The 64,797-nt window shown below is 45.9% G+C and overlaps 1 protein-coding gene across 1 annotated transcript; it reads left to right on the top strand.

The window, feature by feature from the left end:
- Window positions 1-32,466: 32,466 nt before the first annotated feature.
- Window positions 32,467-64,140, top strand: LOC138249673 (transient receptor potential cation channel subfamily M member 2-like). Its single transcript, XM_069203634.1, has 6 exons — window positions 32,467-32,483; window positions 37,004-37,090; window positions 56,856-56,961; window positions 58,620-58,721; window positions 60,516-60,626; window positions 63,183-64,140. The coding sequence occupies exons 1-6, from the start codon at window positions 32,467-32,469 to the stop codon at window positions 63,306-63,308; spliced, it is 549 nt and encodes a 182-aa protein (XP_069059735.1). The 3' UTR covers window positions 63,309-64,140.
- The last annotated feature ends 657 nt before the right edge of the window (window positions 64,141-64,797 follow it).

The following is a 64,797-nucleotide window of genomic DNA, read 5'->3' as shown; positions in this document are numbered from 1 at the left end:
ATGTTATAGCCCAGCATGACGTATCCTAGGATATAAATGTTACGCACAAAGGCGCAAAAGGGTTCTTTTATGAGTATCACGTAAATAAAGAAACGGTGTTAAAAAACGATCCGCGGCCCAGGGTCTTCATTTGGGGCCTATCTGGCAGACCTTGACAAGTTATAGTCTTTACATCATGGACGAAGGGCGATCCCCGTCACAAGCACTCCTGCGAGGGGATTCCTGGTGCGTGTGTCCCAGACTCCCACCCCTGAGGTCGCAACTTCCAGCGTTTGATGCCGGAGCTCAAATGTTTCACAGTTAGAACCGAGTTTTGGGCAACCTTGTGCCCTCCCCACCCTACACACAGTACACAGGCACAATTACACACACACATTCACTAATAGACACACACACTCAGGTTTTACACACCCACACGGCACATGCACATACACTAAGACATACAGCCGTGTACACATGACACACATACACACTTACATAGTTGTGCCCATATGCACAAGCATATATGCTTGCAGACACACAGTTGCAAGAGACAGTCACACAGGATGCTCACTCACACAAGGCGTGTACTTTGTACACGTATGGATACATACACAGATGCGTACAAAGACACACAGAGCCACAGACACCCACAGGCACATGACCTCAAACAGACACACACGTGCCCGTTCACACACATGACCTCGTATGCAGCGCTCCCATACATGTCTTTGAACATGTGAGCATCATCCCTGCCCACAGTCCATTGAGTCTTCGTGAGGATGTTGGTGGTTTCCCTGGTCTGGTTCCTGCTAGAGCGGTCGCTCGCGGAACGCACGTTTTCTTGGCCATGGTGCCCGAGATACCCCCCAAGCCCTCCTGCCTGGAGCTCTGCTGTGTGGCCAGAGCCCCTGAGAGCTCCGGGGTCTTTGTGTCATCAGAGCCATAAACAGGGGTCAGCCCCAGAGAGCGCACGTAATAAGCCTGGTCATGGTTCTACTTGCGAGGGAAAATACCGCGATATACCAACCACAGCGGCGCTTCCTGCCGCGGGAGTACCCAGCTCTACTTCAAGCCATCTTTTTAATTCCCCGCAGTCACTCTCCGTAGCTTTAGATCCACTCCGGAAGAGTGATGTGTCTGTGATCAGTCTTCCTACTCCCTCTGCTATTCTCCCACTGTCACCGCAGCGCAGAGAGCACCGAGCAAGTACTGAACCACAGATGCAGCACTGGGCCGGTACCGGGTAGGACACAACACCGATACCTCAGAAGCAGCGCTGTGCACGATGCCCCCTCCCGGCTGTGCCCCAGGTATCCGGAGCGCCTACCCCGCGCACAGGGACCCGAGAAGCGCCTTCTGGAGCGCCTACCCCGCGCACAGGGACTCGAGAAGCACCTTATGGAGCGCCTACCCCGCGCACAGGGACTCGAGAAGCGCCTTATGGAGCGCCTACAGCGCGCACGCACAGGGACCCGAGACGCGACTTATGGAGCACCTACCCCGCGCACAGGGACTCGAGAAGCACCTTATGGAGCGCCTACAGTGCGTACATGGACTCCAGAAGCGCCCTATGGAGCGCCTACAGCGCGCAGAGGGACTCCAGAAGCGCCTTATAGTGCGCCTTATAGAGCGCCTACCGCGCGCACACGTACTCCAGAAGCGCCTTATGGAGCACCTACAGCGCGCACAGGGGCCCGAGAAGCACCTTATGGAGCGCCTACCCCGCGCACAGGGACTCGAGAAGCGCCTTATAGAGCGCCTACCCCGCTCACAGGGACTCGAGAAGCGCCTTATAGAGCGCCTACAGCGCGCACATGGACTCCAGAAGCGCCTTATGGAGCGCCTACCTCGCGCACAGTGACTTGAGAAGCGCCTTACGGAGCGCCTACCGCGCGCACAGGGACTCGAGAAGCGCTTTATGGAGCGCCTACAGCGCGCACATGGACTCCAGAAGCGCCTTATGGTCACCTACCTCGCACACAGGGACTCGAGAAGCGCCTTATGGGGCGCCTACCGCGCGCACAGGGACTCGAGAAGCGCCTTATGGAGCGCCTACCCCGCGCACAGGGACTCGAGAAGCGCCTTATGGAGCGCCTACCGCGCGCACAGGGACTCGAGAAGCGCCTTATAGAGCGCCTAGAGCACACACAGGGACTCAAGAAGCGCCTTATGGAGCGCCTACCGCGCGCACAGGGGTACTTCTAGGTAATGTACGGCGCGCAGTACCGAGCACAGTGGCGCAGAAGTACTCATCCTGAATGACAGCCCCGTGTACTGGTCTGATGGAGAGTTGTGCTTCTGAGGTGACAAGGGAACGGGGTGTTACTGACTGACCCAGCCCGACCGGCCTTTCATATACACTCACCTGTCTGGACCCTGCCACCGCCTCGCCCTTCCCTTGCAGGGCAGCAGGCTGGGCGTGCAGTGCCTGTCAGTGCCTGTCAGTGCCTGCACAGCTCGCGGCTGCAGAGGACATCTTCCCAGTAATTCAATGCAGGGACTTCTGGCGTATCGGGGGGAGGAAGAAATGGAAATAAAAAACTTCCGCTGTATATAGTGTGCAATGAGCGGGGCCACTGGAATTATTCCATTCTGCGGCCGCAGCGATTTTTGCATTATAATAGATTTGCCGCATTTGCACCACAAACCATCACCTGCCACATAATCTGCGGATTTTAAAGGAAGAAAATTGTATTTCACTTAAACTTTCAAAAATTACTAAAAATGCAGCAATACGTTTGCCGCACAGTTGATGGTCCTTTGTAATCCTGGACTGGTCACTTTTCTCTTGTTTACTAGTACATATGTGTGTTCAACTGGTACTAATGAGGTGCAACCATGTCCAGACAGTGTTACCAAGTGTAAAAATGATAAGATAATGAACTAATACTATTACAAAATGGGCCACATTATATTGCACAATTTGCCTTTCCTTGCCGCATAATTTACTCAGCCCTGACACATAATTTGGCCATCTCCTGCTGCATAATTCCAGTGGCCCTAGTTATGAGTAGATGATAAATGTACAGACGATGGGTACGTGTGTGGTATGCGGGTGCGTTGAAATAATCTGTGTTGATTCCATGTGTAGGTGGCTGGCCTGGCTTGTAGTGGGTACCAGAGGTACTTACACCTTGTGCCAGGTCCAGTTATCCCTTATTAGTGTAGAAGAGGTGTTTCTAGCAGCTTAGACTGATAGAAGGTAGCTATGGCAAAGCAGCTTATGGCTGAACTAGGAGACATGTAAAGCTCCTACTATACCACTGGTGTCATATGCACAATATCATAAGAAAACACAATACACAGAGTTACTAAAAATAAAGGTACTCTATTTTTATGACAATATGCCAAAAGTATATCAGTGAGTACCCTCAGTATGAGGATAAGTTATATACACAAGATATAGGTACACAAACCAAAATTAGGTAAGTAATAGTAAGAAAAGTAATGCAAACAGTGTAGAATTACAATAGGTTGCAACAGGAGCACATGGGTATAGGGGCAACACAAACCATATACTCCAAAAGTGGAATGCGAACCACAAATGGACCCCAAACCTAGGTGAGCTTGTAGAGGGTCGCTAGGACTGTAAGAAAACAGTGAGGGTTAGAAAAATAGCCCAACCCAAGACCCTGAAAAGTAGGAGTAAAGTACACCTTCTACCCCCAGAGAGCACAGACGTCATGATAGGGGGATTCTGCAGGAAGAACAAACACCAGCAATGCAACAACAGTGGATTTCCGGACCTGAGTACCTGTAAGACAAGGGGACCAAGTCCAATAGTCGCGACAGTGTCGAGAGTGGGCAGGAGCCCAGGAAATGCCAGCTGAGGATGCAAGGAAGCTGCCACCTGTTGAAAGAAGATTGGAGTTTTGGCAGAAAGAAGAGGACTAGGAACTTCCCCTTTGGAGGATGGATGTCCCACGTCGCAAACAAGCCTTGCTAGCTGCAAGGGTCGCAGTATACGTTTTTGGGTGCTGCTGTGGCCCAGGAGGGGCCAGGATGTCGCCACTTGGAAGAGGAGACACAGGGGGCACCCAGCAACTCAGGGAGCCCTCACAGAAGCAGGCAGCACCCGCAAAAGTACCTGAACAGGCACTTGGAAGAAGAGTGAACCGGAGTCCACGCGAAGTCACAAAAGGGAGTCCCACAACGCCGGAGGACAACTCAGAAGGTTGTGCAATGCAGGACGGAGTGCCGGGGACCTAGGCTTGGCTGTGCACAAAGGAAATCCTGGAAAAGTGCACAGAAGCTGGAGCAGCTGCAAATCACGCGGTACCCAGCAATGCAGTGTAGTGTGGGGAGGCAAGGCCTTACCTCCACCAAACTTGGACTGAAGAGTCACTGGACTGTGGGAGTCACTTGGACAGAGTTGCTGAGTTCCAGAGACCACGCTCGTCAGGATGAGAGGGGACCCAGAGGACCAGTGATGCAGTCTTTTGGGGCCTGCGTTAGCAGGGGGAAGATTCCGTTGACCCACAGGAGATTTCTTCGGAGCTTCTGGTGCAATGTGAAGGCAGGCTACCCCCAGAGCATGCACCAACAGGAAACAGTTGAGAAAGCCGGCAGGATTAGGCACTACAATGTTACTCATAGTCGTCTTGCTACTTTGTTGCAGTTTTGCAGGCGTCCTGGAGCAGTCAGCGGCCGATCCTTGGTAGAAGGTGAAGAGGGAGATGCAGAGGAACTCTGGTGAGCTCTTGTGTGAGAAAGTAGCCTCTTTCTAGCCTTGTTACCCCCACTTTTGGCCTGTTTGTGAGTGTATGTCAGGGTGTTTTCACTGTCTCACTGGGATCCTGCTAGCCAGGGCCCAGTGCTCATAGTGAAAACCCTATGTTTTCAGTATGGTTGTTATGTGTCACTGGGACCCTGCTAGTCAGGACCCCAGTGCACATAAGTTTGTGGCCTATATGTATGTGTTCCCTGTGTGGTGCCTAACTGTCTCACTGAGGCTCTGCTAACCAGAACCTCAGTGGTTATGCTCTCTCATTTCTTTCAAATTGTCACTAACAGGCTAGTGACCAATTTTACCAATTTACATTGGCTTACTGGAACACCCTTATAATTCCCTAGTATATGGTACTAAGGTACCCAGGGTATTGGGGTTCCAGGAGATCCCTATGGGCTGCAGCATTTCTTTTGCCACCCATAGGGAGCTCTGACAATTCTTACACAGGCCTGCCACTGCAGCCTGAGTGAAATAACGTCCACGTTATTTCACAGCCATTTTACACTGCACTTAAGTAACTTATAAGTCACCTATATGTCTAACCTTTACCTGGTAAAGGTTAGGTGCAAAGTTACTTAGTGTGAGGGCACCCTGGCACTAGCCAAGGTGCCCCCACATTGTTCAGGGCCAATTCCCCGGACTTTGTGAGTGCGGGGACACCATTACACGCGTGCACTACATATAGGTCACTACCTATATGTAGCTTCTTAATGGTAACTCCGAATATGGCCATGTAACATGTCTAAGATCATGGAATTGCCCCCTCTATGCCATCCTGGCATTGTTGGCACAATTCGATGATCCCAGTGGTCTGTAGCACAGACCCTAGTACTGCCAAACTGCCTTTCCTGGGGTTTCACCGCAGCTGCTGCTGCTGCCAACCCCTCAGACAGGTTTCTGCCCCCCTGGGGTCAAGCCAGGCTTGTCCCAGGATGGCAGAACAAAGGACTTCCTCTGAGAGAGGGTGTTACACCCTCTCCCTTTGGAAAATGGTGTGAAGGCAGGGGAGGAGTAGCCTCCCCCAGCCTCTGGAAATGCTTTCTTGGGCACAGATGTGCCCAATTCTGCATAAGCCAGTCTACACCGGTTCTGGGACCCCTTAGCCCTGCTCTGGCACGAAACTGGACAAAGGAAAGGGGAGTGACCACTCCCCTGACCTGCACCTCCCCTGGGAGGTGTCCAGAGCTCCTCCAGTGTGCTCCAGACCTCTGCCATCTTGGAAACAGAGGTGCTGCTGGCACACTGGACTGCTCTGAGTGGCCAGTGCCACCAGGTGACGTCAGAGACTCCTTCTGATAGGCTCCTTCAGGTGTTAGTAGCCTATCCTCTCTCCTAGGTAGCCAAACCCTCTTTTCTGGCTATTTAGGGTCTCTGTCTCTGGGGAAACTTTAGATAACGAATGCAAGAGCTCATCAGAGTTCCTCTGCATCTCTCTCTTCACCTTCTGCCAAGGAATAGACTGCTGACCGCGCTGGAAGCCTGCAACACTGCAACAAAGTAGCAAAGACGACTACTGCAACTCTGTAACCCTGATCCTGCCGCCTTCTCGACTGTTTTCCTGGTGGTGCATGCTGTGGGGGTAGTCTGCCTCCTCTCTGCACTAGAAGCTCTGAAGAAATCTCCCGTGGGTCGACGGAATCTTCCCCCTGCAACCGCAGGCACCAAAAAGCTGCATTACCGGTCCCTTGGGTCTCCTCTCAGCACGACGAGCGAGGTCCCTCGAATCCAGCAACACTGTCCAAGTGACTCCCACAGTCCAGTGACTCTTCAGTCCAAGTTTGGTGGAGGTAAGTCCTTGCCTCACCTCGCTAGACTGCATTGCTGGGAACCGCGACTTTTGCAGCTACTCCGGCCCCTGTGCACTTCCGGCGGAAATCCTTTGTGCACAGCCAAGCCTGGGTCCACGGCACTCTAACCTGCATTGCACGACTTTCTAAGTTGGTCTCCGGCGACGTGGGACTCCTTTGTGTAACTTCGGGTGAGCACCGTTTCACGCATCCTCGTAGTGCCTGTTTCTGGCACTTCTCCGGGTGCTACTTGCTGCTGAGAGGGCTCCTTGTCTTGCTCGACGTCCCCTCTACCTCCTGGTCCAATTTGCGACCTCCTGGTCCCTCCTAGGCCACAGCAGCGTCCAAAAACGCTAACCGCACGATTTGCAGCTAGCAAGGCTTGTTGGCGTTCTTTCGGCGGGAAAACACTTCTGCACGACTCTCCACGGCAAGAGGGATCCGTCCACCAAAGGGGAAGTCTCTAGCCCTTTTCGTTCCTGCAGAAACCTCAGCTTCTTCTGTCCAGTAGAAGCTTCTTTGCATCCACAGCTGGCATTTCCTGGGCATATGCCCATCTCCGACTTGCTTGTGACTTTTGGACTTGGTCCCCTTGTTCCACAGGTACCCTAGATTGGAAATCCACAGTTGTTGCATTGTTGGTTTGTGTCTTTCCTGCATTATTCCTCTATCACGACTTCTTTGTCTTCTGGGGAACTTTAGTGCACTTTGCACTCACTTTTCAGGGTCTTGGGGAGGGCTATTTTTCTAACTCTCACTATTTTCTAATAGTCCCAGCGACCCTCTACAAGGTCACATAGGTTTGGGGTCCATTCGTGGTTCGCATTCCACTTTTGGAGTATATGGTTTGTGTTGCCCCTATCCCTATGTGTCCCCTTTGCATCCTATTGTAACTATACATTGTTTGCACTGTTTTCTAAGACTATACTGAATATTTTTGGTATTGTGTACATATATCTTGTGTATATTTCCTATCCTCTCACTGAGGGTACACTCTAAGATACTTTGGCATATTGTCATAAAAATAAAGTACCTTTATTTTTAGTATAACTGTGTATTGTGTTTTCTTATGATATTGTGCAAGTGACACTTGTGGTACTGTGGTAGCTTCACACGTCTCCTAGTTCAGCCTAAGCTGCTCTGCTAAGCTACCATTATCTATCAGCCTAAGCTGCTAGACACCCTATACACTAATAAGGGATAACTGGGCCTGGTGCAAGGTGCAAGTACCCCTTGGTACTCACTACAAGCCAGTCCAGCCTCCTACATCTTGCATTCGTTATCTGATGAATTCCCCAAAGCAGAGACCCTAAATAGCCAGGAAAGGAGGTTTGGCTACTAAGACAGGTAAGAGCCTATCAGAAGGAGTCTCTGACGTCACCTGCTGGCACTGGCCACTCAGAGCAGTCCAGTGTGCCCCCAGCACCTCTAAATCCAAGATGGAAGAGGTCTGGGGCACACTGGAGGAGCTCTGGGCACCTCCCCTGGGAGGTGCAGGTCAGGGGAGTGGTCACTCCCCTTTCCTTTGTCCAGTTTCGCGCCAGAGCAGGGCTGGGGGATCCCTGAACCGGTGTAGACTGGCTTATGCAGAGATGGGCAGCATCTGTGCCCATCAAAGTATTTCCAGAGGCTGGGGGAGGCTACTCCTCCCCCGCCCTTCTCACCTTTTCCAAAGGGAGTGTAACACCCTCTCTCAGAGGAAATCCTTTGTTCTGCCTTCCTGGGCCAGGGCTGCCTGGACCCCAGGGGGGCAGAAACCTGTCTGAGGGGTTGGCAGCAGCAGCAGCTGCAGTGCAACCCTGAAAAGGCAGTTTTGGCAGTACCCCGGTTTTGTGCTAAAGACCCGGGGGATCATGGAATTGTCCCCCCAATACCAGAATGGTATTGTGGTGACAATTCCATGATCTTAGACATGTTACATGGCCATGTTCGGAGTTACCATTGTGACGCTACATATAGGTAGTGACCTATATGTAGTGTACGTGTGTAGTGGTGTCCCCGCACTCACAAGGTCCGGGGAATTTGCCCTGAACGATGTGGGGGCACCTTGGCTAGTGCCAGGGTGCCCACACACTAAGTAACTTTGCACCCAACCTTCACCGGGTGAAGGTTAGACATATAGGTGACTTATAAGTTACTTATGTGCAGTGGTAAATGGCTGTGAAATAACGTGGACTTTATTTCACGCAGGCTGCAGTGGCAGGCCCGTGTAAGAATTGTCAGAGCTCCCTATGGGTGGCAAAAGAAATGCTGCAGCCCATAGGGATCTCCTGGAACCCCAATACCCTGGGTACCTCAGTACCATATACTAGGGAATTATATGGGTGTACCAGTATGCCAATGTGAATTGGTAAATTTAGTCACTAGCCTGTTAGTGACAAATTTGTAAAGCAGAGAGAGCATAACCACTGAGGTTCTGGTTAGCAGAGCCTCAGTGATACAGTTAGGCACCACACAGGGAACACATATAGGCCACAAACGTATGAGCACTGGGGTCCTGACTAGCAGGATCCCAGTGACACATAACAAACACACTGACAACACAGGGTTTTCACTATGAGCACTGGGCCCTGGCTAGCAGGATCCCAGTGAGACAGTGAAAACACCCTGACATATACTCACAAACAGGCCAAAAGTGGGGGTAACAAGGCTAGAAAGAGGCTACTTTCTCACACCACGTTTAATGGATGGATGTTTAAACTGCTCCATTCCTTAGCCACACACATCTGAAATCCTTTAAAACAGGCACAAAATCACAAACACAGGAGTAACTAATTCAGTTAAAAAACTTACTGTCCACCATGTACAATAACATTAACATAGACACATAGATTTGGCATAGGGGATCTGCATATTTTAGCAAAAAAAAAAAAAGAAATGCTTCTAGCCCAAACAGTTCAAAAGTTACTAAAAATGCAGTGACAAGTTTTGCTGCACAGTGAAAGGCCCTTTGTAAAGCTTAGCTTGTACGTTTCTATTGCTTATTGCTATATACAGGTAGTAAACAGGTACTAATGAAGTGCAATGAATGCCCCGACAGTATTACCACATTTAACAAGCATTTCCAATGGAATGGGTCTCACGTTTGTTCGAGTTAGAGCTCCTAGCATTGTAAATTCCTAAATGGACTTTTCTTGCCACATAAATTGAAAATGAAAAGTAAAACAGTTGACATAAGCAAGCCAATCCAAAGCGCCATGGCTGCCATGAGCGTACAGGAGAGACATAAAAGGAAAATTAAGTTCGCTTGCAGTCAAATATATCAGCAGACTTGCAATTATCCATGTAACAGGGTCGATGGCCAAGGGGGTAACAAAACCACTGCAAGGAGAGACAAATGTAAAGCATTTACCAATGATCACAAAGGATTTTTAAAAGGCAAGCCCACAAACGAGTGATAGTGATGGGCATGCAGTGGGCGTGGTTCAAAGCTCACATATAGATTACAACAGGCCAGGCACTTGCATGCTCTATCTAAAAGTGACCAAAAACATACTATTCTGGCCATGCGTTCCTTAGTAACGTGTACAAGTATCCACAGTGTGATTATTAGAAGTGAGGGTCTGGGTGGGAGTTTTGAAGAGTGTTTGTCCCTTCCCTTTTGACACATACTCCCAGCTTGGATATAAATGACAAAACGTGTTAGTGATGGCCAATTAGAGAGCAGTTTACTGATGTTCATTTTTTTTCAGCTTAAAACAAAGCCCTATTATTAGCATAATGCTTCTTTCAGCCAGTGGGTGGCGCCCCCCCTACAATCACCCGAGACCCCGCGAGGGTCCCTCCCCAGCTTGAAGCCTACCTAAATGAAAAAAAAACATTTCCAGACTGTAATTTCTAGTCACGCTCCTCCTTGCATATGACTTCCTGAGCTCTGGAGTAAGAAATTAAACTTCACATACTTCTGTGCTGCTGCTCTTCAAAAGTTAAGCAGTGTGCCCAGTACTAACCCCTAAATTGTTTAATGCATGGGCTGTTCCACACTGCACTCTGTTCCCATTTATGAAACTATCTGCTTGTGCGCAAGAAGTTATTACAGAGCACGCACATACAAATTAGGGACAGGTCTAAGCACTGAGCATTCTCTTCCCGCGAGCAGCTACTGCCCGTGCGCGCCCAGCAGGTCTTTAATGGAGCACTTTACATGACCACCAATCACATTACACACCAACACATTCAAGTTTTTTTTTTTGCATGGGGAGATTAAGGGCCTTGTTTATATTTTGGTTGACAGGTTACTGTGTCACAATCTATATCTTTCGGTGGACAAAATATCCATCACCATTGTGACGGAGTAACCGATCCGCCAATATCTAAATCATGCCCCAAGTGATGTGCCCAGAATCACAGGATGTCGAGACGATGCGGAGACTCGAAACTGGTTAACGAGTTGTGAAGTTGGCAGCTCTGGCCATTATTACGCCTCATTCTCTCACCTAGCCCTTGCTGCTGTACTCCCTTTTTTATTTAACTCACATTGAATTGTCAAATTCTACACTGCTTTTTCACCACATATGCAATGAACCCCTTTTCTGCTCTTGGAAGCTGTGCCCGAACCCACAGATGCCAGACCCGTCCTGCACAATTAGGATTGCCACATTTCCAAGAAAAAAATATCGGCCATTTGTTGTTTTAAGAGTCTGTAAAGGCCCAGACATTATTTTAAATAGGACATTAAACAAAATTCGAAGTATTCATTAGGTACATGACTTTTATGCCTATGTATACTCATATAATATATGAGATTTAACTATTGGTCAGGGATCGTAAACAAAGTCCCTGAACACATTTAAAAGTGCTTTCTACTTATATTTGCTGTTTGAATTATGCACAGATAAAGGATAAAAACACACATTTTGCTTATTTTTGTACCGCCGGGGCATTAAATTACTGGTGGAACCGGTAGAAACTGGTCAGGTGGCAACCCTAATACCCACTGTCGAAACATCAGTCCACCATAGACATAGCACCATGGTCAGCATATGTTTATATCAATAAAAAAATGCCAGCTTTTTAATCAATGTTCTTTTTAATTACATGGGGCCCAATTCACAGAGGTAAACTTAGACCTGAAGTCTAAGGGCCCAATTTAAAGAGGTAAACTTAGATCTGAAGTCTAAGGAGCCAATTCATTGAGGTACACTTAGACCTGAAGTCTAATAGCCCAGTTCAAAGAGGTAAACTTAGACCTGAAGTCTAAGGAGCCAATTCATTGAGGTAAACTTAGATCTGAAGTCCAAGGGCCCAATTCATAGAGGTAAATTTAGACCTGAAGTCTAAGGACCTAATTCACAACAGTAAGCTTAGACCTGAAGTCTAAGTGCCCAATTCACAGAGTTAAACTTAGACCTGAAGCCTAAGGGCCCAATTCACAGAGGTAAACTTAGACCTGAAGGCAAAGGGCCCAATCCAAAAAGGTAAACTTAAACATGATGTCTAAAGGCCAAATTCACAGATGTAAACTTAGACCTGGAGTTTAAGGGCCCAATTCACAGAGGTAAATTTAGACTTCAGGCCTGTTTACCTTTGTAAATTGGGCCCAAGATCTGTACCAGATAATTCAAATGACAAACTCCATCACCGTCCAAGAGAGCTCACTCCCATGATATTTGAGTTTTAGAGCTAACATACTGATGTTCACACGCAGGCGTGCATCTCAAACTTTGAGAGCAGCTTGGAGGGTGATAGCCAGGCCTCAGCGGTAGCAGTAATATCACATGGCCCTTGACACTGGTACATTTATGATGACTTCAAGTAACCCTGAGAGAGGGGTTTGCGAAAAAAATCAGTGTAATCTTCTGTCCCTGTTAACTGCGTTGAAGTGGAGCAGGTTTTACACAGGAGAAAGCTAAAAATAACAGAACTTTAGCTTAGAGATGTGTCTCCCACCTAAACCTGGAGCAGTGGCATATGTGCTGGAGCATCGGAGAGTGATGTGATATGACCAAAGAATGAGACACATTCGGATGATGTATGAAGTGGACCCGGGGAATCACCTGGCGTCAGGTGAGGCACAGCACCCCGCAGATCACTACTAAGAGCAATTTAAATAGCTAATCAGGTATCATATAGGTCTCAACTGGGACAGAAATTCTAGGTTTGTACTAAGTGGAAATTTCCTTTAGGTGAGGGTCATGTTGGATGTGCAAGGCGGACCTTCCGTGTGAGGGGTTCGACATTTTTGTAGCCGAAATAATGACCAGTTTGCGCTCTTCATTTTACCCAATGGGGTCTGAAAAAAGCCGAAAGGCGAAATGAGAAAAACACCAGTAATATGTATTCAGTGCCGAAGAGACTCTCCTTCAAAAAGCAGAGGCGAGGATGGAGAAAATCAAAGCAGTTATGTTGTGGCTAACACTTGTAAACACTTTATTAGTTTGGTTCTTTTATTGATTAGAAAAAAATCAACCAATATCACATAGACAAATATAATTTCCCAGTAAGGCCAGCGTAGACGATGCCCTGATGCTGCCCTCAGTCTTGAAATGGTGGTCACAGTGATTCCTCCCATCTCTGATTAGCTGTGAGTGGCCTTACCTGTGCTAATCAGTGACTGTTTGAGGCATACACCTATATCTAAACAAGAATGAATGCATTACTGAACATTCAGCTGTACCTAAAACTGCAGGGTTTCCAGGGCATGCAAATGTGAATGCCAGCACTTCTTAAACAAGAAAAAACATATTGGCTTTTTAGCTAGATTTATGAAGGTTTATCAAATGCCAAACACAAAGACAGCATAATATTCACCACCCACAAGACCATATTGGGGGGGATGGTGAAAGGGTTACCTCTCCTAGTAGCTTTCACCAGTCCCCACTTCGGGTATCAAGAAGGAGCCCAGGCACTGATCATCTGACACTCGTCACCTGCAAAGACCTCCATCACGAGCGCTGAGCACCTGCTCATGAGGTGTGCCGCGTCTGTGTCGTGTCAAATATAGTCGGACATACCTCTGCTGGAAGGACTGATTGAATCTTCTCTGCGGATCCTTTCCAGCTGACACAGCTCATGATGGTACTTCAAGGTGCACCTTCATCCTAACCTGGACTGACGCACCACAAGTGATGGTGTTGCACCCATTGTGTGATGGTTTGATCATATTCTTCCGTCAGATACTCATTTGACTTGCAGGCACTCTTGGCCAGACAGTTGCATCACACCAGGACCTCAGTGGGCAGAGTCACCAAGATCATCAACAACCTGAAGCTTTGGCTTCACACTTGCACCTCTACTTCTCTGAGTGCATCATGCTGTGCCAGTCAGCCATCATGAGAAGCTTCATTGATGTGCCTCTCCCAGAGGTGATCCTGGGAAGTTAAATATGTCAACCTAATCTGATCCAGAGGACTGAGAAAACATCAAGCTGATCTCTGCAAGGTCTCTTACAAGGATGTGATCACAAGGGATCACCCCGATTTTGATGCCCCATCGCTGAGTTGCATTTTTTCTGCCAAGCCTTGCTCGTGGATTGACTACTGCAATTAAGATTAGAGGATCTCCCTGCTAAAATACTGGACCTCTTCAGAGACCTCAGATCATTGTCTTCCTTACCCTTCCCTGGGAAAAACTGATAACACATTGGCTGCTTTGATTAATAGTGAAGCAATGGACTAAATCAGAAGCCTCTGTCTTCTGCACACTACTGAGGCACGCCTCCAAATGGCTGCTCTTCTACCACTTGACTATGAACCCATAGATTCCTGTTGCTCCCCAGGAGATGAAACAGCTAGTGTTAGGTGCTGCCACACATAAGGCTGTACCCTTTGAAGGTCGCTGCCCTTGGCCTAGAAGCAGAATACAGAAGGGACATTAAATGCTTGCCTGCACCTCTTCTGCAAGGCCTACTGTAGACTCTGGATAAATCTGCTGTTTGTGTTTTTTGGTTCCCTTTCTCTTTCTTTCTTCTCCAGACATTCTCTGAAGCAAATGACAGGTAGCATCAGCACTACATAAACAATCAGACAGTCATTGTTTCCTTGACTTAACCTTGGTTTTGACAAATGTGACTCCCATAGCTCTCTGGAACCCTTCTTTTTCCTTCACACTATTGCACACTTTTTAGAACTTCTCTCCATGGTGCTGGCCCACACATGCTTTCCCCATATCATTTTTCAGACGTAATATCCAACAAACATGATTTTGGCACTAAAAATGATCTTGGTTTATTCACCAGTGCACAGTACGTCCAATGAAGAAGGAGAAACAGGATCTTGGGATAAGTCAGAGAGTGTCAAGTGCCCATATCACGTGAACGCCCGTGAGCAGCTGTATCCAGACTCAAATATCAACCGCTTCCCAGTTCCAGATGAGATGGTTCCATGGCAGGTGAGGCTTCTATTCCTTTTTCCAGAGATCTCAGTGGTAGTGGGTTGCTTGGTGTGATGATACATCACACAGCTTTGTGTCTCCTCTCTCTTGACTGTCCAAGTTATCTTGATCGACCTTACAATAGATCCTCCGTAGCACGTTTACAAAAAATAAGCAAGAGGTTTATGCAGTATGTAGACGGGATATTCACAAGACCTGTTCTAATTTTGAACTTCCGTCCTTCAAATTTATAAGGCCTCTTTTCATTTGTTGCTTTCTGACAACTTCTGCACTGATAAGATGCATAGAACAAGGGTATTATACCAAACCATCTGAGCTACCTCAGAGGTTACTTGTTTTCATATACAGGCATTGTTGCCATGTGGCAGATGTCTTGCTCATTGGTGAGCACCTATCTTTCTAACCAGCACAAAGTGTGGTATACTTCCGTCCTACAATGTCCATACTACCTATCAACACTCAAAGGAGGCATCCTCAAAATAAGGATAACCAAAAATATTGTTAATACACCCATTTCCATTATCAGCCACACTCACACCAACTCACGCTCGCTGAAAATGATTTTTGGACTGGTCAACTCCAAACCTCTCCAGATTAACCCTGGATGGTTCAGCACCTTCCTTGAGTGATCACGCATTTGAATACCATCATAGAGCCAGATTGGCAAATATTGGAATATGTAAGTAAGTAATACCTCTTACTACAAATGCAATTCACAAACCTTCAAGTGGAAATCTCTCCCTCTCTCTCTCTTATCTTTTCCACACTCTAACTCTCCTACCTTTACCATGGAGAGATCTCCGCACATGTACATTTGCTACATTGGTCCTCTTTATGAGTGGCCTCCTAAGTCCTGTGGGCCTGGCAAGAACACTTACTGGCCTTATTGGAATTATGAGATCTGCTAGGTCACCAGAGATGTCTTAACTTTCACAGGGAGATTTCAGCAGCTCAAAGCAGCCAAAACATCCAGCTGAAAGTCTCGCCCAAAATAAGAAATTACCAGGGGGAAACTTTCCCGGAATCCCAGATTCCCCCTTTAATTGCTTCTTTGATAGTGGGCCCTCCAGGTGCAGCTCATAATGAGTCAGATTTTCCCCACCCCTGCAGTTACCGGAACCCTTGGTATCAGGGTATGGAAGATACAGCTTATTTACAGGGCTGGTCACTAAGAGGGAGTTAGGAGCATATTTACAATGAACTGGTGCAGCGTGGTGTTGCGCCACAATTGGCAGCGCTGCGTTAGTTCTAAAACACAAGGACGTGCTGTATTTTCAAAAATATGGAGCGCCTCTGTGTTTGCGCTGGCACTAAATTTAGCTGCCAGCCCCAACACAGGCATCCTAGCACCATGGTGCAAGGGTGCCTGCGTGGCAGGGAAGGATTGTTTATGTGCAGGAAAAAATCTAGAATGGCGAACTGGCATTTCAATATGTGCTGAAGAATGCAGCACACAAAGAACACCACATCATCATTATCCAATGATTGTTCATGTGCAGGAAATGGGAATTTCCTACTGCAAAATGGGAGGGGTTTAAGAAAAAAAGAAAAACATACTTCCTTAGAACATAATGGAGGCAGGTCCTAAATGAAAAACTCGTGGGAAATAGTGTTAAATAAATACATATAATTTGACTTTAAAAAAAAGTATACACAAAGGTCCAGTGGGACCAAAAGACACCGGAGAGGCCAAATAAACTGACGTTGGCACTGACGGGAGTGATTGGGAGCATTCTTTGCTAGTGGGGAAGTTGTGTGCGCGATTACTTCACAGCAGCCGGAGCTCTGCTCGAACCACTGCGCTGTCAACCCCGGTGAACACTGGCATTTGGGTGGTATTGTGGATATATATATATACATATATGTATGTATATATGTGTGTGTGTTTTGTGTCTGTGTGGGTTTAGACTCCATTCATGTCACTGGAAAAAAGCCCAACGCATTGCGGTCAGGTGCTCAGCAATGGGCAGGAAACAGCCGAAACATCCCAAATTCAATCCTTTTGCCACAAGGAAGAGCAGACACTACAGGAAGATGCAATTAAAACATTTTATTAGGGCATGGTTTCAACTCCACCCCTTCAACCAGAAGGGTCTTTCTCAAGACTGACGGCATAACAGATGTCACTGTTGCATTCACATACAACGCCTGAGCTGGGACATGATGCAAGTAAAATAAATTCCACCTGATTGCTTAGTAAAGTTAATGACCTTCATAGTCCCTGGACATGTATTGTACCACGTCCAACACAAAGGCGGTCATTCTGACCGCGGCGGGCGGCGGTCGCCGCCCGCCATGCGGTTACCTCCGAATGACCGCGGCGGTCATTCTGGCTTTCCCGCTGGGCCGGCGGGCAACCGCCAAAAGCCCACCCGCCGGCCCAGCCGGAAAACCCCCTCAACAATGAAGCCGGCTCCGAATGGAGCCGGCGGAGTTGAGATGGTGCGACGGGTGCAGTGGCACCCGTCGCGATTTTCAGTGTCTGCCAAGCAGACACTGAAAATCTTTATGGGGCCCTGTTAGGGGGCCCCACGACACCCGTTCCCGCCATCCTGTTCCCAGGGTGGCGGGAAGGGGGTCGGAATCCCCATGGCGGCGCTGCTTGCAGCGCCGCCGCTGAGGATTCCCTGGGGCAGGGGAAAACCGGCAGGAAACCACCGGTTTCCCTTTTGCCACGGTCAGAATATCCTCAGAAGCACCGCCAGCCTGTTGGCGGTGCTTCCGCGGTCGTTGGCCCGCCAGGGTCAGAATGACCCCCAAAGTCTTTCCCAAGTGGGAAATTCTAGATAGTGGCTGTCTAAGCAAGCTACTATATTACTCAACATAAAACTGACAATAGAATTACATGAAAATCTTCATGAAGTCCGAATGGGCAAAAACCTGTATTAAAAATGGCATTCCACATGTATGAATCGTAGTCGCAGAGAGCTTTTCCCATTTTACTGATTGCTACGATTGTGGCCAGTCGGAGATCGCAAAGCAGTATTCCTTTAAATCTTGCAACTTCAACAGATGTGTTCCTTGATCTTTTATGTATGTATATTCTTATCATAAAATAAGTCACTTTTTGTTGTTTTTACATGCCTTACAGTTGGGCCAATGAAAGTATCTTCTTTCATTCTTGCCCAGCCAAGAATCTGATTTTCGATTCCAGAAATGGCTATGGACCAGCTCATTTTACAAGGACCTAGGTTTTCTATATGAGATTGGGAGGCTCCCTAGAATATTGTTAACCAACGCTTTCATCAGACAACAAAAATGTGACATTATTTTTTATAAGAGGGCACAAACACATAGATGATCATGAGACACATCTGCCCTTGCTACATTTGCTATGTGGGAAGTACTGTCTTCACAGTGAGGAAGAGGATTTTGGAGCACAGAAGGGAAATCACTTTTTTCACACAGCTGAGAAACATGAATTGGGGAACTTAGAGCACCGTCACATTTTACTGTTTGACACTCATCACCCTCATGGATTGAACTATGATAAGGAACACTATAGACACTTACTGTTGATAAACGTCATCAGTGAGCTGATGTGTTCCTCCTCATCAAGGATTGTATATAGTGGAAATACTGACTTTTGCAATCTTAACTCTGTGTATTCTTTTCTCTCTTTTTCCCTTTACAACACTGTGCATCATGAATTGTTGAGATTATGATGTAACAGTATGATGTGATATCAGGAGCCAATGGATTGATTTTATGTTAATTATGAAGAATTGCCCTCTTACATGTGGTATACTATTTGACACAATTATATGCCCACTTCCACAAACCTTTGCAGTGCTTCACCGACGTACTGCAATATGACTGCCTTTACAAAAGTTAAAGACAGCCATTTTGTTTTTAGGTACAATATGCCTGTGTTCTGCGTTTCACCCTTAGATGTAAGTAAGTATTAGGTTAGATATTTCCTCATACCTATTACCACTTTCTTAAAGTGGTAATAGGTAGGGAATAATATTGATAGGTTAATAAAAAAATTTTGGTTAAATGTACTGAGTACTGCGGTACTGCCTCTGGGGTACCAAAAATAAATGGAAAAATACACGTGTTAAAATATGAAAAATACATTGAGTTTTTTGCAATTTCTAGTGGGTTGCAAACAGACCTACCTCATTAATATTAATGAGATAGTTCACAATTTGCGCCACACTGGGAATCGCAAAAATCACAGGGATGGTGGCCTGCTGGGGTCAGCAGACCATCATGTATGTGATTCCTTTTAAATAAAGTAATCTTTTTTTTTTTAAACGCAGACCATTTTCCTTAAAGGAAACTTGATGCGTTTAAAAAGCAAAAAATGAAACCTTTCATTTTCATTATTTAAGAGTAGGCAGTTGTCTGTGGGACCACTGCCTTCTCTTAAAAACATTTTCACATGCATTCATGAAGAGGAGGGGGTGCCTGTCCTTTTGTGAATTGGTTACCACCAATTTGAAATTATTGGTAACTGCGATTGTTTTGTGACCGCATTCGTGGTCACAAAACAATCATGCATACCACTGCAAGTCACTATTAAGAAGAAATGCCCTGGGCACGTCTCTTATTGATAGCGAGTCGCAAACCTATTTTGTGATTCGGTAAATAGATTACCGAATCACAAATGTGGGTTTATACATAGGGCAATGCTTTTACTTGGTCACAACTGGCCTGATTCTGCAAATCAGGCTGTTTGTGACCAAGAAAAAGCTAAATACATCTGGCCCTAAGACCCTAACTTAGAGTGCAGCGAAATGAAGAAAGCTGAACACAGCCAAAAAGAGGAAAAAAAGACATGGCTGCGTTTTACTTTTGATAAACAAAGCCATTAGACAATCACATACTGCCTTATCACACACATGTGACATGTTATACTGCATATTTATTGTAAACCACAGCACAGTGTATATATATATAAGCATTTTAAAAATTATAACTTGAACACTATTTACACTATTCACACATAATACAAAAAATTACCATTTATAACAAATAATCTATTTTTCTTCCACATTACATATATATGTGAATACACACTTTTGCACTATGTCTGTTTCAATTATCATACTCCACTGTACACCACTGCAGTCTATGCCACTCTAATCTATGCCACTACACTCTATACCAGTCCACTCTATGCCTCTCCACGCTAAACCACTGTACAACACTTCACTATACATCACTCCACTGTATGCTATTACACTCTATGCCACTCTAACTGATAACACTCCAGTGTACGCCACTACACTGTACACCTCTCAACTCCATGCTACTCAACTGTACGCCATCCCACTCTTCACACCTCCACTCTAAGACACCACATTCTACACTATTCCACCCTATGCTACTCCACTGTATGCCACTTCGGTGTAAACCACTGCGCTGTATGTCATTCTTCTGTATGCCAATCTGCTATACACCACTCTACGACAATCCACTGTATGCTATTAGACTGTACGTCACTCCATTCTAGGACACTAAACCTACGCCATTCCAATCTATGCCAACCCACTCTACCTTACTACACTCTACCATATTCCACTGTACAACACTCCACTATATGCCACACTACTCTACTCTACACTGTTCCACTATATGCCACTCCACACTACACACTACAGAACATCACTTTATGCCAGTAAGTCTCAACGTTATTCCACTCCATATCACTTTCCTGTATGCTATTCCACTCTATGCCACCCCACTGTACACCACTCCACTTTATACTATTTTACTATATGCCACTCCACTCTACTAGACTCCACTCTACGCCACTTCACAGTACGCTAATACACTCTACACCGCTACAGTAAACTCCACTCCACTCTATCCTGCTCCACTCTACAACACTCCACTCTACGGTATTCCACTCTACAACACTCCACTCTATGCCACTACACTGTACCTCACTTCAGTCCACGTCACACTGCTCTACGCCACTCCACTCTTCTCCAATCCAATGTACACTCTTCCACTGCAGTGTACGCCACTCCCCTCTACGTTATTCCAATGTACGTCATTATACTGAACCTCCCTACACTCTACTCTGTGCTATTCCACTGTATGCTACTCCACTCTAACAAACTCCACGTACGCCACTGTACTGTACACCACTCCACTGTAAGCTATTCCACTATAGGCTGATCAACTGCACAACACTCCACTCTAATGTACGCTACTACACTGTACAACAATACACTCTACACTATTCCACTGGCCGTAAACCACTGTACGACATTCCACTCAATGCTGTTCCACTCTATGCCATGCCACTCCATGCCACCCTTCTATATGCTATTTCACTGTACGCCACTACATTGTACGCCACTCCACTGTACACCACTCCACTGTATGCTACTCTACCCCACTCCACTCTACCCTACTCCACGCTACACCACTCCACTCTGTGACACTCCAGTCTATGCCATTGTACTGTACAACACTCCACTTTACGACAATCCATTGTACATCACTCCATTGTACACCACTCCACTGTATGCCAGTCTACTCTGCCCTACTACACTCTACCCTATTCCACTGTATAACATTCTAATCTACCCCACTGTACTTTATGCTATTCCACTATATGCCAATCCACTCTACGCTAGTAACACTCAATGTTTTCCAACCTACACCACTCCACTGTAAGCAGCGTCACTGTATGCCACTCCACTCTATAACACTCTACTCTATGCCACTACACTCTAAGCTATTCCACTCTACACCCACACCACTCCACTCTACGCCACTCCACAGTACCTGTTACACTGTACGCCACTCCACTCTATCCTATTCCACTCTGCCACACAACTCTATGCCACTCCACTCTATGCCACACCAATCTACGCCACTCCAGTTTATGGTAGTTCACTTTGCACTACTCCATTCTACTCCATTCAACTGTATGCAACTCCACTCGCCACTACACTCTATGCTATTCCACTCTATGCTACTCCACTATACGCTATTCTACTTTACACGATTACACTCCACAGCACTCCACTGTACGGCACTCCACTCTCCACCACTCCACAACACTGTACTCTATTGTACTGAATGGCTCTACATAGTACCTTACTCCACTAGATGCAACCACTGCACTTTACACTGCTCGACTGTATGCTATTGCACTCTACTATACTGCACTCTGCGCACCACTCTTCGCCGCTCCACTATACACCACTCCACTGTACCCCACTCCACTCCCCTATATGCACCTACACTCTATGGCACTCAGCTCTACCCTATTTGACTCTATGTTACTCTACTCTACCCCACTCCACTGTACACCAGTACACTGTATGCTATTCCCCTGTACGCTTCTCCTCCAAAACCCACTCACTTCACTCCACTTCACTCCGCACTATTCTAGTGTATGCTATTCAAATCTATGCCACTCCACTCTACAAAACTCTACATTATCTTAGTGTATGTTACTATAGTGTATGCTATTCCACTGTATGCAACTCCATGCCACTCCACTCTCCACCACTCCCCTGTTCTCCATTCCAATTTATGATGTTCCAGTGTATTCCACTCCAAACTACCCCACACCACGGCACTTCTCTACAGCACTCCACAGTACATTATTCCACTGTATGCCACTGCATTCTATGCCACTGCAGTCAACGACACACCACTGTATGCCACCTCACTCTATGACACTGCATTCTATACTGTTCCACTTTATGTAACTCCACTCTTCCCACTCTACTCTATGCTTTTCCACTCTATGCCACTACACTGTATGCTATTGCATTGTATACCACTCCACGCCACTCTACTGTGCTCTGCTCAAGAACAACAATAAATTCCCCTCCACTGTACCATACTTTACTCTACTATATAGTACTACAGTATACTGTGCAACAATGTACTCCTCTCAATGCCACTATACAACATTCTACATAACTCCCTCTGTGCTACTCCCCAAGTTAATATACTCTATTATATCAGACACTACTCCAAGGTACTCCACTCATGCACTCTACAGCACTCCACTGTCTGCTACTCTATGCCACTAAACTGCATGACAATCTATCCCAATCTACTTTACCATGCTGTACCACACTCTACTCTATTCCACACCTCTCCACAGCACTATAATCTACTCAGACACTCTACTGTATGACACTTTCCAAGACTCTACAGTACATTGGTCCGGTCCACTGTACCACAAACCACACCACTCTACAATACATTACTCCATTGCATACTACGCCACTCCACTTGATTCCAAACCACTGTACTCTAGAACACACTGCTCCATTCTGTGCTACGCCATTGCACTGGGCTACACCACACTCTAACCCACTGCACAACACTTTACCCCAATCTACAGCACTGAACAACACACAACTCTACACTGCCCAACTGTACCGCACTCTATACAACTCCATTCTACAAAATGTTACTGCACTCTGTGCCATTTTACAACACGGTACTCCATTCTAACCCCTACGTTACACTGTGCATACCTCTACTCCATTCTGTCCCTACATCCTAGCATGCAACACTCTACTCCACTCTACCACTCTCTCCTACACTGTACGACACACCACTGACACCATTTCAAATTTTAACATTTTAACATTTTACTCAACTCTTCACTACACTTGCCCCTCTAGTGCACTCCAAACCAATGTAATTTACAATATACCACTACTGTAAAAATTGGGTCTCTAGTTGGCAGAGGTAAAAAAGACAAAAAAACAATAAGCACAAATTTAAATATCACTTTTAAAAGGTTTTAAAAGAGTCTCAATCCTTAGAAATCAATAGGTGTTTCTTAGTAACACACAATACCTGGGATGCGTAACAACTAACGACGCATGGGGACCGCACAGAGAAGGAGATGCATGGAATAATAAGGTGTTGGGTCAGATTTTCCAGCATGGCACAGACGATGCGTTGTTTCTTTCCATGCTAAAAGGGGTTGGGTCATTTTTCAGGAGCGCAGTCTTGGTTCCTCACTGCGATGCGGGAATATTCTGATGCCCTGAGACGATGCGCTGAAAATCTTTGAAGTGCTAGAAGGAGCAGGCGCTGCATTGATCCGGTAGGCGATGCGTCTAATTTTCTGTTGCAAGGCAGGCGCTGTGTCTAATTTTCAAGTCGGCGTTCCGGTCGGCGATTTCCCAGCCGCGATGCAGGCTTTGCATCGATTTCTGCAGGAGTTTCATTGATTTTTGACGTAGAGGATTATCTTGAAGAGATGAAGTCTTTGTTGGCCCAGATGCTTCAGTAACAGGAGGCAAGCTCAATCCACACCCTTGGAGAGCACTTCAGGAGGAAAGCAGAGTCCTTCCAGCAGAGTCAAAGGCCAGCAGGACAGCAGAGCAACAAGCAGGGCAGCAGTCCTTCTCAGCAAAGCAGTCCAGATGAGTCCTTTGGACAGCCAAGCTGTTCCTCTGCCACAGTGCAGGTGTAGGTCCAGAAGTGTCTGATGTGGTGAGGTCAGAGACCCAGTTTATATACCCCAAATGCCTTTGAAGTGGGGGAAACTACAGAGAGTGGTTTTGAAGTGCACAATTTCCCCTTTCAGCCCAGTCCTGTTTGCCAGGATCCCTGTGGGGGGTTATCAGTCCTTTGTGTGGGGACAGACCACTAGCCTTTGAAATGTAAGAGCGAGCCCCTCAACCCTTCATGCCCAGGGAGACCCATTCAGTATGCAGATGAATGCAGATGTGACTGAGCATCCTGTGTTTATGGCTGTCTGGGTTGAATGCACAAGGGGAGCTGTCAACCACCATAGACCAGACATGGATTAGAGACAGGCTGTAAGGCATAGATGACAGAAAGTGCAGAGAAATGCCTACTTTCTAAAAGTGGCATTTCTAAAATAGTAATATTAAATCCAACTTCACTAGCAGGCAGGATTTTCTATTACCATTCTGGCAATACTAAACATGACAGGGCCAATCCTTCCAGATCAAGATCTACCACTTAAAAGTATATGAGGGCAGTGCTAATGCAAGTCTATGAGAGGAGCAGGCCTCACAGTAGTGGAAAAAGATTTTTAGGAGTTTTTCACTACCAGGGCATGTAAAACACATAGGTACATGTTCTGCCTTTTACTTTCAGGGCACTGTGACCTATGGGCTACCTAGGGCCTACCTAAGGGGTGACACATGTAGAAAAAGGGGAGTTTAAGGCTTGGCAAGTATTTATTCAATGACAAATTGAAGTGCCCGTGAAACTGCACACACGGGCCTTGAAATGGCAGACCTGAGACATGGTTAAAGGGCTACTTATGTGGGTGGCACAATCATTGCTGCAGGCCCACTAGTAGCATGTAATTTACAGCACCTGGGCACATGTAGTGTACATGTAGTACACTTTACTAGGGACTTACAGGTAAATTAAATATGCCAATTAGGTAGGAACCAATGTTACCATGTTAAGAGGAGAGAGCACATGCACTGTAGCACTGGACAGCAGTAGAAAGTGTGCAGAGTCCTAAAACCAGCAAGAAACAGGGTTAGAAAAGTGGAGGAAGGCAGGCAAAAAGTTGGGGGATGACCATCCTAAGGCTGTCAGGTCTAACAACCACAATATATAACAGTTTATTCCATTGTATGCTACAGCACTCTACTCTGTCCCTCTCCACTGTACAACACTCCACTCTATGCCACTCAACTGTTTTCCACTGTACGCCACTCCACTGTACCACATGCCACTCTACTCCATGACATGATAATCTGTGACAATACACTTTATGACACCCTCATCCTCTTTCTTTTACCATACTCCACTTATTGACACTCCACTCAACAATAGTAAACTCTACAATTTCCAAAATGTTTTTGTTAAAAATTAAAAAACCATTGAAATGCAATGAAAAATCAAAGTTTAAACCTTTGTTATATTTAGGAAAACTTTATATGTTCCCTCTATATAAATCAAACTTAAAATACACAAACATTAGAAATTCTTAAGTTATAGTTATATCTTAAATTTCTAATTTATGCACCACCTGCAAATTAATATAACTTTATTCTTTTAACAAAAGGCACAATACACATAAATTGTAATTTCTAAACGTATACTTGTAATTTATAATTTATGCACCACTTTCAAATTATTATAATTTATGTGCCTCCATACACCACATGTTAACAGGTTGGTAGTTATAGATGCCCTCCATCAGAGACCACTATATCTGTTAAATGTCCACCAGACGTAGGGGCTGCTCAAATTCACAGCAAAAGGAAAATATCCCAGTTTCTCATTCTACTGAGATGTCTCTCCCAACCAGGTGACAGCAGTTATAAAAAAAAGGACAAACATTCAGCTCATGGTAATCGGGAAAGTCCTTCTTCTACTGCAGTGGTTCAATTGGATTAAAACCACAAGCGGTCAAGTGCTGTCATGCTCAACATGTTCTTAATCAGTGCTTAATTTGAGCCAGTGCTATTCGATGTGGGGCACCGGCACTTATTTTTGAGGGACGGCACTTATTTTTCTGCATCAGACGGAGGAAGTGAAGGACAGAAAAGCCTCACAAAGGGAGAAAGATGAAAGAGTGAGCTGAAGGGGCAGGAAGGTGCTGCAAATGGATTAAAGAGGCCCAAAATGACTCTAGGATTATGCTGCTTCAGTATTTTGTGCTCGCACATTTAATTGCAGCAGCTGCAAGTTTCAAAGGAAATGTTTGGGCACCAGCACCTTTTTATTCACAGATTAGGCACTGGTGTCCAGGGGTGCACAAAGGAAGGAAATACAGAAATTCCAGAGGACCCAGAAGCCGTCATCTGGACTGTGCCTCAATTGAGGGAAACTGGCAATATCTCACAGCTCCTGAAGGAGCACCATCGGCTGCAAGTGGAACAAAGAATCTCTTTTGGTGCTGTCTGCACTATTATATACCAGAATACCTATGAAGCTGTCCCTCATCTTCATTCAAGATTGCATTATTATGCTGGGCGTAATCCAGTTGAACAGACAAACCAAATTCAGGAGGAATAAACACAGAGGTAAAACTTGCATAGGGCTGTATGCACACCTCTGGAGCAACTTGAACCCTTGCCCAAGTGTCCTGACCATCCTACTATCATTCAACAGGGCAGTGACAAGATGCACACACCCCAATCAGATGCCACTATGACTACATATTTCTGTTTAAGGAGAGACATCATCATCCACCTGCCAGGACCACCTAATCTTGTAAGGAGAAAGTGTGTCTCATTTTTCAGCAGCATCGACTATCTCTGCCACTGAGGGACCGGGACTCATTACTCTGGCAGGCTCCCCCCTCTAAAGACTGAGAGGGCCCAGCAGTTAACTTGTATCACCATCTCCTTCATTAAGGAAAGGGTATGACCCATCAATCTGCTGGCAAGAAAACCCCTTTGAGGGGAGGCCAACTAGACCATCTTTCTTAGTATCCACAAAGTGTCCACAATTCAGCCAACAGGCCCACTCCACTGTGGAGGGATTCAGCTCTGCCATTTAGCTCTTAGGAGCTCCCCTTTCTATGAGGAGGGACTGCACACCTTTATTTAGCTGGTGGACCACCATTGTTTTTTCAAAGGACTTGAGCCCCACCAGTGAGCTACTTAACCGTACCTTACCTTCCCTTCCTAATGAGTGTCCAGATTCAACATTTGTGGGGTAGGGCAAGCATGTCCGCCACTCACTTTGGAATAACACACGTTCATCAGAATTGATAACCACACTCAGGTCCTATCAGCAGAATGATCGCCTGCTAGGTTTGCATTCAGCAACATCTCATTTTAAGAAGTGGATCAGGTGATATGTAGGCACTTTACAAAACAATATAACCACATAAATGTATGTCCTATTGGAAGATCAAACACAGCGCTTCAGATGGTGTTTGATGATGCACCGACTCATGATGCATCCTGGCCCTGACTTTTTCATCTCAGTTGCCAGGATGGAGGAGGGTGAAGTCTTCCTCAATGACATGCACTATCTGGATCAATGTTTCCCTCACTAAAAGTTGCCCTTCTTAGAAGGGAGTCCTTGTATCAGTGTCTCGCTGTGCGGATGCAGAACCAAAGCACGTGTGAATACATGCAGTACTACACCAGCAGAATTAAATCTGTATACGTGTTATTAGCACCTATTGTAGGAGGCTGGCCTGGTGTTTGGTGGGTACGTATGGTACTTATACATCATACCAGGTCCAGGTATTCCTTATTAGTGAAATGTAGGCAGTGTCTAGAAGCCAGGCTCTCTAGAGGTAGCTATGGATGAGCAGCCAAGGCTTATCTAGGATACATGCAAAACTCATGCAATACCACTGTAGTCACACTTAGTACTTACACACATGAAAGAAAACACTCAGTGTTGTAAAAATAGAGGTACTTTATTTTGGTGACACAAATACCAAAAATACCACAGAGCAGTGGTTCCCAACCTGTGGTCCGGAGACCCCTGGGGGTCCGCGAAGCCTTCTCAGGGGGTCCGCAACTGCTTAGAAAATTAAAAAATATTAATAAATATTGACAAATTAGGTCCCATGCTTCCAGTAATGACTCAGTGGGGGGTCCCCAGATTCCAATGATGATTCAGTGGGGGGTCCATTAATGATAAAGTGGGGATCCACAGAAGTCAAAAGGTTGAGAACCACTGCCATAGAGACTATACTCCCTTAGGAGGTAAGTAATACACAAATTATATACATTAGTCTGCAAAAATAGGCATAAAAACAGAACCAGTGCAATTAGTAAAAATCACAATAGTTAGAAATAGGCCTAGGGGGAGCACAAACCATATACTAAGAAAGAGGAATGTGAAAGTCGGTTCCCCACCTAGGTAATTGTAGTGTGTAGAGGGGAGCTGGGAGTACTAGGAAAGCCCAAGGGTAAGTACCACAACGCACCCCAGCGACCAGGAAAGCAGGAGTAAATCACTGTAAATTCCCCAGATCACACACAGAGAAGAGAAGACGAATTATGCAAAGCCCAGAAGAGGCTGCAAGACACCAGTAGCGGATTCCTGGACATGATGACCTGTGGAAGAAGGGGACCAAGTCCAAGAAGTACAGCAGAGTTCCAGGAGGAGCAGTAGCCCCTACCCACAAGGATGAAGGTGCAAAAGGTGAACCACCGGTGAAGAAGAAGAGTCAGCACTGCCCCCAAGAAGATGAAGTCTTGCTCCTGGGGGATGCAGGTGATGTCCCATGCCAGAAGGAGGACTGCAGTCGGGTTTGCATCTTCGGATTCCGCCAACAAGCATTGGCACACGCAAAACTCACGGTTAGCGGAAAGTGGAGCTGACAGGGACCAGGAAGGACCAGGTGGACTCTACCTAGGTGGGTGAGTCAGAGGGGGCCCTCGGCAACATAGAGAGCCCAGAGAAGCCCAGGCAGCACTCACAGGAGTCCCACAGGATGGGGACAGGAGAGTTGCAGAAGAGGCCCACGATGTTGCACAGCGGTCGAGCATTCGGCTCAGGGCACGGCCGTGATCCGTGGCGGCCAGGCGTGCCGCGCCCCTGCTGTTTTCTCGCTCGAGGCACCAAATTGGGCATGGGGCCTTGGCGAGTTTTGGGCGCGGTGCACCCTCACTATTTCCTTGGGCCCCTTCTCCCACACCTCTCACTTACCTGGTGAGCCTATTCTTTTTCCTTCATGCCTTCTTTTTCCCTGCATGCTTTAGGAACTTTTTTCAACATAGTGTCTTTTCTCTATATGTTCCTATGTTTCGTTCCCAATCCAATATGATGACTTTCTACTTCCTGTTGGTCATTTCCTGTTCTTGGGTATATAAGGTGAGTGATTCTTGTTCTCCTTGCGCTGCAACACTTCCTTTGGTGGTGTCAGGGAGACCAGATCCTCTGGGTCTGCGCACGTTCCCAACATGTCCACCAGTAGACAGCTCCAAAACTCCGATAGAAATATCACAGAGTCTGAGAGAGTCCAAGTGGGGGAAAAGGGGATTAGGTAGGGAACAGCTGGGAAGGAGACCTGTAGGAAGCAAAAGGTTAAACAACACAATATCAAGATATAATCACATTGACTTTCACTAGACTATGGTTCTAAGCGTTCTCATACTGTAACCATGGATAACCTAAGAAGTGACTATAACTAGACCTCAAGAACTATGGGTACCTGGAACAAATCAAGAATGGTTAATACAATGTTTCATGTGAGCTTTTCATGAAATATCACATACTGTCTAGAAATACAAGAACCTTCTAGAATAATGTTTCAGAGCAAACATTGCATTTTTACATGAGGACAAAAGGCAATCTGAAACATTCCCTGGAAAACAATAGGAATTGTACTAGGGACTTAATATGCACAAAGAATGTCACATTTTGAATTTAGCATCTTCACAGAAAATCCAAAAGCTCAGGATATATGTGTGCACTTCAACAAACACTACACACCAAAGTTTTAATTGCCATGAAATGATTGCGCACACTATTGTCGATCTGAACATCAAGTTTTACATGCTGGAAATGAATCGTGCACACTGCTGATTCTAACAAGAATATGCAAATGCCATGAAATGATCACGCACACTGTTGCCGATCTGAACATCAAGTTTTACATGCTGGAAATGAATTGCGCACACTGCTGATACGAACAAGAATATGCAAATGCATGAAATGATCGCGCAAGGTGTTGCCGATCTGAACATCAAGTTTTATATGCGGGAAATGAATCGCGCACATTGCCGATTCGAACAAGAATATGCAAATGCCATGAAATGACCGCGCAAGCTGTTGCCGATCTGAACACCGAGTTTTACATGCGGGAAATGAATTGCGCACACTGCCGATTCGAACAAGAATATTCAAATACCATGAAATGATGGCACACACTGTTGCCGATCTGAACGTCAAGTTTTACATCCTCGAAATGAATCGCGCACACTGCCGTTTCGAACAAGAATATGCAAATGCCATGAAATGATTGCACAAGCTGTTGCCGATCTGCACGTCAAGTTTTACATGCTGGAAATGAATCACGCACACTGCCGATTCGAACAAGAATATGCAAATGCCATGAAATGATCGCGCATGCTGTTGCCGATCTGAACATCAAGTTTTACATGCGGGAAATGAATTGCGCACTCTGAAAGTTACATAAGTAGGCCCAAAACTTGAGAGTTTTTGAGAACGGGGTCGGGGGCCCAGCCCGAGCTCCGCCTTACCGCCCTGCTCAAGGATCACCAATATAATGCAGGCAGGCCTGGAACATCAAGGTAGGCCTCCGGAACAGGAGCTCAGGAAGTTGCTACTGCTCTGCACCGGGACCTTTGACTAGTGAGCACGTGGAGCTGGGCTGGCTCCCTTATATAGAGTCTGGCCCAGCCCACAAACCACACCCAGTCATGCTGCAGGGAAAGCTTCTAGAAGGTCCTAGAAAGGGACCACACCCTAACACACTCAGTAAGCCTGCAGCAATACCTTGCAAATGAACAGTTATTGCAAACATCATTAATAGGGGTTTTCAAGGTTAAAGTCTGCAATGAAAAAGGTTAACATACTGCATATACACACATTGCATGAATTATGGTCTTGCATAAAAGCTGGGTTTTTGCATTTTTGTCGCCCGTAGAGCACGCACTGTCCTGATGTTGGCAGGTTGTGATCTTCGCTCCTGCTACTTTTTGCCAGTTATATTTTTTTCTCGCCTGTTCCAGCTTCTTTCAGTATTATTTTTTCCTATTGGAAGACTTACCTTTTTGCTTCTTTTTTGTTTCAGGGAGTTCCTGCTTAGAGGTTTTTCCCTTTTGGTTTTTTTTTCCTCTGGGACTCCTTCTGGAGGGCATGGACTACTTTTGGCGTTCTTCGGCCGGCAGCACTGTGGCTACCAGAAAGGGATGCCCCCACCTGGGTAAAGGCAGAACCTGCTAAAATCAAGACCTCTCTGCAGTTCCAGTGGGCCAAAGACACAAACAACGAGTAGCCCGTGACACATGCAGCACTACGAGAAAGGCTCCCACGCCACCGGAGAACCACTCAGGGAGTTATGCATCGCAGGAAGGAGTGCTGGGGGCTGGAGCTTCAAGATGCCTGTAGATCTTGTGAAAAGGATGCCAACAAGCCTTGGCAGCTGCAAAGGACACGGTGCACAGCGGTACTGTCCTGCATGGTCAGGCAAGGGCTTCCCTCCACCCAAGTTGGACAGCTGGAAGACAGGACCGTCTGGACCACTTCAGTCCACCACCTGTGATACAGGATCCCACAGTTCAGCAGGAGAGGGGATCCATGCAGCCAGTCGTTGTCACAGTTGGTGCCTGCAGATGCAGTGGAGTGACTCATTCACCCCAATGGAGATTCCTTCTTTCTTCTGATGCGGGCTGAAGACGGGGAGTCCTAGGAGGATGCACAACCAGGGAAATTATGCAGTTGCAGGAAGGAGCCGGAGATACAATGTTGCAGAAGGCATCTTGCTTCTTTGTTGCAGCTTGTAGGGTCCTGAAGAGTCCTGATGCAGTTTTTTCAGTCATAAGTCGAAGTGGAGGTTGCAGGGGATTCCTGCTGGAATCTTGCAATCCGAATCTGAGGAACCACCCCAGGAGAGAGAACCTAAATACCCCTGAAAGGAGGATTGGTCACCTAGCTGGGTGACCAGCTCTCAGGAGGGGGCTCTGACGTCACCTACTGGCACTGGCCACGCAGATGCTCCCAGAGTTCCCTGCCAACCTTGAATCCAAGATGGCAAAACCTATGGACCCTCTGGAGGAGCTCTGAGCACCACCCCTAGAGTGGTGATGGACAGGGGAGTGGTCACTCGAGTTTCCTTTGTCCAGTTTCGCACCAAGCAGGGACTGGGGGGGTCGTTGAACCGGTGGAGACTGGTTTATGCAAAGAGGGCACCAAATGTGCCCTTCAAAGCATTTCCAGTCGCCCCGGGAGGCTACCCCTCCCAAGCCTATAACACCTATTTCCAAATGGAGAGGGTGTAACACCCGTCTCCCAAAGGAAATCCTTTGTTGTGCCTTCCTAGGCTTGAGCTGCTCAAGCAAAAAGAGGGCAGAAACCTGTTGGGGAGGTGGCAGCAGCTTGAGTTGCCCGGGAATCCTCAGAAGGCTGAAATAGAAATACTGGGGGTCCTCTAAGGAGCCCCCAGAGTGTATGGAATCATACAACCAATGCTTGCAAAAAGCCCTGGGATGTGATTCTAACATGTTTGATACCAAATTTGCCTATGCTCAGAGTTACCATTATGTATCTGGACTTAGGTATTGACCTATGCCCAGTACATGCATAAAATGGTGTCCCTGCACTCACAAAGTCTGGGAAAATAGGCCTGGAGTTTGTGGAGGTACCTCTGCTAGTGCAGTGGTGCCCTCACACACGGGTACTTTGCACCCTGCCCTCTGGGCAAGAAGGCCTGCCATAGGGGTGACTTATAAGTGACCTGGAGCAGTGGAAAATGGCAGTGAGTGGGTGCTTGCACCTTTTCACGCACGTTGCAATGGCAGCCCTGCAGAACCCTTTGCTTGGGCTCCCTATGGATGGCAAAACATATCCTGCAGCCCATAAGGATCCCTTGGAACCCCTATGTCCTGGATACCTAGGTACCATATACTAGGGACTTATAATGGGGCACCAGTGTGCCAATTGTGGATGAAATACAGAATTTAGAGGAGACAGAGCAGGATCCCAGTGAATACAGTCAAGAACACTGACATCAGGCAGAAAAAGGGGGTAACCATGCCAAGAAAGAGGGTACTTTCCTACACCTATTTTCAACCCCTCTTGCTCTACTGGTAAACCAGTACAATAGCAACATTCATCTCAAGAGCTGAATGGATCCAAATATCAACATGGTATTATTCAGTGTAATCTAGACCAATGGGTTGTGTCTGACTCAGGCTAGTAGTGATGAACATTGTTAACAAACTTGCATCTTCCTCAGTGACTTGGCAGTGTCAGTCCAGCCCTCTTTTGGAAAAGCTCCCCCTTGACATTGATTGGTACCTGAACCTTTCTATGCTGTGCATGTGCAGGGAGGTGACAGTGCTTGGACTAACATCTCTTTATTCCCACAGGTGGAGTTCCTGATCTATGACCCTCCTTTCCATATTGCGGTCAGAGAAGATCGAGACGTATTTGGCCCACTAACAAGGTAAGTGTGAACACAACATTATGCTGCCTCTGTCTCATCTTTAAGCCTCTTGTAATACCTGTCCAAGTAGACTGATGTGGAGTGAAGAACAGTAATTCTCAGGGGTTGTAGGAAGCTGGCTCTGTATATACTATATCAAAGTGAGATATAGTGTGCACAGAGTCCAGGGGTTCTCCAGAGGCTTAACAGAGGTAGAGTAGATAACACTAATGCTCTCTTTTGTGGTAGTGTGGTCCAGCACTTAGGCTTATCAGAGGGTAGTGCAAAGCATTTGTTGTACACACACAGACAATAGGAGGAACACACACTCAAAGACTTAACTCCAGACCAATGGTTTTTATATAGCAAAAATATCTTTTGTTAATTTATTTCTAGAATTACAAGATTCAAGTTGCAGGTAAATACATAAATTAATACGTATTTCACATATGTATCAATACCACTTTGATTGGAATTGGTAAGTTGTACAGTTTTTGATTAAATGGCAATAACCTGTTTTAAAAGTTGACACTGCAATTTTTTCAGAACAGCTCCTGGGGGAAAGAAAAGTTAGTACAATTTTGCAGGTAAGTACAACACTTACAGTTCCAGTCTCCAGGGGTTAGGAAGTCTACAGGTAGGGGTTCAAGTTGACCCCAAACACCCACCACCAGCAACACGGGGCTGGCCGGGTGCAGAGGTCAAATTTGAGGCAAATTTAATATGGGCTTCTATGAAGACTGGGGGCACTCGGTTTCAGATCTGCTCGCAGGTAATTACCCGTGTCTTCAGAGGGCAGACCTGGGGGGTTTAGAGGAGCCACAAGCAAGGAGGCACCAAACTCACACCCTCAGGGGCGGCCAGGTGCAGGGTGCAAAGAGAGCATCGGGCTCCGAATGCTTACCTTTGAGGAGACCCCGGGGGTCACTTAGATGCTGCAGGCTGGCTCAACTACCTGGGTGCCCTGGGCCTGAGCCTTTGAGGCTCACCGCCAGGTGTTACAGTTCCTGCAGGGAGGAGGTGTGAAGCACCTCCACCCAGTGCAGGCTTTGTTTCTGGGCACAGAGAGCACAAAGGCTCTCACACCATGAGGCCAAAAACCCGTCTCTTAGTGGCAGACTGGCAAAGACCAGTCAGCCCTGCACTAAAGGATTGGGTAAAATACAGGAGGTATCTCTAAGATGCCCTCTGGGTGCATTTTTCAATAAATCTAACACTGGCATTAGTGTGGGTTTATTGTGCTGAGACGTTTGATATCAAACTTCCCAGTACTCAGTGAAGCCATTTTGGAGCTGTGGAGTTCGTAATGACAAACTGCCAGACCATATACTTAATATGGCTACACTGCACTTACAATGTCTAACAATGGACTTAGACACTGTAGGGGCATATTGCTCATGCAGCTATGCCCTCACCTGTGATATAGTGCACCCTGCCTTAGGGCTGTAAGGTCTGCTAGAGGGGTGACTTACCTATGCCACAGGCAGTGGGTTGTGGGCATGCCACTCTGAGAGGGGTGCCATATCGACTTTTCCTTATTCACCCCACCAGCTCACAAAAGCTGCAAAGGCGGTGTGCATGTGCTTGGTGAGGGGTCCCCTAGGGTGGCATAATACATGCTGCAGCCCTTGGGGACCTTCCCTGGCCACAGGGCCCTTGGTACTATAGGTACCCTTTACAAGGGGCTTAGCTGGGTGCCAGGGGTGTGCCAATTGCAGAAGCAAAGGTACAGATTTTGGAAAGAACACTGGTGCTGGGGCCTGGTTAGCAGGATCCCAGCACACTTCCAATGAAAGTTGGCATCAATATCGGGGAAAAAGTGGAGAGGTAACCATTGCAACAAGAGCACTTTCCTACAGTGGTATAATTAGAATGTTTCTCTTCTAGGCACCCCCCTTTTTAGGCTAGATCTTGTAATTGTTGTATAGATGACAAAGGTAGAATGCATGTTTATTTAATGTCACTTTTCCTTGAATGTGAAAATCAGGGTTGCTTGCACTATTGCAGTCATTAATCTGAGCTGTATTCTCTGTTCTAAAATAATTGTTGTCAAGTTGCCTCAGGGTTTCATGGAAGCTGATAATTTAATTTTTCATCTATTATTATTATTCAAAGAGCACAGTTTTACAGAATGACAGTAGGTGCAAGGGCATCGGGCCACTTTCTTCTGTTTATTCTAAAATATTCAACAAGCACCAGATGATGTTATATATTTTATGAACATAATGTGAAGAGCTACAGAGGGACTTCCCCCCAGGAGACTGAGGTGGGACAGGCCATGCAGAATCGCTTCCCCTTTTGCTGAAGGCTGAGGAGAGGGTATTCAGCCTTCGGAGGCTGGAGCCTCACCAGCCTTCCTTCCAGGGGAGACAAGTAGAGCAGGCGAAGCTATCATATTCTCATGTTTGTGTTTGCTCCTCTCCACAGTCATGCCTGCTCATCTTGTCCCTAATTCTCCTCCTTCTTCTCTGTATTGTCTTCAGCTGTCTGCTTTCTGAATAAATTAATTTCCTCTTTTCTCAGGTCACCTCGAAGTCTGCCAAAGAGAAACTACAATGCCCTGGATGGCCTTATTGACCTGCGCAGCTCATGTGGGACTTACATGGTGCAGGATGGGGTGCCTCTGTAAGTAATGGCTGACTCCTTGCCTACAGCAGAGGATTGGACATTGTAGAGTACTATGGACAGTGTGACTTGGGGTAACAAAGCCCTTGGTGTCTAGAGGCAGTAGTTGGACATTGTAGTATTGGATTCTGTACAGAGAAAGCTCAGCTGCCCCTCTTGAGTAGCCGTCTGTCTGCTTAGCACATCTCTTGACACTACGTTGTGTTCTCAGTTACCAGTATGTGGCTGCTGTAGGCCGTGGATCTGTGGGAAACTTGAAGTGCAAAAGACAGCCTCATGGAAGCAGCCTGAATGTTGACACTGCTCTACAGAAAGAATGACAGGTGGTACCTAGGAGTCATATCAGTCCATAGTCAGTGCTAGCAGACTCTGTCGGTGAGGATAGATTGAATCAAAGAGCACTGCTGTTCTGTTTCCAATCCTTAGCGATTGCACAGTGCAGGCCATGATGCTTTGTAAAAGTTCTTCGCCAACTTACAGGAGTTCCTTTTTTTTAAATGATCATGAATATTTTGGGAATTTTTGCAGAAACCCAATGGGACGCACTGGGATACGAGGGATTGGAAGTCTACGATGTTATGGGCCAAACCATTCTCTGCACCCAGTGCTTACACGGTGAGTGTGAAACTTTTCTATGCTGCTTCTAATACCACAAACACTAGATTATCTTTGGCACCAGGGCCTATGCTGCAGTGACTCTATTGTACTGATTCTACAACTAATGAATGATCATCTGGTATAGGGGTCTAATACTGAGGAACAGGAACAAATATGTAAGATTGTACTGAAAGATATTGTAGAGTGAGCATGAACCTGTAACCAGCATTGAGCCAGAAGAACAAAACCAGACCATGTTCTCAGGTCCTGTAGGAGAAGCACAAAGAGCAAGAGATTGTTACTTGGGTAGTGGCATCAGCTGAGAAGGAACTGGAGTGAAATGTGTTGTTTTTCAATATTCAGGGTTAACTGGCAAGGCAGCCAGGAGGTCTGAGGTGTGAGATGAAGATACAGTAGCCCAGACTCAAGGAGGCAAAGCATTTTCGGTTGCAGTTAGATGGAGCAGTAGAGAAAAATATGTTGAGGGAACTAAAGTAATATAAGTATTTCCACACCTGGCATTTACATGTACAGTTAGAAAGGCAATGATAAAAAGAATCAGAATGGAGAAAGTGGATAAGGCTGGTGGTATGCTGATGAGGTTTCAGATACTGATGGTGCTTCAGGTACTGATGGTGCTTCTGATGCTAATGATGCTTCAGATACTGGTGGTACTTCTGATGCTAATGGTGCTCCGGATACTGATGGTGCTTCTGATATTAAACGTGCTTTGGATATTGATGGTGCTGCTTTGGATACTGATGGTGCTTCTGATATTAAACGTGCTTTGGATATTGATGGTGCTTGTTCGGATACTGCTGGTGCTCCGGATACTGATGTTGCTTCTGATATTAAACATGCTTTGGATATTGATGGTGCTGCTTCAGATACTGACAGTATTTTGGATACTGATGGGGTTTCAGATACCGATATTGCTTTGGATACTGATGGGGCTTTGGATAGAGGTGGGGCATCGGATACCGATGGAGCCTTGATACTGATGGGGTTTCGGATGCTGATGGGGCTCCCAATACTAATACTTTTTGGGGATAGTAATGGGGCTTTGGATATTGATGGGGCTTCAGATACTGATGGTGCTTCAGCTAAGGATGGCGCTTCATATACTGATTGGGATTCAGATACTGATGGGGCTTCTGGGAGTTCTGACAGAAGCACTCACAGCCCTATAAAGTGCTTTCTAGAGACAGCTGTGGTTCGTGTGAACTCATGCGGAGTGACTTAAATCCCAGCTCCACTAAATCGGAAGCAGGGAAGAAGCTTGTAACAATTGACCTGTGTTCTTGACATTCATTGCATTGAGAATGTAATGAAGGAAGTACAGGAAGGAATGACTGATGGACAGTTTCAGACTCACAGAATCACATATATCACTACTACATCATGCTACCACGTAAAGGTCATGTCAGAACATTTACAGACGACTCCGCACAGTAGATGATTTAGGAAGCTTAACAACCATGTTGTAGGCCACAGGATTTGTGTCTGGCTAATCAAAAAGAGACAACACATACTCGTAAATGGGGTTCACTTTAGGTGAGGAGGATTGAGGGGGGGCTAGATACATTCACTGAGGATGCCCTGTAAAGCAAAGTATTCTTTTGCAGAAGGACTTCAATTAAACACACAGATTTTCCCTAGTGACTTTCATATTTGTACCAGCTTTGATATTCTGTGAGTTTGGAACAAATTAGGAGTGTTTGTAGGATACTTGAAAAATGGTGAAACATCTGGTCTCAGATGACAGCCATGTCGCCCGCTCACTGACTCCAACGCTGGTTGCCTTTGGCAGCAAGAGAACTGTGGACATTTCTAGGGTTATTGCATACAAAGATGATCAGAAACCTAATTTCCATGGAAAGATCCTACGGTCTGTCACATACAAAGTCTCACAAGACCATTATTTGAATCTAAAAAAATCTGGACTATAGTTTAGTCTATTAGAGAGATAGCTGTATCTCTTTCTACCAACCTGAGATGTGAATATAAAGCGCGTAAGCGCTAGTTTTCAATGTGTTGTAATCTATTCTATGGGCTTTAACCTCACCCATCTCACACCCATCGGTTTGATTCGTTCCTGGGCCTGCCTTTCAAAAATCCCTTCATTTAATTGGTAAATGCTTTATGTTTCTTTCACCGTGACGCTGTTTTGTTACACCTTGTAGACTGACCGTGTTACGTGGATTATTGCACGATCGGCCATATACTTTAGTGTGGGCGCAGTACTTTTTTCTTTCGTCTCTCTCCTCTGCCCTACATTGCGGCCATGGCGCTTTGAAGAATAACATAGAAATTCTCAAGGCAGCTCTCCCGGCACAGCAGGAGAGCCAATAATACAATATTCACTGCACTTGAGAAACTCACCCCATAGTAATGGAATGGCGCAATCCGGCGCAAAGGGTGGGCTAGTGTAAAAAAATTACTTAGCCGGGTGGAGGTGGCAGTATGGGAGAATGGTGTTTTGCACCAAAAAATTACGTTAGGCTGGTTAGAGCAAAAAAGATGACTCTAACCAGCCTAGCGTCATTTATTGACACAAAACCATCCATACCACATGACTCTTGTCTTATAAAAGACAGGAGTCATGCCCACCACCCTAATGGCCAGCACAGACGACAAGGGTCCCTGGGCATGGCCATTGCACCCTCTGCCATGTAGGAGGACCCATTTCAGGGCCCCCAATGGCACTTTAAAAAGTTTCTCAAATACTTACCTCTACTTACCTGGTATGGGGTCCCCCATCCTGTGGTGTCCCTGGTGTGGGTGGGGGTGTTCCTGGGGCTTGGGGAGGGCACCTGTGGGCTCTTTCTATGGTGTTTGACCATGGAAATGGGTCCACAGGTCTCCTAACGCCTGGCCAGACCCAGGCGTTAAATAATGGCTCTAAGCAGGCTTAGTGGCATTATTTAGGCCCGCCTCCCTCCTGTGCACCATTTTTGCACGGGAGGATAAATAAGGCGCTAGGACCTTAGAGTCATGTTTTGCCCAGGAATGCCCACCTTGCATCTCATTGACGCAAGGTGGTTTCGCGCATCCAAAAAATGACTTTAACTCCAATATTTTGGCGCTAGACTAGTCTAGCGCCAAAATATAAATATAGAGTTAAGTTTGCACTGAATTAGCGTAAAAAAATGACGCTAATTCAGCACAGAGTATAAATCTGGGCCTAAGTGTTCCTCCATCACTCCGCTGACAATCTTTCTGCGAGAAAGAGGACCAAGAGTTGCAGAGGCAATGAAATACACCTATTACACTTTTTCCAGCAGTACTCTTCTGAGAGATTAGAAACTGTGGCCCAGATTTACAAGAGTGTGGCGCATCAGTACTGTTGTGCCAGATTTCTTGCACCCCCCACCTCCACCTTACGATGCCATGGGTGTGCCGTATTTGAAATACGGTGCACCATAGTGCACATTAGGCCAATAAGCTATTGTGGTGCTTTGCTGCACTAGCATCAAAAACTTTGAAGCTAGTGCAGCAAAGTGCAAGGAGGTGCTTTGAACAGGCGTTAAGACAGACGCCAAAAATGGCACAATGAAATCTTCTAGATTTCATTGTGCCATTTTTGTGGGTCTCCTAGTGCTGGAACACCCCCCTTGCATACATTATGCCTAGAGCAGGCATAGTGTGGCGCAGGGAGTCACGAAGAAATTATAAAGCCTCAGTTTTAAGGTCTCCATGGTAGGTCTGTGTGAACTTCCACTTTTGACTACAGGTGGGAAATGTGAAGAAAATCTACAAGTTGTAATCTCTGCCTCCTTTGGGGTAGATGTGTGAGTTGTTGAACTTCTTTAGCACACAGATGACAGTCTAGATCGCCCATATTATGCTCCATTTCTGCAATGCAGCCTTTGATTTCCACAAATCCCATCAGCAGAGGAGAATGCCTTGTCATCTTTTTATGTTGTATGTCCTTGTTGATCCTTAGCAGTGACGTTATCAGGTATTACTCATGGGCGAGGTTGGCTTCAGGACTATCAGAGGAATCACTTTAATTTCCTTGAGATTCCTCTGGGATGAGAGACTTTGGGGCAAAATCCACTCTTCCCCCTTGTTGATCACTATTTGTTTTCTTATTGACCTCATGCTTCTGTCCTAGCAGGAATAATGGAAGCAGGGTAAGCCTCCTCCTGTTACATTGTCTCTTTTTTACGCTGACGTGTCCTTCAGTACTAATAAGGAAAGTGAAAGTTCTGGGAGGAAATTCTAGAAGGTAAAAATTATGCCTCATTAGGGAATGTTGAAAGAACAAGGGTCTCTAGGATCCAAGAAAAGTATTGGCCATGTGTGTGGGGGGGGGGGGTAAGGTCAGCAACGTAACACAAGGCAAGCTGATTCACTCTTACACTGCCAGGGCTGTGATCTAGTAAGCGCTTCGTCTCTCACCATTGCATGCGCAGTGTCCGGCTAGCTGGGGTTAGAGCTACAAACCATCTAGGGCTCGCCTGACTGATTGGGTCGTGAAACCTTGTTTGTGTACTTTCTGCTCAGGATGCCAACCTTGGTAACTCTTCTACACCCTTCCTTCCTGCATGGGATGTATTTGTTCAGTAAAGGAAAATGTCCTCACCTTTTAAAGATATCTAAATAAAATATAATGGTGCATGGCTACTGCTTATGTCATCAATTCCCATTCTTGCTCTTTGGGTATCCTTTTACTCATTTGACAGAATCTCTGCCTGGTGCGAGGTGCAGGTCGCTGTAGGGATGACTGGGACTCTTCTGATTGCCCTCCTTCTTGGTGTATGGGCACACAGCATCCGACTGTCCCTTTGACTACGCTGGTTTGTCCTCAACATATTTAGTATTTGTGTGTATATCTTTCATTATCACACAGCAGGCACTGCGAGCCATGATGCGAGAACTGCATCCTGGTGGTCATCACTCACCACATTAAAACACTTCCTGCGTAGGTACAAATCAAAAACAACATGTTACTAACCAGACACCACACACAGTGTTACTTGGTTTGTTTGTCTGCAAGCGCTTCAGTAGCCTCATTATGTAAAGAAGAAATAACAAGGGCCTCTAGGATCCAAGAAAAGCTTTAGGAGAAAACTTGGAGAAAAACTGTAAAGTATTTAGAAGTACCAAAAGAGTTAACACAGCATCATAAAAAATAAAAACACTTCAATTAATGAAAATGACAAAAATGCAATAAAGGGTGCTGACATTTTTCTCACATTGTAAAAATCACTGTTGAGGCCAGATGGATATATAAAAAAAAAAAAGTTGAGGGCAGAGGTGCCATAAGGCCTGAAGAGAAATATTATGACACGCTTGTGGATCTATATAATATGGACACGAGGAGGAACAGAGACAAAATCAGGTAAGTTTCCATCACCTTGATCCAATGTCTACATCACCATTTGGGGATAACTCGGATCAATCCAGTGTGTTAGTGTCAGACTCCCCATTTCTGGAGTAAGAACCTTGGAATTGTGTGTAGGGTTGAAGGCACCATGCTGTGGATTAAAGACACATTTTTACATTATACAAGATAGTGATGCTGTGGATGTTGATATGGTGACAGAAGAGAGAAACAGGAGTAAGGCAGAGAGAGGGTGTGGTCCCACAAGAGTGTTGGAGAAGACATGAAGCTGTGTGATGTGGCGTGGGTACAAACGGAATGTCAAGACAGTTCACCAGAGTCAAGGGAAGTCATGAACACTTAGTGCTGGAAACAACTACTGCCTCTTGTCTGTGGAATCACAAGAACAATATACTACTGTGAGCCCGCTGAAGTGCCCTGTAACTTCATTTTAGGCTTTGACTTTCAGGTGATAGTGAGGATGGATAATGACGACTCAGTCCTGAAGAAGGCTGATGTGGCTAGAAGATACTGAGATATTAACAAGAATGTTAATTGTTTCTACCCACTGCTTGGTGCCCACTGGCCTTCCTTCTTTGTAGCAGATCTACGGAACTAGTGCACATGGCCAAATGAAGGACAATAAACATCTTTCTTCTCCTAGCCAGTGACCATGTGTCAGGTTTACTGCTGTTTCTTATACGTCTCCAGTAGAAGCTAAGCTGTGGGACTAGCAGGCTCTGCCATGAAGAATTGCGTTATGGTGACTTGTAAAGAGCATGTTGAGATCTGGGCAGGCTTGGGGGACACAGTGATGGCAAATGGTGGTGAAAGGGTGTGAGAAAGTAGCCTCTTTCTAGCCTTGTTACCCCCACTTTTGGCCTGTTTGTGAGTGTATGTCAGGGTGTTTTCACTGTCTCACTGGGATCCTGCTAGCCAGGGCCCAGTGCTCATAGTGAAAACCCTATGTTTTCAGTATGTTTGTTATGTGTCACTGGGACCCTGCTAGTCAGGACCCCAGTGCTCATAAGTTTGTGGCCTATATGTATGTGTTCCCTGTGTGGTGTCTAACTGTCTCACTGAGGCTCTGCTAATCAGAACCTCAGTGGTTATGCTCTCTCATTTCTTTCTAAATTGTCACTAACAGGCTAGTGACCAATTTTACCAATTTACATTGGCTTACTGGAACACCCTTATAATTCCCTAGTATATGGTACTGAGGTACCCAGGGTATTGGGGTTCCAGGAGATCCCTATGGGCTGCAGCATTTCTTTTGCCACCCATAGGGAGCTCTGACAATTCTTACACAGGCCTGCCACTGCAGCCTGAGTGAAATAACGTCCACGTTATTTCACAGCCATTTTACACTGCACTTAAGTAACTTATAAGTCACCTATATGTCTAACCTTTACCTGGTAAAGGTTAGGTGCAAAGTTACTTAGTGTGAGGGCACCCTGGCACTAGCCAAGGTGCCCCCACATTGTTCAGAGCCAATTCCCTGAACTTTGTGAGTGTGGGGGCACCTATAAAACACGTGCACTACATATAGGTCAATACCTATATGTAGCTTCACAATGGTAACTCCGAATATGGCCATGTAACATGTCTAAGATCATGGAATTGCCCCCTCTATGCCATCCTGGCATTGTTGGCACAATTCGATGATCCCAGTGGTCTGTAGCACAGACCCTGGTACTGCCAAACTGCCTTTCCTGGGGTTTCACTGCAGCGGCTGCTGCTGCCAACCCCTCAGACAGGCTTCTGCCCCCCTGGGGTCAAGCCAGGCTTGTCCCAGGATGGCAGAACAAAGGACTTCCTCTGAGAGAGGGTGTTACACCCTCTCCCTTTGGAAAATGGTGTGAAGGCAGGGGAGGAGTAGCCTCCCCAAGCCTCTGGAAATGCTTTCTTGGGCACAGATGTGCCCAATTCTGCATAAGCCAGTCTACACCGGTTCAGGGACCCCTTAGCCCTGCTCTGGCGCGAAACTGGACAAAGGAAAGGGGAGTGTCCAGAGCTCCTCCAGTGTGCTCCAGACCTCTGCCATCTTGGAAACAGAGGTGCTGCTGGCACACTGGACTGCTCTGTGTGGCCAGTGCCACCAGGTGACGTCAGAGACTCCTTCTGATAGGCTCCTTCAGGTGTTAGTAGCCTATCCTCTCTCCTAGGTAGCCAAACCCTCTTTTCTGGCTATTTAGGGTCTCTGTCTCTGGGGAAACTTTAGATAACGAATGCAAGAGCTCATCCGAGTTCCTCTGCATCTCTCTCTTCACCTTCTGATAAGGAATCGACTGCTGACCGCGCTGGAAGCCTGCAAACCTGCAACATAGTAGCAAAGACGACTACTGCAACTCTGTAACGCTGATCCTGCCGCCTTCTCGACTGTTTTCCTGCTTGTGCATGCTGTGGGGGTAGCCTGCCTCCTCTCTGCACCAGAAGCTCCGAAGAAATCTCCCGTGGGTCGACGGAATCTTCCCCCTGCAACCGCAGGCACCAAAAAGCTGCATTACCGGTCCCTTGGGTCTCCTCTCAGCACGACGAGCGAGGTCCCTCGAATCCAGCAACTGTGTCCAAGTGGCCCCCACAGTCCAGTGACTCTTCAGTCCAAGTTTGGTGGAGGTAAGTCCTTGCCTCACCTCGCTGGGCTGCATTGCTGGGAAACGCGACTTTTGCAGCTACTCCGGCCCCTGTGCACTTCCGGCGGAAATCCTTCGTGCACAGCCAAGCCTGGGTCCACGGCACTCTAACCTGCATTGCACGACTTTCTAAGTTGGTCTCCGGCGACGTGGGACTCCTTTGTGTAACTTCAGGCGAGCACCGTTTCACGCATCCTCGTAGTGCCTGTTTCTGGCACTTCTCCGGGTGCTACCTGCTTCAGAGAGGGCTCCTTGTCTTGCTCGACGTCCCCTCTCTCTCCTGGTCCAATTTGCGACCTCCTGGTCCCTCCTGGGCCACAGCAGCGTCCAAAAACGCTAACCGCACGATTTGCAGCTAGCAAGGCTTGTTGGCGTTCTTTCGGCGGGAAAACGCTTCTGCACGACTCTCCACGGCGAGAGGGATCCGTCCACCAAAGGGGAAGTCTCTAGCCCTTTTCGTTCCTGCAGAAACCTCAGCTTCTTCTGTCCAGTAGAAGCTTCTTTGCATCCACAGCTGGCATTTCCTGGGCATATGCCCATCTCCGACTTGCTTGTGACTTTTGGACTTGGTCCCCTTGTTCCACAGGTACCCTAGATTGGAAATCCACAGTTGTTGCATTGTTGGTTTGTGTCTTTCCTGCATTATTCCTCTATCACGACTTCTTTGTCTTTGGGGGAACTTTAGTGCACTTTGCACTCACTTTTCAGGGTCTTGGGGAGGGCTAATTTTCTAACTCTCACTATTTTCTAATAGTCCCAGCGACCCTCTACAAGCTCACATAGGTTTGGGGTCCATTCGTGGTTCGCATTCCACTTTTGGAGTATATGGTTTGTGTTGCCCCATCCCTATGTGTCCCCATTGCATCCTATTGTAACTATACATTGTTTGCACTGTTTTCTAAGACTATACTGCATATTTTTGCTATTGTGTACATATAACTTGTGTATATTTGCTATCCTCACTCTGAGGGTACACTCTGAGATACTTTGGCATATTGTCATAAAAATAAAGTACCTTTATTTTTAGTATAACTGTGTATTGTGTTTTCTTATGATATTGTGCAAGTGACACTTGTGGTACTGTAGTAGCTTCACACGTCTCCTAGTTCAGCCTAAGATGCTCTGCTGAGCTACCATTATCTATCAGCCTAAGCTGCTAGACACCCTATACACTAATAAGGGATAACTGGGCCTGGTGCAAGGTGCAAGTACCCCTTGGTACTCACTACAAGCCAGTCCAGCCTCCTACATTGGTTGTGCAGCGGTGGGATAAGTGCTTTGAGACTACTTACCACTCTTGCCGTTGTACTTTTCATAAGAGAAAAATATACAAAACAAGTTCAGTGTGTGTACACATAGCTAAAATGTTTTGCATTTCCTCTTTTCACTGTTTTCTAAGTGCTGAAAAGTACTTCTAAACTTTCAAAAAGTTCTTAAAAGTTTAAAAAAGTTTTTTCTGTCTTTCTAAAAAGCTCTGACAAACTTTTTACTCTTTTTCTATCACTTTAACTCTCTCTAAAAATGTCTGGCACAGGCCAAAATGTTGATCTGTCCAAACTTGCATATGATCACCTTAGCTGGAAAGGAGCAAGGAGTCTCTGCATAGAGAGAGGTTTGAGTGTAGGGAAGAATCCTTCCTTGGAACTGTTAATTAATATGCTTAGAGAACAAGATAAGGCTATAAGTGCCCCATCTGTTGAAAAAGTAGCTAATGGTTCTCAATCTGATCCAGGGACTCCCCCAGGAAAAGGTTCAGGAAAGAAACTTCTTAGCCTGCCCATTACAAGACAGTCTAGCATAGTTGGTACTGAGGTGGAGTCACATCATACAGATGATGTGCTCTCACATTAAACTGTCAGCCAAGCTGTTAGGGTGGCCTCTGTAAGGGACAGGTCTCCTTCTGTTCATTCCCATCATACCTCTGTATCTAGGAATGTCCCTCCCACCAGCCCTGATGACAGATTGTTAGAAAGGGAACTCAATAAGTTGAGGGTGGAACAAACCAGACTGAAGCTTAAAAAGCAACAGCTGGATTTGGATAGACAGTCTTTAGAAATAGAGAGGGAAAGACAGAAGTTGGGTTTAGAAACCCATGGTGGCAGCAGCAGTATTCCCCATAGTCATCCTGTAAAAGAGCATGATTCCAGGAATCTGCACAAGATAGTTCCCCCTTATAAGGAGGGGGATGACATTAACAAGTGGTTTGCTGCACTTGAGAGGGCCTGTGTTGTACAGGATGTCCCTCAAAGGCAGTGGGCTGCTATCCTATGGCTATCATTTAGTGGAAAAGGTAGGGATAGGCTCCTTACTGTGAAAGAAAGTGATGCCAATAATTTTACAGTTCTTAAGAATGCACTCCTGGATGGTTATGGCTTAACCACTGAACAATACAGGATAAAGTTCAGAGAGACCAAAAAGGAGTCTTCACAAGACTGGGTTGATTTCATTGACCATTCAGTGAAGGCCTTGGAGGGGTGGTTACATGGCAGTAAAGTTACTGATTATGACAGCCTGTATAACTTGATCCTGAGAGAGCATATTCTTAATAATTGTGTGTCTGATTTGTTGCACCAGTACTTGGTGGACTCTGATCTGACCTCTCCCCAAGAATTGGGAAAGAAGGCAGACAAATGGGTCAGAACAAGGGTGAACAGAAAAGTTCATACAGGTGGTGACAAAGAGAACAACAAGAAGAAAGATGGTGAAAAATCTCAAGATAAGCATGGGGATAAGGGTAAAACCAAAGATCCCACTTCAAATCTTAAACACTCTTCAGGGGGTGGGGATAAAACAAATTCTTCCTCTTCTTCTCAACCTACACAATTTAAAAAGCCTTGGTGCTTTGTGTGTAAAAACAGAGGCCATAGGCCAGGGGATAAGTCCTGTCCAGGTAAACCCCCTGAGCCTACCACCACTAATACATCAAGCTCTAGTGCCCCTAGCAGTAGTGGTACTAGTGGTGGGACTGCTGGCAACAGTCAAGTTAAGGGTGTAGTTGGGTTCACTTATGGGTCCATAGTAGAAACTGGGGTAGTCAGTCCCAAGACAGTTTCGGTCACACCTAGTGGCATTGGCCTTGCCACACTGGCTGCTTGTCCCCTTACAATGGATAAGTACAGGCAGACAGTTTCAATAAATGGTGTTGAGGCCTTGGCCTACAAGGACACAGGTGCCAGTATCACTTTGGTGACTGAAAACCTAGTGCACCCTGATCAACACATCATTGGACAACAGTATAACATTATTGATGTCCATAACTCCACTAAGTTTCTTCCCTTAGCTATAATTCAGTTTAGTTGGGGTGGAGTTACTGGCCCTAAGCAGGTGGTGGTATCACCTAGCTTACCTGTAGACTGTCTCTTAGGTAATGACCTAGAGGCCTCAGGTTGGGCTGATGTAGAGTTTTATGCCCATGCAGCCATGCTGGGCATCCCAGAGGAATTGTTCCCTCTCATTTCTACTGAAATGAAAAAGCAAAGGAGAGAAGGCCTGAAAACTCAGGATCCCTCTCCAACAACAGGTAAAAAGGGTATCACAGTATCCCTTAACCACCCTGCCAATCAGGATATCATTCCTGTGGTGGGAGAAACCTCTCCTGGGGTGGCACCTGTTCCAAGGGAATCATCAGCTGGCAAAGCTGTACTCCCTGAGGTAGAAGTACCTCTCTGTGGGATAACTAACATTGGTGACAAAAAGAGCACCAGTTTAGTTAACATGGAGCATCCCTCCAACCCTCCCAGAGAAACTTTAGTGCAGAAACCCTGCACTGCCTCACAACACTTAGGACAGCATCCCTGCCCTAGTGTGGAGCTCATAGGACAGCATCCCTGCCCTGCTCCAACTCAAGAGAAACAGCATCCCTGTTCTCTCTTCCAGCCATATGGACAAAGTTTTTGCCCAGCTATGGCTTTTCTGAGACAGCATCCCTGTCTGGCATTTCCATCACTACAAATAGGTTCAGTGGACAATTCCCACTGCTCTAAACTAAAACTTACTGATAGAAACTCTGAAAATACATCTTCACATTGTTGCTTAGCTAAAAAACTTCAAACAGGGTGGTTTACATCCCCACAGGGAAGTAACCATATAGTGGATGATAAAGGGAGTAACCAGTCTATTGCAGAGCTACTCTCTACTTATCACCACTTAGACAATAAAGTCTCAACTGACCAAGGTTAGCCTTATTGTCCTTCGTTTGGGGGGGGGGTTGTGTGAGAAAGTAGACTCTTTCTAGCCTTGTTACCCCCACTTTTGGCCTGTTTGTGAGTGTATGTCAGGGTGTTTTCCCTGTCTCACTGGGATCCTGCTAGCCAGGGCCCAGTGCTCATAGTGAAAACCCTATGTTTTCAGTATGTTTGTTATGTGTCACTGGGACCCTGCTAGTCAGGACCCCAGTGCTCATAAGTTTGTGGCCTATATGTATGTGTTCCCTGTGTGGTGTCTAACTGTCTCACTGAGGCTCTGCTAATCAGAACCTCAGTGGTTATGCTCTCTCATTTCTTTCTAAATTGTCACTAACAGGCTAGTGACCAATTTTACCAATTTACATTGGCTTACTGGAACACCCTTATAATTCCCTAGTATATGGTACTGAGGTACCCAGGGTATTGGGGTTCCAGGAGATCCCTATGGGCTGCAGCATTTCTTTTGCCACCCATAGGGAGCTCTGACAATTCTTACACAGGCCTGCCACTGCAGCCTGAGTGAAATAACGTCCACGTTATTTCACAGCCATTTTACACTGCACTTAAGTAACTTATAAGTCACCTATATGTCTAACCTTTACCTGGTAAAGGTTAGGTGCAAAGTTACTTAGTGTGAGGGCACCCTGGCACTAGCCAAGGTGCCCCCACATTGTTCAGAGCCAATTCCCTGAACTTTGTGAGTGCGGGGACACCATTACACGCGTGCACTACATATAGGTCAATACCTATATGTAGCTTCACAATGGTAACTCCGAATATGGCCATGTAACATGTCTAAGATCATGGAATTGCCCCCTCTATGCCATCCTGGCATTGTTGGCACAATTCGATGATCCCAGTGGTCTGTAGCACAGACCCTGGTACTGCCAAACTGCCTTTCCTGGGGTTTCACTGCAGCTGCTGCTGCTGCCAACCCCTCAGACAGGCTTCTGCCCCCCTGGAGTCAAGCCAGGCTTGTCCCAGGATGGCAGAACAAAGGACTTCCTCTGAGAGAGGGTGTTACACCCTCTCCCTTTGGAAAATGGTGTGAAGGCAGGGGAGGAGTAGCCTCCCCCAGCCTCTGGAAATGCTTTCTTGGGCACAGATGTGCCCAATTCTGCATAAGCCAGTCTACACCGGTTCAGGGACCCCTTAGCCCTGCTCTGGCACGAAACTGGACAAAGGAAAGGGGAGTGACCACTCCCCTGACCTGCACCTCCCCTGGGAGGTGTCCAGAGCTCCTCCAGTGTGCTCCAGACCTCTGCCATCTTGGAAACAGAGGTGCTGCTGGCACACTGGACTGCTCTGAGTGGCCAGTGCCATCAGGTGACGTCAGAGACTCCTTCTGATAGGCTCCTTCAGGTGTTAGTAGCCTATCCTCTCTCCTAGGTAGCCAAACCCTCTTTTCTGGCTATTTAGGGTCTCTGTCTCTGGGGAAACTTTAGATAACGAATGCAAGAGCTCATCCGAGTTCCTCTGCTTCTCTCTCTTCACCTTCTGATAAGGAATCGACTGCTGACCGCGCTGGAAGCCTGCAAACCTGCAACATAGTAGCAAAGACGACTACTGCAACTCTGTAACGCTGATCCTGCCGCCTTCTCGACTGTTTTCCTGCTTGTGCATGCTGTGGGGGTAGCCTGCCTCCTCTCTGCACCAGAAGCTCAGAAGAAATCTCCCGTGGGTCGACAGAATCTTCCCCCTGCAACCGCAGGCACCAAAAAGCTGCATTACCGGTCCCTTGGGTCTCCTCTCAGCACGACGAGCGAGGTCCCTCGAATCCAGCAACTGTGTCCAAGTGTCCCCCACAGTCCAGTGACTCTTCAGTCCAAGTTTGGTGGAGGTAAGTCCTTGCCTCACCTCGCTGGGCTGCATTGCTGGGAACCGCGACTTTTGCAGCTACTCCGGCCCCTGTGCACTTCCGGCGGAAATCCTTCGTGCACAGCCAAGCCTGGGTCCACGGCACTCTAACCTGCATTGCACGACTTTCTAAGTTGGTCTCCGGCGACGTGGGACTCCTTTGTGTAACTTCAGGCGAGCACCGTTTCACGCATCCTCGTAGTGCCTGTTTCTGGCACTTCTCCGGGTGCTACCTGCTTCAGAGAGGGCTCCTTGTCTTGCTCGACGTCCCCTCTCTCTCCTGGTCCAATTTGCGACCTCCTGGTCCCTCCTGGGCCACAGCAGCGTCCAAAAACGCTAACCGCACGATTTGCAGCTAGCAAGGCTTGTTGGAGTTCTTTCGGCGGGAAAACACTTCTGCACGACTCTCCACGGCGAGAGGGATCCGTCCACCAAAGGGGAAGTCTCTAGCCCTTTTCGTTCCTGCAGAAACCTCAGCTTCTTCTGTCCAGTAGAAGCTTCTTTGCATCCACAGCTGGCATTTCCTGGGCATATGCCCCTCTCCGACTTGCTTGTGACTTTTGGACTTGGTCCCCTTGTTCCACAGGTACCCTAGATTGGAAATCCACAGTTGTTGCATTGTTGGTTTGTGTCTTTCCTGCATTATTCCTCTATCACAACTTCTTTGTCTTTGGGGGAACTTTAGTGCACTTTGCACTCACTTTTCAGGGTCTTGGGGAGGGCTAATTTTCTAACTCTCACTATTTTCTAATAGTCCCAGCGACCCTCTACAAGGTCACATAGGTTTGGGGTCCATTCGTGGTTCGCATTCCACTTTTGGAGTATATGGTTTGTGTTGCCCCTATCCCTATGTGTCCCCATTGCATCCTATTGTAACTATACATTGTTTGCACTGTTTTCTAAGACTATACTGCATATTTTTGCTATTGTGTACATATAACTTGTGTATATTTGCTATCCTCACTCTGAGGGTACACTCTGAGATACTTTGGCATATTGTCATAAAAATAAAGTACCTTTATTTTTAGTATAACTGTGTATTGTGTTTTCTTATGATATTGTGCAAGTGACACTTGTGGTACTGTAGTAGCTTCACACGTCTCCTAGTTCAGCCTAAGCTGCTCTGCTAAGCTACCATTATCTATCAGCCTAAGCTGCTAGACACCCTATACACTAATAAGGGATAACTGGGCCTGGTGCAAGGTGCAAGTACCCCTTGGTACTCACTACAAGCCAGTCCAGCCTCCTACAAAGGGGCATCGTTCTCCGTGCCTTACATGGCAGCTAACCTTGGTCATACGTGCAGGGACACAGTTTCCCCTTAAATGAAGTCTCAACATTCGTGAGAGAAGAAGAACACCTTGGGCTCCTACTGAAACCAACAGGTTCTGAAAACTGTGGCTTCTGAAACCAGCAACATTTGAAACCAGCAGCTTCTGAAACCCGTAGCTTCTGAAAACAGTGGCTTTTGAACCCAGCGGCTTCTAAAACCAGAAGCCTCTGAAACCAGTAGCTTCTGAATCCTGCAGCTTCTGAAACCAGCGGCTTCAGAAACCAGGGACTTCTGAAACCAACAACATCTGAAACCAGAGATGGATGAAACCAGCGTTATCTGAAACGAGGAGCTTCTAGAAACAGCAGCTTCTGAAACCAGTGGCTTCTGAAACCAATGGCTTCTGAAACCAGCAGCTTTTGAAACCAGCAGCATCTAATATTAGTGGCTGCTGAAATCAGCAGCTTGTGAAAACAGCAGCTTGCTTTAGAGGTTCTTAAGATTACCTCGTCTACTGAGGAGACGCAGATTGACATCAGACGAGAGATGCACTCTTTTTCTCAGGTAAATGTGGAGCAACGCCACAGCAGTGAATGCAGTTAGGTTGTGCTTCTTCTTGGGATGAGGCCTGGTGGCGGTACTGATGCTCCATTCTCATGGAAGCTCCTCATTCATGAGGCAGCAGCATTCACACCAGTGGTCACAATGACTGGATTTAAGGAGTACCATAAACAAACAGAAATGTAGTCAGCTCTCAAGATAGCCTGCCTCCTTCTGTCAGTACCAGCAGACCTTTCTTTCTAATTCAAGGAGTATGCCCTCCACCTCCCTCAGGGGCAACCACAAGGTTTGCTGTCTCTGTTACAGTACCTTGCTTTTTACTGCTGTTTGAACCTCTTCAAAGGCAAAAGATTAATCTTTTACTTGCCTAGTAGGTCTAGTTTATATTGAGAAACAGTAGTATTTCTTGGAGGTAACGGACCAATCAGAATCAGAACCATCCCGTAAATTTTAGAAGGGTCAAGCTGCTTCTTCTTGGTACAGTTCTCATAGAAATCAGCATCTCACAAAAAACACAACCGCTCTGGTTCCTTAGTGATCTGCATCCAGTGACGTCCATTGGATATGGGTTTCTATTCTGGACCTTCCTGCAGCCAGTCCAGGAGAACCAGACACAGGATGTAGGGGAGGGTGTAGTTCATCGACTCTGTTCAGGTGTTCTTTCTATACAACCACCGACAGACCTGCTGGAACATTTGTGGTCCACGGAAGCTGAACACAAAGAAGTATTCCTACTAGAGTATATGTGAATCCAGAACCAGAAACAGACACCTGGCTTACAGTGGGTGGTACAAGAATGGGAGACTAGAAAGCATCATAGAAGAGCACGCAGGGTAGGGGAATGGTGGTATGGACAACTGCATTTCCTATGCAATGCCCCAGTCATCTGTGGTTGTATACATACCATAATAGGGTACTCCAAACCTCAAGAACACACTCACTTCCTACACAGCTTCCACCACCAGGGGAATGGGGAGGCCCACACATGACACACTACATAGATTTAGTACCTCAAGAAGCTACACTGGCTCCCAATCCAGAGGAGATGCCAGTTCAAGATGCTGATCCAGGCATACAAACCCCTGCACAACAAAGGTCAAGCATATATCAACAAACAAATGACCTTCCACCAACCAACCAGATACCTTCGATCTGCCTCCCTCTTCCTCACAGTCATCCCACCCGGATCCGCTGATCTAACAGTGGAGGATGCTCCATCTCTCACCTGGCGACCTAAGTCTGAAGCAACCTTACCCTGCACCTCAGGAACACCACATCTCTCCGGGATTTCAGAAAAGGACTCAATACATGGCTGTTCGAATGAACAGAGCACCACGAAGCAGCTAGCAACTCCAAACCCTTGAGACCCTCATGGGTAATTTGCTGTGCTTTATAAATCCTGATTGATTGATTGAATAGGGAGAGCCACGAGCCAATAACTCCATCTGGAGATTAAGTTGGGAATATCGTGTCCACAATATCGATGGGAAGGAATATTGTTACAAAAATATCTAGGGATAAAATATCCAAAGGTATGTTTCTATACATTTTCTATACTTACCACCACATATATTTACCTTGGTGATGTACGTATCTTCAAAGTACGTAGATGTGGAGTTAAGGATAGTAAATTCTTACTTTCCTCTGTGGAATTACTTTTCATAATGTTGTCCCTAAATATTGTTGCAATGATAATACGTCTTCTCGATATTTGGGATTTGATATTTACAACTACATTCTCTATCTAGGGGTGCTACCAAAAAGGCCTGCAATTACCAAGCCCCTCCTCTAGCCACTCATTGGCTGATACCCAGTCCCTTCTCCAGTCACTCATTGGCTGATACCCAGCCCCTCCTCCGGTCACTCATTGGCTGATACCCAGCCCCTCCTCCAGTCACTCAATGGCTGATACCCAGCCCCTCCTCCGGTCACTAATTGGCTGATACCCAGCCCCTCCTCCAGCAACTCATTGGCTGTATGTATTTGACTCTGCAGAGCCCTCCGCTGCCTCTGGGCGGGGTTTGAAGTACAGAGATACTAAGTACATGAATACACACATACCAGGTAGCTATCACGTCTATTGGTCATGTCTGAGGCTGGACAGGGGACAGTCATCACCCATGTTTAAAGGGGTTGCACCATCGGTGGAGCTCTACATTTCAACAGTCTAGTACCCAGCTTAGGAGCTTTCCTGTGAACTTGTGTACTAGGTTGTCGGTGTGGGGAACCGTATCTTGTGCATCAGTGTTGAAATGAGGTTCAGGATGGCACATGGGGGGTTAGTGCACTGGGAACCCCACTTGGCAGGGTTTGTTTTACATTTGGTCATAATGCACATCTGAGAAAATGGTAAAAAGAAGCTCATAATCCAAGGGCAGAAGGCGTAGACTAATGCAGGTCACTATGTAAATATATTAGGGATGAAGTGTCAGGCTAATACCTCATCATACAAATCAAACCCACAAGGAAATGGACATTATGCTCACTGAGTCCAAATTACCTTCCACCAAGGATTTTTGTCCAAGATGTTTATCCCACCCTCCTAAAGTTATCTCTCAAGATGCTGAGGGAAGAGAGACGGTTGTGGTGGTGGGTGCATCATGAATGTTGCTTCAGACATGCTGCTGGCGGGCCGTTAGACATGGAGGTGCAGACGTTCTTCAGAGAGCCTTGCACCAATACATGTGACGTACATCTAAGAAAGAATCCTTGCACAGAGGTCGGACGTCATTAATGGTACTTTAAGGAAGAGTCGACTGGCTATAAAAGTTAAATAAAGTCAATGGCTTATGACACCACGTACCAGAGATGGGTGTGATATCAAAGGGATGGTTTGTGGAGGCAGTATCAGGGCACATATCAGTGGTGTAACAAAACTTGAGTGGGGCGCCTGCACGCTACATGGAGGGACTCCCTCTCTGGACTCACTCAGGGGATCTCAGGCCAGTGCGCTTTGCTGAGGGGGGCCCTGGGGTACGCCCCCTCCTCGTACAGCAGGGGCTGTGGGAGCCTTTGTTACATCACTGGCACATATCCATCGAAGAAGGGGTAAAACTGCCATCATTGGGACTGGCTGATTAGTATGATGTGTTGTTCAATGTAGGGAGCACGTGTGTTCTGATTATAGCACAAGATTTATGTGGAGTGGCAACTGTGAGAGACCGTTTCGTTGTATTAAGACACTGTGGGTGCCTCGTACTTCAAGTCCTGTTATATTTTTGATAAGTTTCCAGGCCGGTCAGGCAGGGCAGAGTCAGTGGGCACATTGTCAATAACTTTGCACGGGGCCTAACCAAAGTATTTGGTTACAAAAAAGGCAACTCTTGCACACTAGGGATGTGTTTGGATTTGTTCACAAGCTACCCTGAGAACTGCTAAAGTGTAATTCAGCTAGCAGGGCGATTTTCAAGCGTATCTGTGTGTCAGGGCCAGGAGATACTTCAGTTGAGGTCTAGCTTTAGGAAGGGTGGAGGTTAGATATATCTTGTACAAAAGAAGGAATGCAGAAACCTTGTTGGAAGATTGCCTCAAAGAAAGGATTTGAAATAATATAATCCCTGTCACAGTGCTAGGCACAGTACTGCCCCTCTGGGTTCTCATCGACTTCTCACTCTTGCATCAACACTGCGAGTACCCAACACACTAATGTTAACGATATTTGATGCCCATCCATCAAAGCTAAAAATATTGGTTTTCGATGAAAAGCCAGGATGTGTTGAAGGGCATTGCTCATTGTGTGCAGATGTGGTTACAATTATGGGTGATTCAGTGCATGAGGCAGTAACGAGGCAACAGGGCAGTGTTTGTGTTGAGTGTGTGCCCGCGCTCTCCTCGGTACGCTCACTCATTGGATGATTCTCGGTGGTGATTCTGCCTTTTGTGGATTTTGCATCTTCATCCTCTGGGAGTCCCATCAGAAGTGCTGATTTGTGCCCTCTCTCCACAGCTGGAGAAGAAACATTAATGGATCCATTAGCAGGAAAAATTCAAAGAAGATGCTGGAAATCTTAGCAGTGAAGCCCATCTCTTCGGAGCACTGGGCTCTGCCGGGGGTAAGAAATGACACTGGACCTGGGGAGGCCTGAGGGTGGTGGGGGCTTTGCTTCCACCGCTCAATTAAGTCTTCACCTCTTAGAGGACGAGAGACACTCAGGCTCCAGTCAGACTCAAATGAGAATATATGTGCTTTTGACAAAGGAGACACTTGTAGCACCTGTTTTTTCATACACCTCCCACTGGTAATCAGCCATAAAAATATCTGAGATGTATTCATTTATGTATGTTCAGGTGTTTTTAATTACTTTAAGCAAATTCCTCGCTCAGATTTGGTTTCCCTCACTAAAAGCAATTCTAAAACTTGTGCCAACTGTACAAGATGGCTGATAACAGAGGTGGACCAAAGGTGGAAGATTCCCGTTGATCTTCAGTCAAGCTGTTCTTGACATTTTGCCTTCGATGGACCCACCAGTGATCAATACAGGAAGCCAGGGACCCTACCTAAGTAATTTTTAGGATTTGAATCACAAAAAAAGTACACAAAAATACAAAAGTATACATCAAATGAATACACAACTTATATTTTATTTGATTCACAGTCAAAAACATATGCAAGCACTGAAATGTTCGTTTTAATTGAAAAGTTAGAGCATTTTAAAATGTTCTTTTATTTCTAAAGACAAATTATTATTCTGGAAAGCATATCCTTTTGTCTTTTTTGTTCCAAATGCATGCTATCTTTCTGTTGGTGTTCACCTGTGCTTCAACTGAGGCGACCACCTGCCTCTAATTTCAAATTACTTCACATTCACTGACCGTTTTAAAATTTTCAATTTTGTTTTTTATGTACATATAGTGTATTCATATACTAATACTATTTGATTTTCTAAGTAGTCGTGGGCCCCCTGAATAAGCGTAAAGGACCTCCAGAGGTTGGCAGACCACAGGTTAAGAATTACTGCTTTGGTCCAATAATCATATTCTCCATAAGGTAGGAATGACAGGGACTAGAAAGCCTCTCTTTCTCCAGACATTTGTGGCCTGATTTAGAGGTTCTCCAGAAGTAAATCCTGTCACCATTGGTGCAGGTTTGCTTCTGCTCCAAGACTACTGGGTTCTCTGCAAGGGCTGCAGAGGTTTGAGTTTCCAGATGATTGAATCAGTTGCAGGACATCCCCCAGTTTCATGCAGTATCTTTAAGGACTGGAAATTAATTTATTCATAAACAGTCATTGTTGAATGTTGTCCGGTATCTCCAGTAGTCACCACTTTGGTGGTGCAGTTGTTGGCGCTCTTGCAAGCAGAATATCACATCATGGCCAACCTCTGTATCAAACAATTTCACACGGGCAGCGGTAACAGTAATTATGCCATCTTTTGAAAATATTGATAATTCATGCCCCATCTAAACCAGGCTCTTGGTCACTGCAAATGCCAGAGGTAATGACAGCAGCAACACCCTTCTTCACTCTCTGTGAGTGGACCAAGTCCTCCTAGAAAAACTTGCAGTCCCTGCTATCCAAACAAGCCAAAGAGTTGTAGTCGCCCACAACTGATAATACTGCAGTGGTTCAAATCATGGTGGAGCATTGATGCCAGGTGAACTTGGATATTTCTTGGTACATTCTAGAGCTGCATGAACCTAAGATGATATGTTTCTTCTGGAGTGAGTGTCCTACTAACCCAATGCCTTTCCTTTCCTTTATGAGCTTAGGGCACATTGGCACCAGGGGAGAAGTTACCCTCCAAACTAAAGGAGATTCTGAAAGAGGAATTCTGGCAGCAGTTTGAGTCCCTGCAGGTCCAGGGCACAGAGGTGGGTTTACTGACTGATCCTCCCACAGGCTGGGGCAAGGGGCATGCAGCAGAATGTATTTAGTCTTTAAGAATGAATGCTGGGAGAGAACAAGAAGGCGGTGCCTTACGCATAAAAACAGGTGCATAACAATAAAGGGAGCTAGTTGGGTACAATATCACAGCAAGAGGTAAAGTCTAAAAGATTAAACAAAAACATAAATTACAATTACAAAGAAAAGCTCTTTAAACATCAGCGCAGAAAAACACTTTCTGGTCTTCCAATTCAATTACCCATCAGCATGACCCTCATAAAAGAATGACTACTAGTGAATATTCTGCATTACAGCCCAGTGGGGTTCTTTCCAATTCTGTGATTCTTTGGTTATTTGATTAAAGCGGGCAGCTGGTGGGGTCAACGAGCACGAGTTGCTGAAAACAAGTGGTAATGATAGCACAGAGGCAGCCACTTCATTTTGTAGAGGGGTCATGGACTTTAAAGTTGGTAGAAAACAGGACACTGACTGGTGAAATGTTCAACGAAAGGTAGAGATACAAATGGTAAGCAGGTAAGAGGAGAAACAAGTAAACAACATTTGTGAGAAGTAAGCAGAGCTGGAAACACAGGTGGGGGTAGCTGCATGTGGGACTGGGCAGATATTGACTTAGGGCCTGATTTAGAGTTTGGCGGAGGGAGTTACTCCTTCACAAACGTGACGGATATCGTGTTTGCTGTATTATGATCCCATAATAGTCTGCCAAACGCTTTATCAGGCTCTTGGTTTCAGGCTTCATTTCTGAAAGGGAGCAGAGGATAGGACGTTTCCCTTCTCCCTTCATGTTCTGTCATGTACAGTGTACCCTAGAATTTCTCTATATGTCTTCTATTGTTTAACCAGGGCTGTATCTTCAGGGGCGATGTGGTCGGTAACACCAGAGATGTTTGAAGTCAGGTCCAGGTACACTCAGTCTCGTATCAGGTCTGGGTTGGGTTTCACCTGGGATAAGCAGCACTGACACACATGTTCCGCATAACATTTGCCAGTTCGGAAGACGCAATCCCTCCAGTCCCACCCAGACACCACAGGGCACTGGAACTAAAGATAGTGATAACACACATTGAATGTGGCCTTTCCCTCCACTGCACTTTGAGATGTTGCTAAGGGTTGCAAAGGAAGAGCCAGTTAGCATCTACTGCTCATTTAACAACAAATGGTGTCTGCATGTCCACCTTAGAAAGCCTAACCAAGGCATTCCTCGTTCACGGTACCAGAGTTAAAGGTGCACAAGAGTTTGTTGTGTTACACAGAAGTACAAGGACACATTTGGGTCTTGCAGCAGGATAGATGGAACTTCTTGCAATCTGGGTCAGGGTTTTTCATTAATGTGGATTTGGACCTCATTGAGATCATTAAAAACCTGTGATGGTATCATCTGCCGAAGCAGATTAATCAATTATAATCCGGAAATTACTTAGAAATGAAGAACATGGAGACCACAAGAATACAGAGATGGTGACCTTAACTTATGAAAGGAACATAAACCAAAATAAAATTTTGAAGTAAACCCTCCCTTGTATGAACAATGGCCACTACCAATCTAGATGTAGGTCTTTAGTGAAGGAATTTTAACAATTAACTAGCTAGCAAGATTAAGTGCGAGAAAAAAATTAGAATAATGAGCATCATCTGAAATGCCGAAACAAAACCCACATATGTAAGTCATCCATATTTATTCTCCTGAGTATCCTGCACAGGAGTGTCTGTTGATTTCCACTGGACATTAGCTAACCCCTCTCTCTGTGATCTCCCTGCAGGTGTACCGAGGTTATCTCGATGACCCAAGGAACACCGACAACGCGTGGATTGAGACTCTGGCGATCAATGTGCACTTCGAAACCCAAGAGAAGCTGGATCTACTAACATCTGTAAAGCAACCGCAATGTGCATGAAAGTGACAATCTGGAGAATGAATGTACAGGGTCCCTCCACTTAAAACAGGAAGTAGTGTAAGGGACCTCATGGAATATAGGCCAATATTTATGAAAAATGATGCACAACTGCACTAGCACAGTTGAGCGTCAAAAACAGTGCAAGCTAACGCCATTCGTTAGAGTCATCTGTGCACCATTTTTATAAAATGACGCACAATGGCGCTAAGGAATGGCTAAGGAATGGCTAGCAGCATGAAAAATTATGTTAGCCGGGGCTGGACAGTGGTAGAAAAAAATGGCGCTAGGTAGATTAGCGGCAAAATATCCGCCACTAGCCAGCCTAACATAATTTTTTCACGTACAAGCAGCCAAAAAATGACTCCTGTCTAAGTATAGACAAGAGTCATTACCACAACCCCAATGCCCACCACTGGGAACCAATGTCCCTAGGACAAACCAAACATACCCAGTGCCAGCCAGGGGGCCACATGTAAGTGGCTCCCAGTGGCACATAATATTAAAACATATATACTTACCTTAACTTACTTGGGATGGGCTCCCTCCACCTGTAGTGTCACTGTGGTGTGGGTGGGGTGAAGCTGGAGATTGGGGTGGGCATCTATGTGCCCAAAATAGGGACACCATGGTGGGATCCATGGTATTTCCCTAAGGAAATGTGCCTAACTGAACTTTAACGCCTGGTCTGACCAGGTGCTAAATTTTTACACTAATCGGCCTTAGCATCATTTTTTGGATCCTCTGTTTAGGTGTGCGTGGTTTTAGCGTAGGGAGTTAAATAATGCGCTAGGGGGTAGCATCATTTTTAAGAAACAAACACCTAACTTGCACCTCATTGTTGCAATGAGAATCAAGGTGGATTGGTGCTCCCTAAAAATGGCGCTAACACCGATATTTGACACTAGACAGGTCTAGCGTCAAAATATAAATATGGAGTTAGGTTTGCGCCACTTTAGCATAAAAAAGTGACGCTAAGGCGACGCAAACATTTCATAAATATGGGCCTTAATATCATGTAATGTGGCATTGCATTGTTTCTCATATGGTTGTGGCTAACACAGAACTTTACTCCAGACATTGGGTCGGTGGCAGCAATAGTATGATGGAAGTGGGACCTATGAGGCACCTGGAACCTACAAGATAGTTTGGGACTCCATAGATTCTGTGCAAGGCATGTTGCTTGTTTATTAGTTGAAACATTATGGCCAACTACTGTGGGGCCCTCTGTGGGTCCTGACACATCCTGGAAATTGAAACAAGACCACAAGTAGGCACACCTTATTTTTCATGAAGTTCAGTCTTGGTGTCAAAGGGTGAACTTTTAACTCACTTAATTACCCTATAGCAGCTACATAACTCAGTGGACACTCTAGGAGCTCCGGTATAAAACCCCACCACAAAACAGATGTGCTAATTTAAGTGTCATTCAGGTGCCAGATCCAAATCCTTAAATTATCCTTCTCACTTCGAGCTCATCCCTATTCCATCCCTAAATTGTGCATGCTCCTGGCTACAAAATCACCAATGCCTTAATGCAAGTTCTGAACTGCTTTCTTGATCCATTTCAGACTTAGAGCCGGATTTAGAGTTTGGTGGATTGGGTACTGTCGCAAATGTGATGCATATCCAGTCTGCTGTATTACGATTCCTATAGGATATAATGGGATCGTAATACAGCGGATGGAATATCCATCACATTTGGGATGGAGTAAACCCATCCTGCAAACTCAAAATCAGGCCCGTAATCTCCTGCAGTGACCATGGGGGACCACACAAATCAGAGGCTCTGTTTCTGCCCGACCAGGGCCTGACCTGATGGCTTCAAGTCTTAGCCTCATGAATTACGTAGTTTCTTAAACTGGAACATGAGACGTTAGACCAACAATACAATTCCACATGCATGTGTGCTAATAGGCTGATAAGGTCAATCAACATCCTATCATTGACATGAGAAAGAGAACAAATATTGGAAATATGAGATTGAAGTCAGAAAAAGACATAGTTGACATAACTCCAGAAGATTACATAATACAAAACATATGTCTGTACATAACAGGGCTCGAAAAATCATAAAATTGTTACTAGACCTACAGATTGAGTAACTTGAATAATCTACTCGACCTAACTATAATGTACTTGACCCGTAAATGGGTCTCAAATTGTGTGATCCTAGGCAAATATTTTAAAGGCATATTTTTCACGTTCTGACGGAACAGAATGTCTGTTCTTTGTCAACTCACCAAAAGGGGCGAGTAGGTCCTAAAATAGCATGACCTGATTGAAAATGAGTCGCCATAGCGAGTGATGTCGATTTTTCTAGCCCTGCATAAGGACATGCTACAAAGTATTAGTCACTCGAAAGGGCCTCATAGCATCTAAATTAAAGGCACCAAGTCCTGTATGTGAAACAGGACTGGAACCTTTAACTAAGATTGCAACCCTGACTTCCACTTACTGCTGAATCTTGGAAAATGAGAGGTAGAAATGTGTACAATAGCTCAATGTGACTGTCTCTCTCTCTCTCTCTCACAGAATCTGTTGGACCGTGAGCCAGACTTCTCCATCCGCTGGCAGGTTGTAGATCAAAAGATTCCGCTTTTTGCAAACCAGAAGGAAATTCTTCGTAAAGCAGCTGAGAACTTCAGAGCACACTACTGAGGTTGGCATCAACAGTAGCCTGAAGTAAAGGACAGTCATGGTCAAGCCATGGTCAAATCTACCCCAACCTGGTACCTAACAACACGTTCCACCAGAGTGCAATCCAAACGTGCTCCTCAACGACGATTAATCCAGCCCTTTCACCTGATCACCTGATCATTATTTGTTTTTGCCTCTGTGCATCTGGAAGTTGTGAGAAAGGATTGCAAGGTGCGGAGACAGACCTTTTGGAGGTTTTGGTGATTGCACTATAACTGGATACCTGCTGGTTAGGCATTCCATGAGCCTGGATGGAAAATGCTGCTTGTTAAAATCTCATCCATGTGGATTGTCATACAGGCAACGGTAGCAGAATGGTGTAGAGTTTTTTGTTTGTTTTTTTACAATGAAGCCTGTTAATATACCTCAAATCTTACTTTGACTAAATTGAATCATTTGTGAATGTTCAGTGCTGTTTCCTGATTTCAGTACTATGAGCTCCCATATCTTTTCAATTTTCATCAGTCTGTACACAGGATACAAACTTTTAAAGAACTGTTCCCCTGCACCATGGATTCAGCTTTGAGTCAGTTTCTGAACTGAATTATGACACTGTTTCTTACAACTCCTCTGCCTGAACTAAAGGAATATGTGTTTTTACATGTAGGGGACTCCATGTTGTGAAGTCGGCCCGAGTGGCATAGGACACAATTTCAGAACATAAATGCAACTCAGAATGTAATGGAGCAGACAGAGCTGCTGATCTGAGGTCTTATCGAAGAAATGATCTTTAAAACTATCCTCGAGCCACATCCTCCACCTTCGCAAAGGAGTCCCAGGACCACCATTGCAGACATTGTCCATGGTCAGGGGCCCATGATGAACATATTTCAAACTAAAAATAATGTGGGCCTTGCACAAGAAAATAGAAGTTGACCTTCCCCTACCCCACAATTCTGAGTCCATCTGTGGTTTTAAGTATCACTATGAACAACTCATATATTTATGTGTAGTGTTCATATTGGCATCTGTTTAAATAAATACTCCCACTAATTACATTAAAAAGCCCTTGTTTTATCTACTTATTTCCTTTATATAGTACATCCATACTACTGGTATAGCCCCAAAAATGATCAGGTACCCGACAGGTTTGTTGCAACCATATTTTGCATCATAAGGAGCTTGCATGTTTATGGTGTGACCTATGAGTGAAGCATTGGGTGTTGTGCATGAGGGCTGTAGGTGTGCGCCATTAAATGTGCTTGTACCTGGTGCTGTGGCCCGGCATGTTAGTCATTTACAAGAGTGTGCTTTGTGATTACTAGTACCCCCAACTATTATTCCTCATTAGCACAGTGCATGTTTACTATGGGGTGTATTGGTGGCAGTGGGCAAGGGCTGAAGTGGAGCTCCAGTCATTCAACTTTGGACGTGCCTCTGTGTCTAAGGGTGCTGCTGATGTAGAAGAATTTGAAATAAATAGGGTCACATTTTATGGTTTATGCAACCT

The sequence above is a fragment of the Pleurodeles waltl genome, chromosome 8, assembly GCF_031143425.1.
Source record: "Pleurodeles waltl isolate 20211129_DDA chromosome 8, aPleWal1.hap1.20221129, whole genome shotgun sequence".
NCBI classification, from domain to species: Eukaryota; Metazoa; Chordata; class Amphibia; order Caudata; family Salamandridae; genus Pleurodeles; species Pleurodeles waltl.
The sequence above is the reverse complement of the archived record's forward strand: the minus strand, read 5'-3'. Positions and strand labels throughout refer to the sequence as shown.

Excerpts from the sequence above, each read along its gene's own strand:
- LOC138249673 (XM_069203634.1), top strand. Across the intron at positions 56,962-58,619 it reads AGCACTGGGCTCTGCCGGGG|GGCACATTGGCACCAGGGGA; the intron begins GTAAGAAATGAC and ends TTATGAGCTTAG. Across the intron at positions 60,627-63,182 it reads AGCTGGATCTACTAACATCT|AATCTGTTGGACCGTGAGCC; the intron begins GTAAAGCAACCG and ends TCTCTCTCACAG.